Here is a 72,089-nt window from a genome sequence, read left to right on the forward strand (position 1 = left end):
GTCTCATGTGTGTAAATGAGTTTGTATGTGTGCGTGTGAGTGTATATAATATGTCAGCGTTTTTATGCACCTGTGTATGTGTAATGCACTGATCAGTACATGTATTATATCATTGTGTGTGTTCATGTTTATGATAGTCTTTTTTATGATGCTGATGTGATAAATGGCGAAGGCATGTAGAATAATATTTTAATACACTTGGGTATATTGAATCTTCATAACTATGAGTGTGCGTATGTGTGTGTGCATGTGAGGGTGAGTGTGTGTGTGTGTGTGTGTGTGTACAATAAGATTCTCCCACATGCACGCGGACACACACACACAAACAAACACACTGATTTTTTTTCTTTTTTTTTTGCCTTGAATGATTAGTCATTTGATTAATAACATGTCTTTGAACAGAATATAAGGCATTTGCCTTGACCTCTGACGGTCAGTCAGTGCTCTCTCTCATATGGTCTTGAACCACTTTGCTCTTGTCCTCCTTTGCATAGCCAGCATCAGGAAAAGCTGAAACATGAGATATAATGCAACTATTAAACCAAAACTTCACTTTTTTTTTTCTAGGTATATGGCTAAAAGCAGTGCTTTACAAATGTGTATATGCATTTCAGCTAAAGCTGGTATCTCACTGAGCGGCGAACGTTTGCGAACGTAGCGAATTTGAGATTCGCCAACTTTTCTGACGAATGTTTGCGAAAAATCAAAGTTCGCTTCTGCCATTAGCGACAGTTAGCGACTTTTAGCGATGTTTAGCGACAATTAGCAACACTTTAGCGAATGTTTGCGAAAGTGTTTGCGAACACAGGCGGCGACTATTAGCGAATGTTAGCAAATGTTAGCGACAATTTTGCAAACGTTAGCGACAATTTTGCAAATGTTAGCGACAGTTTTGCAAATATTAGCAACTGTTTGCAAATCCTTTGCGACAATTTTGCGAATGTTCTTGGACCTAGAAAAGAACCAGGCGATTGTGTATAGTAAGACCCATAAAACGACATAAAACCTTCCACTGAATTCAGATCTCTTGTGACAACCGTTCAAGATGGATTTCCAGGATATGGAAATAAATTTCTGCCAAGAAGAGGCTCAAGGTGTTGCTATCCTTGAAGAGCTGCTTTGTCAGGCTGCTGCTACAGCTATTCTCTCTAAAAAAGAAAGAGTGAAAATGTTCACTCTTGAAGAAGTGAATAACAGAATAGAGTGAGTTTCAAGTGAAATTAGAGTGATTTTGGAGTGAAAATGTTCATTTTCACTCATTTTGGAGTGACCTCAGGGATCACTCCAAGATTTTCGAGTGATCCCTGAGGTCACTCCAAAATGAGTGAAAATAGACATTTTCACCCAAAATTCACTCCAATTTCACTCAAAACTCACTCTTTTCTGTAATTCACTCCTTCAAGAGTGAACATTTTCACTCTTTCTTTTTTAGAGAGTTGTGCAGCATAAGAGAAATAAAATAAAGAAAAACAAGAAAGGAAGAAGAAAAGAAAGAGAGTCAGAGAGTGCATGTTGCAGAGGACAGACTTTAGTCAATATGAAAAGCTTTTGAAGCAATTACAATCATGATGGATATGTCAAGAGCTTCAAGAACTTTCTTAGAGTGAACCCTTGTCTGTTTCAGAAGCTTTTATATAGGAACCATGTGGTTACTTGTTCGCTAGCAGTGGCGAATCATATAAAAATGTTAGCGACACCGTATTACGACCGTTTGCGAATTCTTACGAGTGTTTTGCGAATGTTTGCGAATGTTTGCAACTGTTAGCGAAAATACAAATTCGCAAAGGTTCGCAAAGAAATTTTGAACATGTTCAAAATTTCTTTGCGACAAGAAAAACTGTTTGCGACAATAAAAACCGTTTGCGAACTTTCTTGCGAATGTTTACGAACCTTTTGCAACCGTTTACGAACCCTGGCGAATTCCCAAATTCGCTACGTTCGCAAACGTTCGCCGCTCAGTGAGATACCAGCTTTAGAAACACTATGGGTACTATACTGCGGCTAGCAGTCCCATACGCATAACTGCGGCCAGCAGCCCCATACGCATAGCGTCATGGGGCTGTGAACTGTAGCATACAGGATCATGACGGATATTTTATCGCGGACAAATATCAACTTAATATCGGGAAAAAATATTCAATTTGAAGACTTATTAATAAATTTGAAGTATTGATAACAGAGTTCGTGCAAGGTTTGCTTCTGCAAATAGCTCCTTTCTGTTCAAATTGATGACTAAATGTGACTCGGTCGAGAGGAAACTGGGAGAGCTACACTGAATTGACGGCCAGCGCATGCACACACAGACATCTAATATCCAGTCAATGGATACGAAATTTGTGCGCAGTGATGTGTGCGCCTGCGCTGACCGTCAATTCAGCGTAGCTCTCCCAGATTCCTCTCGACCTAGTCATATTAAGTCATCAAATCGAACAGAAAATGACTATATGTAGAACCAAACCTTGCACGAACCCTGTTGTCAATACTTCAACCTTACTTGTAAGTCTTCAAATTGAAGAATTTTTGTTCGATTTAAGGTTGACATTTGTCCGCGATACTTCCCTGTCATGATCCTAAATGCTACAATCCGCAGCCCCATTACGATATGTGTATTGGGCTGCTGGTCGCAGTTTATAAAATATGGATTTTCGCAAAAACTGCAGGATATTTCGAGGAGAACTTTTTACAGTATATTTAGGATGTACAAAACATCACATTTCCGCATTCAGAAAGTAGTGCCAGTGTTGCTGGAACGAAACCCATTTTCTAAGCCTCTTTTTCAGCTTCACCCCATGGCCTAACATGCACACAGATCACGCTTTTTCTTCATCCAGTAGTGATCTCTTTGGCCCGAATTCACGAAGGTGGTACAAATAAAACCATGGTTTAAACCATGGACAAAAACCGTGGAGCGCCAAGTGTCGCATGGAATATTTCGTTACAAAATTAGTCATTTCGTCGATGAAATTATTATTTTGTAATGAAATGACAACATTTTGTAACTAATGAACATTTCGTCCCCGAATTGATAATTTCGTTTACGAAACTGTCATTTTATCGACGAAATGACCAATTTCGTAACGAAATATTCCGTGCGGCACTTGGCGCTCCATGTTTTTTTCCATGGTTGAAACCATGGTTGAAACCATGGTTTCATTTGTACCACCTTCGTGAATTCGGGCCATTGTGTGCAAAGACAGGGAAAAGTGTAGGAGTATTGACTTCTTCTTTGAATAAAGCAGTCGTGGGTCGACATATTATATTGAAAGCAATAAAGGCTTTCATTCAAGCATGAAAGTTATTGAAACAGGGGTGCCACATGGTAGCATACTGGCAAAGGTATTATCCCTGTTGCAAACTACTAGTATAGTAAATACATGTAGCTTTCTACTCTATGTAGTAGACCTATCGTTGTGTCATTATTTTAATCGTTAACAGACAAAATAATATCAATGTTAAATCCAGAAATACTTATGAATGATACCAAAATAACAACACACATTCATATATATATATATATGTACAGTCAGACCATTATGTTATGTTACTCCCGCACGCAGTGCGCACGGGGCTGCTTCGTGCGGCTGCGTGCAGGTTCGTGCGATCTCGCACGGGAGCGTATGGCTCCGTGCGCCCCTGTACGCGCCCGTGCGTAGTCGTGCACCTCCGTGCGGATCTGCACGCCCCCGTGCAGATCCGCACGCCTGCGTGCGAATCTGTACGCCCGCGTGCGGATCCATACTCCCTCGCACGGGCCCGTGCGAGTGTGGCGCACGGACCCGTGCAGCTCTGCCGCACGGACCCGTGCGGCTTTGGGGTGCGATTTCGCACGGCCCCGTGCCGCCAGTGCTTGGTTCCCGCATGATCCCATCCCAACCTCCCTGGTTCCCGCGCAGTGCTTACATGGTACATGTACAGTACGTGTGTGTTATCAGGCGTGTACCGCGTGCGAGTCCATGCGCCATTCCCCTCGGTCGGCATAATTATGAAATGAGACGATTCCCGACAATATGTGCGTACAAGGGTTGTTATTTGCGCATTGCCAGTCAGTTGGCAAGCCGAAAACCCCGTCTAGAATATCCAAGTTCTCGCACGCGTGACCACGAGTTGACCCCGCAGAAGATGATCAGTGAATTACGTTTTCACATGATTTTTTTTTTTTTTTTTTGATTTGACAGGTTACGGTTAGAACCTGAATGCAATACTGTTCAAATTTTCCACGAACGACATGAAAGACCATCAACTTCGAGCATGGCAATTACATTGTATTCATTACCGATGTACGGCACCGGAAATTATGGGTTCTCGTACTCGTCTAAAATTCTCCCACAAGTCTTCTTTTTCATCGTAGGGCACCAACGAACGTATATAGTAACATGTAAACGGAAGATTATGTAAGATGATACCTACAAGGTGTGACGTGCGTGATGATTAGATGGGTCAACAGCCAGCTGAAATCATAGGGATATCGGGATATCATGCCTTTACTCTGCACGAAATCGCGAAAATATCGTATTCGTACTGTCCCACATATAGAAATTGACGTTTTCTGGATGCCCTTGTTTGTGTGTTATGAGCGACCCCAGCGTAACTGACATGGTCAGTTATAAGCGTCTACTAGCTGTGATATACTGTACTTGTGTCTGTGGTTGGGCATTATGTACAAGTAGCCTACTGCCTCTTTCTTGGCCTCTCTCTCTCTCTTTCTCTCTCTCTCTCTTTCTTCGATTGTTTGTCTTCCCTTGATCTTGTAATTCATAATACATTGTATGTTTATTTGGTTTGTTTTTGTCAATCCTGATGATTTCTTCGACTGGAAGTGCTGTCTGATTCTCAGTTTCTTTCTCCACGGTGAAAATCCAATTGAATTCCCACTGAAAATAATGCCACCAATCATTCAGTCCACCCTCTCTCAATTCAAAGCATCCTAGGCATACACTCAATTACCAGTATACTATAACTACTAGTTATACCGTTCACTTCCGTGAACACAGTTACATTACCCGTATATCGAAATTCCGCTTACATTATCCACTCTGTTATTGTTTTTTGTTTTGTTTGTTTTTTCTCGGTGAAAACAACATTTTGACGTAGCAAAAGAAAACTGCTGATCCCAAGGACTGGTACTATGGGAGGCCATTGTATCTATTCTCACTACATTAGTAGGCCTACATATGAAACTAGGCAAAGAACCTTTGATACATCATTACACATACCTTTATCATTATTTAGTAAAATACCAGTACATTCTTTTTCATTATTATTATTAATAACAGAGAAAGGAGCACAATCGACGAGTTGTTTTCCTTTATAAATGTATATACATACACGTGTATCCATATATTTATTACATGTAGGTGTTGAAAGAACTACATTGTAGTAAAGTTTCAAGGTATCCATCAATCTTCATGGCAATGTATCATACCAGTACACATAACAAAAATATGTATAGTATGTTACCAAAAGTAAGAGCTGTATAAGCAGTTTTTCTTACTCTTTAGCAGCATAGTCAAATGTGGTTTATACTATTTTATTCATTAATTGATTTACTCATCTATGTATTTATTCATTCATTTATTTTTGTTGATTAATTTTTTGGTGGTGGCCTTGGTCTCAGTCTCCAGCTAAGTCACATGTAAGACCCTTATGCAATTAAGGTACAACTGTCGGCGATCTTGTGAGTAGGAATGCGAGTAGGAACAGTCTGTCTCGACTACGACAGTGATGTACAGTGAACATAAAAAAAAAAAAAAAAAAAAAATATATATATATATATATATATATATATATACACCGTGTATATATTCGTCTGGTGCAGCTCATGTAAAAGGCAAAGGCATGTACCAGCTAGTTTGAACAATTGCAGAGCTACACTGTGTCAAGCAGATCTATGCAAATAATTTGCCATCAAGTTTTCACACTGGCAATAAACTACACTATATCATGTTACACAAACAGGATTCTGAATATTGCTTGAATATTTGTAAGTGAAAAATAAAGCTAGAATATCACAAATGCTTTTGAGGCAATACCATGTAAATTACAACATTGTACATGCCATCTGCACTTTTGGCAAGGTTTTACTTAATTGAGACAGAGATAACTTCAATAACAGTCCAAACTGCATAAAGGTTTGAGGGGGTAAAAATGCCCTTGAGTACTCTGAAGGCAGGTATGTGTATCTACTAGTACAGTGTATTCACACCCCCAAGGTTACACATATACATCAAATAGAGGGTCACATAAACCAACAGCTGCAAAAGAAATTTGAAGATGTGCATGACTACATATGAAGTGTATTTACTGTAAAAAAAATAAAACATGTTCAAAAAATATGAACTTCATCAACAGTCCAAACAGCAAAGAATTTTTGAAGGTGTTGTCTGTAATATGAAGCATGCTTATTGGAAACAAAACGGATATAACTTTGAATACACTTCAAAACATCGATAATTACTAGAAATCAAAGGAGAAAAATTTCAGTACAAGTGACCCTTATACGTGTAGCACCTGGCAAAATATTTATGTGAAGAGATCTTTCATCCCAACTTTACCATTATACTGTACACAATCTTATCTGAAATGTCCATAGGCAATCTAATCGTCCAAACATCTGTATTAACTGAATACACATGTACTGTTAAAGTGAAAATTTTGTGGTTCGAAATGTACACGCTTTCCGCGCAACCAGAAACTAGCGCGAAAATAAAAGCATGCAAATATTTTTGCTTGCCATATGTTTCTGTGCCTGATGTCCTGATTCCACAGATTTAAAAACACGTGAAGCTCTTCTTATCCGGCCAAATGCGAACAATATGTCGCTAAAAAATATATATCCACTTTTACAGTATCAGTACATGTGGACAAGCAGTATCAGACACATTTAAAATACATGTATACATGTACACAATGAATGTGTGTCATTTTTTCATGGACCTTATGAATAAGTGAATGATATTTGACCCCGTTACCAGTAACAACACTCGACTTGTGGAGTATTAATTGGCCTACATAACTGATAAGAACAAGTTCGTTCATGCGAACATACAGGCAGATTTGGTGGAAACTTTTTGTACACATTTGCACATGTAATGTATTATCATCTGTCTAACTGCTGTGTCAGAATCTTCATTTTCCTTATCCCTTCTTGACCGTTCAATTCCTTTTGGTGACAGACCTTGTGTATTTACCTGTTAAAAAACAGAATTCTTACATCTTTGAAACCTCTTCTGAAATGGGTCAGAACCCAGATATCAACAATACAAGATGAATACTCACTAAACCTCTTATAGTGCTTCATTGGTGATGTACAAACATACCTTCAGCGGCAATTAAGACATGCCCCCTGTTGAGTATTGGCTGGAAGTGCAGCTACTACTTCATATACAGTAATGTACTCGCTTTCATAACGTTTATCAAGGATATCATAGTTCCATGCATTGAATATCTGTAATGGTCGAACTTCACATTTACTACAACACCCTTTTGCTTTTCAAAGGACATAAATGTACCATCGTCTTTACTAAAAATTTGAAAAAAAAAGTAAAATAAATGTTCTTGTAAAGATGAATGAAGAATTAAGTTGATAGAACATATATGTTTTATCAATTTCATTCTTCTTGTTGTATCATACCACATATTTAGCACCTTTGTGAGGTAGATTATCGTGATCACATACTGTTCATGGCCGGTGCAGCCATGGGGGCCGTGGGGGCTCAGTTTTTGTGCACCATACAGAAGGTGTCAGCACTTTGGGCCCCACACTTTTTTCAACCCGGAAATAGGTACCGGTAAGTGGCACTAAGAAAAATATAGATACACCTTGAAGTATGGTGGTGGTAAGGTTATGTTCTTTCTCTGAATAGCTTTTTCTTGCTTGTCAGGCGAAAACACCTGGAAGTGGACTGGTAGAGGTGAGCCGAGGACCTTTTTTTTTTTTTTCGCTTGTCAGCCGAAAAAACCGGAAGTGGATGGTAAGAAAAGATATTGTGTGTTTTTTTTGTCATCTTGTTGTTGGTTGTTTTTTTTTTTTTCCTGCTTGCTAGCTCATGAAACCCGGAAGTGGGCCCCCACACTTTTTTGAAAATGCTGTGCCGGCCATGCTGTTCTAGGTTTTTCAATGAACTGACAAAGTCTCTTAATCAATGTTTCTGTTCTTGTTAGAAAGTCATTAAGCGCTTGCAACAACAGTGCTCTACGGTACTTGATAAAATCTGTCAGAGATTGAATGGTGTTCATCCAGGGAAACAAAATATAGCAGTGTGCAATATGATAAGTAGATCTTCTCGTTTATGTCCTGCAGGTTATCCTGGAGGCCATAAAGAGGAGAATCATCATAAATATGCACGGTCAGGTACCGGTACTGTACTGTGGTAACCGCAGCAGCGACCCCAACGCTACTGGTTACGACGCCCCGCGCCGGGGTTAGTACTGGGGATACCTACATGCAAGTGTACAATGCGACACAAATAGAGAAAGGATTAGAAAATGCATAACAATTTTTCCAACCATTACTCAAAATTAATCATAATTAGATGATATTCTAAACCATTATTCATAATAACATGTCCCTAACATTATGTTGGAGTAAACCCCAATTCAAGCAGAGGCAACTACAGACAGACATTGTACAATGTACATGTACTAAACATGTACACGTACTATACACACATTTACCTACAAGGAGTGTGATCTGAGAATTATCAATCATAACATATTTTTTTTTTTATCTCAGTGTCATTGACAGCAAAAAAACAATCAAACAAACAAAAGTAATAATTGATAACTCAGCTCACACGCCTTGTAATTGAAACCTCTACCAGAATAATTCAGACTACACTCTCTTAAACCTAATTGTCACAAGTGTGGAAGACTCTACATCTCTATGATTTACTGCAAATATACCGGGTACTTAAAAATTAAAATATGAAAAATTAAAAAAGCCCACCCAGTTCTCAGTCACTATACGTCCATTGCAACAGGGACAGCACTCGATGATTTCCTGAAAATTATCTATACCGTTAGTCAGGGCACCAGCTTGCCACATCTACAGGTAGGACCCAGGTTTCGACGCCCAGCAGATAATTCTTATTAAATTTTATACTCAATACAAACGTCTGACTTCAACAATCAACAAAGTTATCAATCACATTTCTAGTTTTTATAAACCCTGTTTGTCACTTGTCATCCTAATCTGATGGTGGAATATTTAGGGGAAAAGCAACACAGTGTCAGCAGAAATGCTGATATCAGCCATTTTTAGGGGTTCAAAACAATATGATGCATTTTGTATGACAACGCCGTAAAATGAAATTCACTCATGACCATTATTTTACTTTAGTATCAATTTGTTTGCCATATCCTGATGTTTGATTTCTGTAATCGCCTTAAGCAATTGCATGACTGAAATTCGTAATTAATGAGCAAACTTGTAGAAGGCGTTGGCTTTGAGAATGTGGCACCAGATTTCGACAATGAAACAACAAGTTCTTGCGCTGGTGTGATTGCTGGTTTGCGTTTACAATGTAGTGTATGCGTACTGTATGCACCATGTGTTTTATGTGTGATGCGTGCTGCATGATTGTGCGAAAAATCGCTTAAAATTGAACAGGAGCGCATTCAAATGGGAATTTGTTTAAGGCATATCATTATTGGCCTTTTAAATAGCTCAATTTCATATCGAAATTCTCAGGTAAAACGGTGCAGTTTTGATGGTAAACAAGGAAATGTGCTAAAGTGTCGAAAACTAACTACGACAAGCAGCCCCATACGCATCTACGCTGTGCATGATAGAATGGGCTGCCGGTTGCAGTTACGAAAACTGGCACCCTAGCTGTATACTAGTATACAGCGGCAGCGTAATTCTGATCATTCTTTCTTAGTATAGGTGATCCCGATGAGCCGTAAAATCCAATCCATAATCTCAGGGCCGCCAACATTGGAAACTAGTAGTAGATCTAGTTGTAGTTCAGTGTTAGACTCCCATGCTATAATTTGGGTGTCAAAATGAGTGAGATCAATAGAAATGCATGCAAATGAAATGAAGCTTTAGACGTGTAAACTGAGCAGTCAGTCTGAGGATGATGAGGTGAGTGAGCTGTGAGAAAGGACCAAAATGAGCAGAGTTGAGCGAGTCTCACTCTCAATGTGAGTGAGAGTTGCAGTTGGCATGAAATCTAACCTACTACTACTAGTACTAGATTCTAGTACATCTTTGCACACTGTACGGCTAATGAGCAGCGCTAAAGTAATTGTAAATTAGATGTTCGGTCATGCCATCGCCACATAGATTACACATGTATGCAAATATCACACATGATGTCCCCTGTCCCCCTATTCCCACATCCTCTCCCCCTATTCCCAATACTGGCAATAGTCAATTCTGATGTCTGGATGTGGGATGAGCAGTAATTAGGCGTACCAGCCTGTCTGCCTTGCCTTTTTTTTTTTTTTTTTTTGAACTGACGATACAGTGTAGATGAGGATAGACCTGGAAGCTCGACTGCTGCTATACAGCAATCTTCCAGTATCTTCGGTAAAGGTTTAGTAGGTAAATGATCACGGGCATGGCACCACGGGCCACGGCCATCGCCGGCCACGGAGTTTCATTTGACGAATTAGCAACGCTAATTTCAATGTATGGGACTACCTCCGCACAAATCGTCATCATCAGCAGCAGCACGGATAACTACAATACACAGCAACAGAACGAAAGTTCCATTACGCTGTGGTCAGGTGGAGATTTGACTTACAACTTATTTTAAGCGGCTTTGAATTTATCTGTGGATGGCATTGATGTATCATAGCAAAGGGCAGATCTGATCCAGAGTCCCGTATGGTTTGCTAACGGTGCATTTGCGGTCAGTCCTAAAGTCGACCCGCCTTTTGTTTTAGACGGTACAGATTGGGGACCCTAACTCTAAACCTAACCCTAACCATCAAACCCTAACCCTAACCCTTATCCTAACCCTGGCCATAACCCTAACCCTAACACTCAGACTCTTAGGCCCTAACCCTTAACCCTAAACGCTAACCATAACCCAACGTATTTCCCATAGGTCTAATATGCGCCATGCCCCAATCTGTGCCGTCTAGGGGAAAAAAAAAAAAAAAAAAAAGCAGGCGGGACACAGAAAAAATGCCTTCGTTCGATCCAACCCGGTACCCGCAGAAATGGTTTGACTGCATGGGGTGGTCGGTTGGACCCTCTGGAACACCCGTAGGCAGTATGTGATTCCAAATTATGGTGTTCATGAAATTTTACAGTCCACTTAGAAGCGACAAGATCAAGATCTTATTGTTCGAAAAAAAGGTCTGCGCATTATAAGACTACTACTGTACACACAACAGTGGTACCCAGTGAACCGTTTTTTTCTTTTTTTTTTCTCTTTTTTTTTTTTTGTCCTTGTCGCAATCACTGGCTAGCTATGCGCCCTCACTCGGCTTAGAGCAGTTGATGTAAGAACAGAAAACTGTTGATCCCAACATGGACCTACAGGTCCATGATCCGAAGGACTCCTTTACAAGGTTACAAGCTTGTTATTCCAAAGGCTCTTTATTCCTAAAATTCGTTATTCCAAAGGGAGAAATAAAGGTGCAGCATCTTAAGTACAGCGCTAATTGACCAGCTTTGGGACCGACTTAAACTAAGACGCTTTTGACTTTTTTTTTTTTTTGCTTTGTTTCACCAACCACTCACCAATGAACTTTTATAGTGATGTCGGACACCTAAGAGCGTATTCAAAATCAATGGCCCATTCAGTGTATTAGTATGACGGAGTATAAAAAGTGGAGCTTCAAAGCGCTCATTGTCCAGCTAATTGTTGGCCGTCTTACACGTAAGACGCTATTGATTCTTCATCTCTGCTTTATCCACCTTTTAACAATGGATTTTTCTCGTGATCTCGCACACCTTATAAACAGCGTTTCAAAGTCAATTGCCCTTTTACTGTATTCCGAGGGACAGCGCTAATTGGCCAGCTTGTAAAAGCCAGTGTGACTATAATATGTGTCATTTTCTCAGCTTGTTTAAGCCAGCGTGACAAGTGTATAATTACCGGGATTTTGCTCAGCTTGTAAAAGCCATCGTGACTCGTTTATTATTTACTCAGCTTGCTTAAGCCAGGAGTGACTCGTGTATCATTTTCTCAGCTTGTCGCCCAAAGTGACTCGTTGTATCATTTTCTCAGCTTGTCGCCCAAAGTGACTCGTGTATCTTGTTTAAGCCAGCGTAACACGTGTATCATTTGCTCAGCTTGTAAAAACCATCGTGACTCTTTTATTATTGGCTCAGCTTGTTTAAGCCAGCGTGACTCGTGTATTATTTTCTCAGCTTGTTTAAGCCAACGTGACTCGTGTATCATTTTCTCAGCTTGTTTCAGCCAGCGTGACACGTGTTTCATTTCTCAGCTTGTAAAAGCTAACGCGACTCGTGTATAATTTTCTCAACTTGTAAAGAAAAAGCCGGCGTGACTCTTTTTTATTATCTGGAAGTCAGCGTGCCTCGTGGATTATTTTTCCTTGCTCATCGAAAAACGCAGGGCGAGTGACGTGTACTCTGTCGTTTCTATGTTATAAACATACTCTACTTTTATACGTGGCACCGCCATGCCACGTCTGAACAATGCCGACCGTGAGAAGGTCATACACTGGTGGCACGAAGGATTGACGGCCAAAGAGATTTTTCAAAAACTAAGAGAATCCCTGGTCGAAGTGAGCTCAATGACAGTGCGGAGAACCATCAAGAGGTACCTCGCGACCGGGTCAACTGGTGACCGTCCAAAATCCGGTGCACCCTCAAAGTTGACGGAGGTGCACAGGATGCTCATCGACGAAATGATGGGAAAAGATCACGAAACTTCCGCTAAGGAAATTCAGCGTAAGTTGGAAGTTGATTTCGGGGTTCGTGTCGCTGAACAGACAATTAACGAGGCCAGAAAGAAACTTGGCTGGAAGAGGACCCGCCCATGTTATGGTCAATTGATCCGCCAGAAGAACAAGGCTGCGAGATTGTCATACTGCCTGAGAATGGTGGAGACGCAGGAAACTTTCAGCAACGTTGTGTTTACAGACGAATGTACTGTGTACATTGAGAGGAATCGCCCCGGGTCGGGATTTTACTGGCGCAGGGGTACAGAGGCCCCAAGGAAATTTGATCGTCCAAAGCACATGGGCAAGGTGAACATATGGGCAGGAATATCGTACCATGGGGCGACGCGACTGGCAATCTTCACAGGGATAATGAGGAAGGAATTTCTCATCGAGAAGTTATATAGTGAGTACCTGCTGCCATTCACCGAGGCAACATTCCCTGACGGGAATTTCCGTCTCGTCCAGGACAACGATCCGAAACATCGGAGCAAAAAGTCCGTCGAATTTCTCCGCACAAACCACATTTCATGGTTCCCTACCCCACCCGAATCTCCTGACCTCAATCCAATTGAGCATGTTTGGGCCCACATGAAGTGGTTTGTGCGGAGACACGTCAAGGCGACAACAGAGGAGGAACTGAAAGTTGGCCTGGAGAGGTACTGGCAGCAGGTACTCACCCAAGAACTCATCGATCGGCAGATCGGGAATTTACGTCATGTAATTCCCGAGGTAATACGATGTGGTGGGGATTCCACCCACTACTAGGAGTGTTTTTTCCTTCATTGTTCCTTGAGAATATTGACGGGGGAGGGGGTGTCCTCATTTTCAATTCTAAGGGACAATTCGCGTAGTTAAACGCATCTACACAATTGTACTTTGCACACATTAACTGACGTGAATCATTTATACTTTTCGTGAATTTTTCTTGTGGAATGTATGATTTTTTGCATACACTTTGTCATGATGTGTTACCGCATTGTAACTTTGTACGCAGTCAAAAGGCTGATGTGAGAAAACTCCGTCGAGTTGCAAGGAATCTTCTAGTTTTTTTCTTTATTATAATTGTTATTGTTGAAATTGATGTCAGTAGTTATGACATTGTGATTTTATGCAATTTTTATCATCAAATTATTAGTATTCTTATCACGTTTATGGTAATTTTGATTCTAATCTTTATTATTCTTATTATTGCCATTGAAAGACGATGTGTATCTTACGAGTTTTCATTACTGTTCTCCTGTACTTTTAATGAACTGTAATATACTTTTATGACGTGATTCAAACTTCATTCGCAGTATGCATTACATGTACGATACCAGCAACGAAGGGTGCGTCCAACAGTGTTTGTAGACGTATATTGTTATACAGTGTAATGAAACATATTTGTTGTTGTAGGGAGGTGGCTCCATAGATGGATAGATAGAAAGACATAATGTATAGACAGATACACATGTAGCTGTATGTCTTGAACCTGATTAGGAAATTCATGTACACGTGTAGTGCAATATGAATTTCAAGTGTACTTTACAATGTACATGTAGGCCTACGATATACTTCTGCTTTCGAACCTGTTGACTGACCAGGAAAAGCGTTTTGTTGAGTTGTAAACTAAACTACGACGTATGACGTGCAGTGTAAGCCTGTACTATAGTGTACAATAAGATGTTCATTGTGGATTGTTGACTTTATACAGCTTACGATGAGTAAAATGTAGTATACTGTGTACATGAACGTGTTATCATTTATGTAGCATTCTTCCATCACTCCTCGAAAATTTGGCATAATTGTCTGTTGAATTTTACAATGCTGCTTTTGCACTTTCGAATCTGTTATGAACGTAATTTTCAGTGAAACATAATGAAACTTTGATACAATTTATTTCGCATGCGATTGATGAATGTGTGGATTGTTTACATTTCTGTACGTTCATGCCCGGGAAACTCAGTATCAGGCTGACCAGGGTAGCTGTGTTTGCATGAGTACCCAACGTTTAGTCCATCAAAATACAGAACATTTCTGTCGGCATGTTACAAGACTTTAGCCATTGACAGGCGGAAGTACTGTACATGTAGAAGTTTCACAACTGCAAACTGTTATGTTTACGTATACATGCAATGAATGACAAGAAATTGCTAAGGTAAACATCAATGCACAAACTACTGCAAAGACTCATCGCATTATACACAAGTACATTCACAATAGTAAAGGTGCACATGAGTTAAGAAGAAGTACCTTTGTGTACATGGAAAAGCCAACGAAATTGCTTTCACGAAATCAAGTTATTTAGCATTAGTCTTGTGTGTTTCTACATTGTACACTGTTCATCTGCGCACGAGCACTGAGGCTACACATGACATGTATATAACAAAACTACTGTACATTTATCGTGGATATCTGTTCGCTATGACACTGAAATTCACATGTATTATTAGATAAAGTAGCACGTGCGGGTTTGAGAGACGAGGTTGGGATGTTGCCCGTACTTGTATTTACTTGTGATAAGTATTGGAATTGCCTATGTCACTTAAATCATATCCTTCATTACGAAACTTTTTCTTACTTTGGATGAGAGACCTGTGCTGCATATTGTATATAATTATGTATCCTCACTTTGAAAATGAAGCAAACCTTTCTTTAACAATATCGATATAAATTTGAGATATAATTCGAAACCTCTTTCGTATAAAGTAACCTGTGAATCGCAATGGTTGTTCCTGAGTTAATGTTTGTGTACATGTAGATACTCACAATTCTTACTAGTGGGTGACTTAGACAGAAGTCCTTTGAAAACATGTTCTATATACTTTTCTTTATTACACTGTAGTTGTTTAATGGACGTTTTATGAAGAAAACATGAACAGAAAATTAACATGCAAGTACATACATGTATGTAGCCTACATGTACAAGTCGAAATGATAATATGTGCATTTGAGATTTCAGGCACATTTCGAATTCATTATGAAATGATATGAGAAAAATAAATACCAATCAACTAAATTGGTGGAGCCAAGAAGAAGGTTTAATAATTACGAGTATACATCTCTGAGTCTGTTGGGTGTAAGGTCGCATGCACTGAATGTCTGATGTGTTGTGTGTGTGTGTGTGTGTGTGTGTTGAGGCAAGATGGGGGAATGCTTCATCTATGGTTAACAATGAAGGTTAACATACCGCTGAACGTATATATATATATATATATATATATATATATATATGAATATATATATATATATACATATATATATCGATACATATATATATAAAGCAGAGTATACGCATACACAGTCATATATGAATACACTATAGGTATTTACATACAAAATTCTCACCCAAATATATATATATATATATATATATATATATATATATATATATATAAAGATGAGTAACAAAATTGCAACAAAGTTCATGCTATATTCCCCTACGGTTTATTTCTTGACACAAATTTTCGAGCGTCTCGCCGCCCTTTCTCAAGTGTTGATACTTGAGTGCTAGAAAGGTCAAAATTTGTGTCAAAAAATAAACCATCGGTGAATACAGCATGAACTCTGTTGCAATTTTATTAATTATCTTTTCATCTTCATTTCATTTCATTTCATTTTTATTTCATTTCCGGCCAAAGCATATTATATGACAATTTCATATAAACAAATTTAAAAATTTTGCCAACACGTGGAGTATATATAGTATATATATATATATATATATATATATATATATTGTATATATATATGTATGTATACATATATATACATATATGCATACATGTACACATATTGTTGCATACGTATATATATATATATATATATATATATACACACATCTATATATATATATATATATATATATATATATATATATATTTGCAGTATCGTCTTCTCGCGATCGCTTGCAGGCAAACAGGCATGGGCACGGAGCCACACGCAGGCGCACACATACTAGTAATGCAGATGCAGATGCAGATGCATTCTTACTCCAAACACCCAGAGTAAAACATGGGTATGGTGATCGTGCTTTTTCCGTTATGGGACCAAAATTGTGGAATCAGTTACCTCTTCAGTTAAGGGAACTGTCATCGACAGAGTCATTCAAATCCAAACTTAAAACTTATCTGTTCCTTTCATACTGAGGACTGTAATTGCTGTATGTCATTAATATTGGATCAATATTGTATTTTTAATTGGTATATGTTGTATTCTTTATTTGGTATATATGGGATTGTTTTTGTTTACCATTTTCTTATTTGTTGAAATGTTTGAATATGTATATGCATGTAAATATATGATATCTTTTCATTTTTGAAGCGCCATGAGCACTGAAAAGTGGACCTGTGCGCTATACAAGTAGCCACTATTATTATTATTAGTAGTAGTAGTAGTCATGATCATGAGCACACACTTACAAAGGGGATATTTATGTACAATGCATGCACGCACGGCCCCCAATGGATTCGCACGCAGGATGCTAGTCCACTACCAGTACCTGGACTGCCTTCGTATACGGTGTGTACTAGTATGGTGTGTATGGTATGAGCAATATCGCACACGGAAATACCGTCGTTGAGGGCGTGTAGTATAAGGAGAGACCCCGTGCAGATCTTTTTTTTTTCGAGGGCAGCAATTAGGCCCCCCCCCCCCCAAAAAAAAAAAAAAAAAAAAAAAAAAAAAAAATTGTTGTATTGGCGTAACACACCCGACCCTACTTTCTTTATTATTATTTTTTTTTGCTATCGATATCAAGTATCTTGTTGATTGCGATCACGATCGCAAAAACCCGGAAGTGGAAAAGGCTCTGGGGACATCGGATGTACGAGGAAGAGATCTAGCTTGCGACTCGACTCGCATAGCCTCGCTTGATCAGTACTAAGTACTAGTATGTCATCTGTTTCCCACACGGACGCGTATCTATATATATAATACGCGAAGTTGTTGTTGTTGTCGCGACCTTATGTACATTGTATTTCCTGTTTTATTCCGGCGTTGCTGGTTTGTCTATCTCCTCCCGAGCCGTCGGCTCCGGGCAGCTGCGACCGGTGCCGTCGGCCGCAGGAGAGTATCCTGCATCGAATGGCGCGGGTTTCGTCCCCTCTCAGCCTCCGTGTCGACGTCGAGGATGAAAAAGAAAAATTAATCAGATAGATGCATAATGCATTTTTGTGCGTGACGAAAGAGCCGAATGTTTTAATATTCACCAATCCTGCGCTGGACTCCTACTTTCTCGATACACAGTAGTGCATCTTTTAGCTTGCAGAGACAGTGGGATACTAAAGATAATGGGTGCAGCGAAATTTCTGACATCTTCCGGCGGACACGCAGGCATGCACACAATGTACTCTCGGGTGGGTACGGTATGCCAGTGTGTGGCCTGCGCCTGTGTATGTATTGACGATGGTCACACGAAACACTATCTGGGTGCGCGTGATATGTACACTCATTATGGTATAATACACGGCGCGGTCATACAAGTACAAGGGCATTTACGTACAGCGACGTTCGCCATTATTGGCGTGCCCAAATGAAAACAACGAACGCTGTTATTTTATTGTATTTTGCACAACTGCAGGATACTATGCAGCTCAGGTATGTCATTTTGTTCACTCTCAAGTCGGGTATCATTGTACTCAGACTGTTCAGGACGGCTAAATATCCACTTAAATTTTGTCCTTGCCGATCGTACCCTTCCATATCAGAGTACACGCGCCGCTGTTCTTTCGTTTACTGCATGCATGCATGGCTGCTGTAAACATGAATATTCATGAGACAAGCGGACGCGGGGGAAACCCTCGCTTTGCTGACCGCCAATTTTTGAAGTTACAAGTGGACATCAAATGTGTGGTTCTATGGTGCATCAAACCAAGTTTTGGTGACAAAAATAAAAAAGAGGGAGCAAATGACGACAAAAATATTCTTCTTTCTCCCATAACGTGGGAAAAGAAATATTAAAGAAAAAATATGAGGCCCTGAGACCCACGGATTCCAATGACAATGATCTCTCCCTCCTCAAATATAACAATGATGATTATAATGATGATAATTATCATAATAATAAAAAAAAAATGATAATAGTGATAGTTATAATACTAATAATAACAATAATGATGATAATAATGATGATAATGTACAGTCTGAAGCAGAAGAAGAAGGACATTCATGATTATGATAATAATGATAACAAAAATGTACAGTCTGAAGCAGATACGCGGGTGGTTCTATGATCCATCAAACAAAGGTTTGGTGATAAAAACAAAAAGAAGAGAGCAAACGAAGACGAAAATATTTCATTTCTCTCAGCACAATAGTAACAAAAACACTAGGGGTCTATATATGAAGTAGTCCTCAGCACAAGATTACGTATGTTAGTGCAGTGAGCAGTTTTGGACAGTTTGCGCAGGACTGTCTTCAGAAAAGCTTTTTATCAAGAGCAGAAAAATGGGGGATACAGATTTTTACAATTCTTAACAAATTAACATTTCCGCCTCCTTTGGTTGATCATTCCTATGTTATGACTCTACCATCTGTCTACTCTCTCCTCTCCCCTAAATAATATTAATAATTTTAGTAATAATAATGATAATAACAATGACAATAATACACTGAAATAATGATGATAAAACAATAGGCCAATGCAAATGAATGGGGAGGGGATGCTATGATCTATAACTTAAGAGTGGGCGGAAGAGACACAAACAGGTACAGGATTGTTTTGATGTTTAAAATGAATTTGCAATGATAATGAAGCTATTTGAAATGTATATCAGTCGTAGAGTAACCTTGACATGACGGAAAAAAAGATATTCACTATCCTTGACCGATAAACTTTTTTCCTTAATTCCCTTGATTCATCCCCATGTCAATGAATAATATAAAATGATAAAACCGAATGACTATGATCTCCCCTCCCACAAAATAACAATAGCAATAACAAGAACAATAATAATAATAATGATAACTATGATAATGATGGCGGGAACGATCCCAACCAATGGACTGGATCGCAGGGCACGTACTACAAATGTAATATTAAATTTTTGGGAAGGGTGGTCATTTAGAGGACAGCGCGTCACAATTAACGAAATGAGAAAACTTTCCTTTTTCAATTTCTTCAATAAAAATGTACAAAATCGTATCATGAGAAAAAAGAATAAAACCACTCAGACCCGAGGATTTCCACGGGTGCTGCTATAATAATAATAATAATAATAATAATAATAATAATAACAATAATAATAATAATAACAATAATGATAATAATAACAACAATAATAATAATATAAATGGTAACAATAATAATAATAATTACAGTAATGATAATGTACAGGGTGAAGGAGATAAACGGGTTAGAATATGTAGACATACATATTCATAAGACATGTGCGGACGTGGGGAAAAAAGGGGGGTGTTCTATGATCTATTAAACCAAGGTTTGGTGATAAAAACAAAAAGAAGAGAGCAAATGAAGACGAATATATTTTATTTCTCTCAGTACAATAGCAACAAAAACACTAGGGGTCTATATATGAGGTCCTGCTCAGCTCAGCTATACCGTTTTGCTTTTGTCGTTTTGGTTATTTTTCTCTGAATATTTGTTTTTGTATTTTGTTCGGGGGGGGGGGGGTGGAAATGTGTGTGTGGGGGTGGTGGTCATGGGTAGAAGAGAGCACACTTTACCAACGAAAGGATGAGAAAACTTTTCTTTTATTTCATCAATAGAAATGTCCAAAATCGTATATAATCCTTATTATGAGGGGAAAAAATAATAAAACCCCTAAGACCCGTGGTTTTCCACGGGTGCTGCTAGTTCTATCAAGATTTATACAGTGTATACTTTGCATTCAGACTGCAATGTACTAGTATTGTGCAGCGTTTCGCCATAGGTTCTTCTGTGGAGAACTTACGCGCATCTCTATATGTGGGACTGTATAGAGATCGCCGTGTGCGATGAAAAGATCGTACACATGAGGTCAATTTGCACCTATCTTATCTCATTCAAAATAGTAAAATATGAAGTGATAACATTCAGGATAGGGATTTCAACATCTTTTAATTCTGTGAAGGGGTATAATTCCAGTAAAATCGGCCCCATAAATGATTTGTAGAATAGAGGAACGCAGCACATTCGGTGCGGCAGTTGTGACTGTTTACTGAGCACGAGTTGTACACGTAAAATGCACGTAAAAAAAAAATCAGCCCGCCCGACCCTATTTGAAAATCTCATGTTACGCCAATACAACTTTTCTCTCTCTCTCTCTCTCTCTCTCTTTTTTTTTTTTTGGGGGGGGGGGGGGGGGGGGGGGGCCTTAGTGGACTCGCGCGATGCGAGGACTGTCGCGATCGAGAAGACCTCGCGCTACCGCCAATGATGGCGTATGAGAGAATGAGAAAAAAGAAAAGAGTCCCGCATCGGGACTAGCAGGATGCTGGATTCGCACGGATTCGCACGGTAGCGTGCCAACACCACGCACGGTACCGTGCCAACACCTCGCACGGTACCGTGCCACGCACTCGACGGTGGCACGCAGCTGCACGGAGGCGCACTGACTGGCACGCAGCCGCACGGAGGCGCACGAGGGCGCACGAAGGCGCACGAGGTCGCACGGGGTCGCACGGGGGCGTACAGAAGCGCACGCACCCGCACGAGGCCGTACGAAATGGCACGGAGCCGCACGCACCCGTGCGAAACCGCACGAAGCAGCCCCGTGCGCACTGCGTGCGGGAGTAACATAACATAATGGTCTGACTGTATATACTCTTGAAGAGTTTGTTCGCAAAAACCGGTAAGTCCATTTTTGAAGATTTTGAAGTACGGTCTCTGTCATAAAGTACAAAATAATACCTTTTGAATGATACATTGGTCACTACATATTATGAAGCTACATTTTTGAAGTTATGGTAAAAAGAAGCAAAAAATTTCTTATTATTCTCGTTATTTTTCTTGACCTTTAATCGCAAATATCTCCATTTGGCAAATATGGACTTATCGGTTTTTGCAAACAAACTCTTCATATATATCTATATATATATATATATATATATATATATATATATAAGCACACACTGTGGAAAAGCTGGAACCGAGAAAAGAGAAGAGAAGTACAGGGTCTATTATTGTCTATTCAAGTGTTGATTTTTTACCAAGCCGTGCTAGCTGTGCGATGAATGGGACAAAAATCAGGATGTAAACCACTGGAGCAACAACAATGAAGAGATTATCAGATTAGATTGAAATTGAGCATGCTCTCTTAATACATTCTGTCCATGAATAATGCCAACTTTCAAAGTAGTAGCATCATCCCTTCAAAAGTTATCATACTTGAAAGAAAAGTGTGTGCAAGTGGCTATCCAGAAATGAAAAGGGGCCTCTAAGACATACCTGATTACATTACTCTACAAAAAAGGGTTGTAGAAAATTGGCTGAAAATGCACATTTGCATTCATTTTATGATCCCAAACTTAAGAATAATGCAGAAGAAGGGTAGCTCTTTCAGAAAACATGAAAAACGGAATATTGACTTGGTTGACCCGTTTCACCTTTTTTTTTTTTTTTTTTTTTTTTGGTCCTCACGTAAAATCAAGAGGTGCGACTTTTTGTTCGTTTTGTGATGCACGGTCACATAATACATAACTTTTTGCTTTTAAAGCACATGATTTTTATCATGGACTTTCTCAGAAGACTGGACAGTGGAAAAAACAAACAAACGAACAATATCATTCGACCTTGATTGAACCTGTGGACCTACTACACATGGATACACACCGATCGTTAATCACTCCAAATACCCTCTTTGTCCACATCAGTAATCAGGAATTTTGTGATACAAAATTATGTCATGATATGAGGTTTGCAGCTCCCCACCATGTTTATTCATAGGTAGTTGAGTCTGAAAAAGCACCTCAGCCAAATATTAGACCGAAATGAGGGGTATTTTTTTTTTGCGTCAATACATGATTATTCAATCGTCCAGACATTTGAAAGGTCCTCATGAAAAGGCACGTAATCAGGTGACGTCGATGATGATAGGATCAAAGAAAGACCTCCGTTCAAATAGTCCATAGATATGTGTAGTAGGTCCATGATTGAACCGTAGCGGACCCGACCTTCTTATAATCATAATAGGGCCTGAATGTCAGGATGTCAGAAGATGGCGCTATTCTCGGTGATGTCGATCCTCAAGATTTCAACCACAAACAAAGATGAATTTTGTCCTCGCAGGAAACGACGATGGATGCTCAGAGTAACCACTGTAATAACTTTAAAGGCGTTACCGTTTTACAGATGAAAGAAAAACCCAGCGGCTGCAGCATTAGTGCTTCAAAATAGCTTTAAAATGTGAGTTAGAGATAGAAACAATCTATGTAAAAATTTGAATCAGTAAAACCCATGTTAACTATTGTTAAATATACAAAATATAAACAATAGTTATTACACTGTATTAGAATGTTTATAGACTGAACCGTGTACAGTTATGGTTTATTGAGAAAAATTGTGACATCTCCTTTTATTTTAGGCTTTGTTGCATTTTTCCAAATTTCATATATGTGGTAAGATGCTTGTGATACAACTGACCTACATAATTATGTGCAATTGTGATATCCGAAACAGTTTTAAAATCACTGCTCACAATGTTAAACAGTACCTTTAAATTCCATGACATTATCTCCTGCTACATTATTGATCCCATGCTCATAAAACAAACAAACCAACCAACCAACCAACAAACAAACAAACAAACAAACAAACAAATAGAAACTACAAAACAGCAAAACAAAACAAAACCGAAGCAAAATCAATCCACAAACATAGCCCACTCTAATCGTAATCTTCCCATCAAACTAATTTTAAAACCCTATCATAACCCTTAACCCAAATCGAAGGTCCTTAATCGCAACAATTGTCGCCAATGAAAAATGTTCTGTCAAGCAGTTAGCTTTGTCCTTTTGGATATGAAGCGCACCTTGCTTGGCATTCTTCTCTTTTTTTTTGACAGCTCAATTTGGCCATGCGTTCATAAGGCAATAATTGCAATGGTCTGTCATGTTTACCTTAACTAAGGTACAATGATCATCTATAAAAAATAAAAAAATGCCGCTCTTTTTTTTTGTTACAAAAATAATCGAAAGGTATAATATAGGTCTTATACACTTGCAACAAGGGGTAAATAAGAAATAAGTAGTATAGTCATAAAGACCAAAGTGGATGGGGTGAGGACCAAAAATCAAAAGCACAGCATGTGATCTCCATATTCATTGAAATAATAATGATGCTGAAATGAAATATAAACCGCGACAACCTATTTTGTATTTTTTCTGCTTTTGTTAACATAAAATATGTTCTGGTTAGTGCGTAGAAAGATTTTTTTTTTAATTTTATTTCAACATTTTGTTTTTATTTAACTGATGTCCACCGTCGAGTTAAGCAAAAGTTATTTTCGTAAAGAGTTTATAATGTTTGTTGTCATTATGTACACACATTTACATTGTGCATGGATGTTAGTCCTTTAGTTTCTGCGTCTTCTCTCTCTATCCTTCTCTCTCTCTCTCTCTCTCTCTCTCTCTGTCTCCTTGCTGTTAAGATGAGTATCTTTATTCTGTTGTCGGATTTTTTATGCCAACCAAATATAATACATTTTCTGACTTTTTTTTCTTGCTCATTTTTTTTTTTTATTATAAATCCGAATGATATCGAATTGAAATTACCATACGATATACTGCACGCATACGAACAAAAACAGAAAAAAAAACAGATTGATTAATGAAATTGAGGGAAATCTAAATTAGTCGTAGTTTAGATTTCATCAGCCGTTCAGTAATACTGCATTAAAAGTTAACGTATTTCAACTATTGAAACAGACTGCTGGGCAGAGAAGCTTGATCTAGACTGCGCCATCTATTACCGAAAATGCTCTAATGCACACTACCCAGCTCGCACTGACCGTCTGTTCGTAGAAATCTGAAGTATAAATGTCACTGGGAAGTGGACTATTTTCAAAGATGCAGTATATAGTAATGTTCGACATAAGGGACATAATGATTCATACCTCTTGTCTTCTGAAACACTATTATAGATAAAAGCAACAACAACAATGATAACAATAATAATGATAATAAAAATAATGAAAATAATTATAATGATAATAATAGTAATAATAGTAATAATAATAATAATAATTATTATTATTATCATTATTATTATTATAATGATAAAAATTATCATTATAATAATGATAACTTCTCAGGGGCGGATCCAGGAATTCCGTAAAGGGAAGGCGCCTTTACAGAGTGGGCGCACACGCCCCTCCCCCATGTTTCTTTTTATTTCTTTTGTTTTAACAAAAAATGAAAAATAAAGAGGGGTCGCGCGCCCGGTGCGCCCCCCTCTGGATCCGCCACTGTTTTAGAAATTAGTTTTTTTAGATTGATCTGTTGATGTGGGCTCCCTACAAGTAACTTTGAATTATTTTCAATATTATTGCTTGATGAAAGAGTCAGTCACAATTTGTTTGCAGCGGGAGGCGTACGTGTAAGGACCTATTATGCTTTTCATCGTAATGTATCCCCGGCCTCCGGTTTAACTCTCGAAATCGAATTCGCCTTTTTTTTTTTTTTTTTCTTAACATCTTCGCAGATTTAACAGACATGTTGTATACAGAACATGAGTCATCCAACGCTAGCGACCAACCAGAGCAACGCAGTAGGCTGTAAAACCCTAGCCCTCCGCACCCCAAATCATTAAGTCCCCCCCCCCCCCCCCCCCCCGCCCCCGGGGGAAAAAAAATACAAATGCTAGATAACATCATTTGTAATGAGAGAAGCCATAAAACGCTAATACATGGGTATTCTTGATCAAGAAATTTCACATCGTGCAACCATGGAGGTGCAAGGAAAGACTGTATGGTGCAAGGTACGAGGGGGATCAATCCCCGCTTTATTAATAGTTGCAAGCTGAACACAGGCGTCATAATAGCGATCGCTTGCATGCATGGGATGACACCTTCTATGATTGTGTGCATGGTGGGATTCACTCAGACTTGAAATTTGCTACAATAGGAGTCAAATTAAGGATCAAATGGACATCCGAGGGTTGATCATAAGTACGTAGGCGTATGAAATAAGCATTGGAAGATGTCACGTTTCGTGGTGGGAGTGCCGTTGGCAGCCATTTTGCTGGGCGTTGCATACGGATCAGGTAAGCCCATCTCACCATCATTGTGTACACGCCATCGCATTATGACAAACACGTACTCTCGAATCTTGTGTCTTTATGAGACGCATCCACGTTGAGCAAGAGAAAGGCCTCAAAACATGACCTTTGCTCGGATTGCCCTGTCATAATACGTGTTCCACAGTTCTCATGCACTATGCTCACTGTGTCTAATATCTTTAATAACAGGTGGAAGGAAAGCACAACGTGCATGCTATAGTATAGGCCCTATAATACTCTAAACATGCTATAAAAGGGGATGCTGTACATACCGAACTTCTATTTTAGGGTACCAGTAGGCCCAACAACGTTTAGTAAAGGAATAACCTGTATATGATTCCCGTGTGCCTATTGTATCCTTCAACACTCGACTCTGCTAAGAGGCAGAACAGCAAATAACACTTAATTGTTGATCTGATCAATACCCTAGCTTCATGGATCATCTTCATCCTTCAAAATTGTAGTATCTGTCAATGGAGTATTATAGGAATGATAAATGTTTTGGTTTATGTTGATATCCACATCTTTTTTCTTTTTTTTTTTCAAAATAGTCCGTGAAGAAACGTAAATAGCAATTAAACATGCTATAGATTTACCTGAAAAACACACTCATATTCTGATATGTGTTGAAACTACTTAAATCATTTCAGTTTAAAGAAATGGGATGGAGTTGTTGCTCTTATTGAAGAGATGTACGTACCCAAATAGTACGGTACGTAGTATTATATGACTCGATATATTGTTTTCACATGAAACTTTCATAAGGTTATGGATATTTTGCAATCGATTTCACTAAGAGGCAAGAAGCAGCAAATGACACCTGTTGATCCGATCAATACCCATACGTCATGGCTCATCTTCATCCATCAAATTTGTACATATCTACTACTCAGTGGAGTATTATAGGAAAGGATAAATGTTTTGGTTTATGTTGATATCCACATCTTTATTTTAATTTTCAAACTCGTCCTTTGAAAAACGCATATAGCAATTAAACATGCTAGATTTATCTGAACAATACATTCATTATATTCTGATATGTATTGAAAATACCTAAGTCGTTTTAGTTTAAAGAAATACTTGTAGGATTGAGTTTTTGCCCTTATTGAATTGAATAGATGTATGCACCCGAAATATAGAATTGATACGGTAGTTGGTAGTCTCGATATAGTTTTCACATGAAAGTTTCATTAGGTTTTGAGTAAAACAAATCAACACAAATGTAGGGGCTATACAATTAACCTCACTTTCGATTATGAGTAATCTTAATGACAAAATGATAAAACATCGCATTTTCATTATATCCCTCCGATAATCAAGAATCTGAAATCCCACATCTGAATTCAGCAGAAACTGATCACTGTAAATGTTATGGGGAGGGGGATGGAGGTACATGTAAGTCCTTATCTGTACCATTTATCACTCTAAATGCATGAAGTAGCTGCCTGCTGGTCATAAAAAGTCGTAGTGCAACTTTCCCGTTTCAGTCTTCGTGCTTGCTTACGTTATGATAGAATACTCCCCTCTCAGATTGCGATGATGTCATACATCAGTCAGGGAAGATTTACTTTATATAGGGAAGGGCACCTTGAATCATGCACCAGGGAACAATGCACATTTGCGCAACATACATTTTTTTTTAATGGCCAGAAGCTGGAACGGGAAACAGGAAAGAAGAGGAGCGGAAAAGATATCAAACATTTTTTTTTCGTTAAAAAGTAAGACAGTTTAATAACGTATAATTGATATCTGGTTTAACAGATCAAGAGAGAGAATCAAGAGAATGACTACAGGACTTTAATTGTAGTTGAAGAATGAGTAATTCATTCTAAAACTGTAAATTTAGTAAACTTTATGGCATAATTTCAATACTAATTCTAATATACCAATCTAATTGGAAATGATATGTGTATTTTCAACGATAATTAGTTACCATGGCAACGGGAGAAGACCTCAGTCAATGACTACCACTTTAATGGCAATCAATTGAAAATCTAGACATGTAATCACTTTTCTTACTTTTTACTATGGTTTAATAAAAGAAAAAATGTCGATATACTATGGTAACGTTAGAAGATATGCGAGTTACAAAGGGATTAATATCCAGCTGGGCTTAGAATATGTTAGTCTTCATGTGTACCAAATTTAGTACTTTTTGACAAATTTTGATACTTGTGGCACTATGATAATCACGTCGCTGGACTATAAAAGATGTTGGAAGCGGTTAGGATAAAGATGATACTATTTTTCACATTAACGAGGAGACCGCGAAAAAAACTTTGCGTTTTTTGTTTGTTTGTTTGTTTGTTTGATTTATTCACTTAAAACATTCTTTGATCGCGATAGTCCTCACTTGGACATTCATGTCTTATTATAGATTTGTAACATTTTGTGATATTGGTAAAATGTAGCCCTCGACTGTAATAAGCATTCATCAACAATTTGTTGCTTTTCAGTATAGGTGTGCTTTTATAGGCATGCATAGGCATACATCAAACGTTGGTATGCCTGTAATTGAAAAAGAAAAAGAAAACAAGATGAATCGTCAGGTTTTGATATATTGCAAAACACAATCCTTTGGGATGTGCTTGGTGAACACGTCAAAGGTCTGGTTATAATTATTATGTAGCGACAGACAAAATTACTGTTTCCGCTCTTAGTTATATTTAACAGTATTTCATTCAAATCATTACGTGTAAACATCATACATATCGAACTTCACACAGAGTCATGTGTTCAACTATGTGAAAATCTTTAGATACAAATCACCAAGGGCTTGAAAACTAGACTGTGGATGAAAACAACAACAAGAACAACACATAAATACATATATGATTTAATTGAATGGAAATGAATTGAATGCTTAGATATATAATTGTTTTCTCTACTGTCATTGAAATAATTGAATTATCATAGATTAACTACAATATTAGCAAGTTCCAACAAAAGTGATTTATATGAAAATTTAGATCTTTTTAAACTCCTTAACGCCACTCATCCTGTCTTTAAGGAAACCAAAACCCAGAGAGAAATGTGGATTGCGTGAAAGCAGCAACATTAGCAGAAAACATCAGTGAAAGTTTGAGGAAAATCGGACAATCGATGCAAAAGTTATGAATTTTCAAATTTGTGCTGTTGGAACCGTTGTATGAGGAAACTATAGTATAGAGGTTATGATGTATGTGTGGACATCAATATAAAGAAAATATGAACGGAATTCCACAAAAAATCACTTTTCTGGCAAAATGAAAGAATACTTGTGTAACCGTTTTCAGAAAGCAGGGGGAATATTGCTACCCTTAACAAATGTCATAGTACACACTATTAAGATGATGCATGGAATGTTTGATTGTCATGAAAAATGATTGTTTTAAAGAATTCCCATTATATTTTATTTATATTTTTGTCCACACATACATCATAACCTCTAGTAGTCTCCTCAACCAGCAGTTCTAACTCCAAAAAAATCATAACTTTTGCATCCATTGCGCGATTTTCCTCAAATTTTCACTGATGTGTTCTACTCATGTTGCTGCTTTCACTCAATCCACATTTCTCTTGGGCAGCTCAGCTCAAGGGACCAAAAATGTTATATTTGAACTAAAAATCTGAAAGTAACATACAGACCTCAGTAACATTATTTGTGCAATCTCCAAACGTTGCAAAATATTTACTGTATAAAAAGTGCTAGAGTATATGAAACCTTATGTACATCTGGCAATCAGCGAGCCATGTTTACGTGGTCAGAAAGTGTAATGTACATAACTAGGTGTCCTCTTTACGCTTTTATCTTGTTATAAATTCACTTTTGCAAATTTACTTCAATGTGTGATGAAACTTGCCCCCAAAAGAAACAAAACCAGTTAAAAAGTTAAGATTTTTCGAACAAACATTGGAGGTATTTCCTGAAATATATATGAACACCGAGTTATGTACGTTAACACGTAACATTCTATTATACAATCTTTCTTCTCATTTCTTAATTTGATACAAAAATTATAATATCATGCTGTTCAGTGAAGCAGTATACAGCAATGCTGGCACTGAGGGTGATATTCTCTATGAAAACTTCTGAACCAGGTATCAATAACAACAACAACAACAACAACAACAACAACAACAACAACAATAACACAAAAACAAACAAACGCCGTTGTCCATAACAAATGTTACGTACATACATGTAACTCGGTGTACTATGTTATGGTCACTCTTATCTCTTAACGGGATAGTACAGTATTGGTGGAGATGAGAATTAGGCTCTTAACTTTTTGTGGGATACCAAGAAAACACTTGGGTAATAGCACAGAGCATACCATTCTAAGAAGAGTTCAAAGTTTATTTGATGAAAATCGGATTTGGAATGACTGAAACATCCAAAAACAAAGTAAAACAAAGTGATCGTAATAAAGTGTGGGTCCCACACTTATTAGAATCGCTCTGTTTTGGATATGTTAGCCATTTTAAAACCATTTTTCATCACATAAATGTTGAATTCCTCATGAAATTACATGCTCTTTCATATTTCATAAGAGGTTTCTCATTATCTCACCAAAAAATGTTACAGTGTAGAAACCTGAAATTAGGTGTCAACCAAAACTATACGATCCCTTTAATGTACTCAATTTCTGCCAAATACACCCAATTATATCATGCGTGTTATCTGTTATTTATGACATGAACACTTTTTAAAACAAATTGTAGATGCTTGTAAAGTGCAAATTTTACCATACATTGTGACATGTACATAACTAGGACACCGGTGTCCATCTTATGTAGGTTACATCATATTGGGTCAATTAGCTAAGAATGGAGTCTGCTTCTCACCAATTTACTCATATGTAAGTTTACGATATAAAAACTTATTTAGATGCAGAAACTAGTTCATAATGTGTAATTTTCATAGTGAATTGAAAGGTGTATTCCGTACATAACTGTCACGTGCATAAATCGGTGTCCACTTTCAAGACCAACTTTGAAGGACACAATAGATTTAAAATTTATCACTAATGTTATAAGTGGTTTGCACTTAGGCATTAGCTGCCTGGTATTTGAATGTTGTAAGAAAATATGATTGTGTTGACATAATGATATACATTGTTTTGTACAATAACACCAAAAAATTTAGTATATCGATTAACTGTAAAAATATTGAAAAGTACACTTAATGTTGCAGTGAATTCAATTTGCAGTGAAGATACTATATATATAAACACGTAAATAGGAATATCATAAAGAATATGTACTGTTTTCCACAGTTTTTTTTTTACTTAAAAACTTCACAAGAATTGGTGGACACCAGAACTTATGTGCGTGACATACAAATTGCCTCAAGGCTGTTGGAAATTCAGAAGTGATGTAAAAAAATCAACAATATGAGAATTCTGTAATTTGATACTTAATCTTTATTGACAGATTGAAATCAGTTCATATTTCAAAATGTTAAAGTAAAAATTAAGGTGCCCAAAAATCTATGTTCTGCATGTAACACCAAAAATCATGAAAAATGGGCATTTTCAACCATAGAAATGCTGTAAAATATCTAAATTTGGAGCAATGAACCTGAAACCTTGTCTGGAGCTACCACAATATATGCCTTCAAAAGTGAAAATGGTCACATAGCATTAATTCAATTCAGAATTTTTTCAAAAGCACACTTTTGCACATTGTGTAGTGTACCCTTGATCTGAACCATATATTCACATATATATATATATATATATATTATGTATATTTATATATATATATATACACTCAGAAAAAAAAGAAAGAAAAGAAAGTAAACACTTTTTCGAGTTCATCTTACTCATAGACTACTTGGTTAATAATGGTGTTTTATATACCACATTAAAGGTAATTTAATTAGCTATCAACCCGGTAGGCCAATAAAAAGGGGAAATTTTACGCATGAGCGAACACGTTTGTTTTTCTCTTCCAAGACACTAAAGTAAAAATTGCAAAAATGGACAAGTTGTTATTTATTTACGTTTTTTAAAATTGTTACAAATAATTAATGTTATGTTAATGCGATTCCCTGTTTAATAGAAATGAAAAATAAAGTTGAATAGAATTGAATTTAATTGAATAATACAGGCATACAGGTACATAAAAGGAAGTGATGTAGGTGTGAACAATTATATATTGCGAGGTACACGTGGAGGAGACCGTCCTCAATTAAAGCAACGTGCTTGACTGGGATGACAGCCTCGCATAAGATATACCTACAAAGAAAAAAATCGAAGCTTTTGGAAACGTCTTTTCAAACGTTTAACATCAAAAGATGACAACTTTCAATATCAGCAAACTATTTCAATCTGCAATACCCAGGAAAATAGCTTCTGGCCCTGTATTTTATTTACTTCATCACAAACTTCTTCATTCATGGCATATGTATATATATATTTTTTTTTCTGTATGGATTCAACTCGGCTGCGCCTCGTTGAGTGGGTCATTTCATCTTTCATCTCATGAAATATTCTGTCCATTGCACTCATAAACATTCAGTATTTGTGTAATAGCTGAGGCATCTCATGTCTAATTGTCTGTGAGCAGATATTATCCATTCCATTTATGGGCTTATTGAACTGCAGATATGTGATACAACAGTCTCCACTGCCATCACTTGAGCAGGAAGCTCACTGTTTATGTTAAAGCACAACGGAAATCGAACCTTCACCTACATACTAGTACGTGGAGTTAAAGGCAAAATCACTTTCATCAAAGTGAACTGGCAGCGCGCGAATATTATTCAAGAGATCGTGATTATGGAGAAAGGCAGTACATTAAATGACTCTACAGGGCGTATGAAAAAAAAGTTACACTTTTGAAAAAAAAAATGTCTAAATTTTTGTTCCGGCTTGGCTGAACAGTGACGCTCTTTGTCCCGAGTGTGAAAAACGACTTGCGCCAAATTGAAAGAAGATGGAAAATTCAGCCAGCAGTCCAAATAAGTGCTCCCATTAAAAAAAAAAAAAATGTTCTTTTGCTTAAAGCTTTATGTTATGATAGTCTGAGATTTTTTTTTTCAACTTTATCGTAATTTTAATGATTTCATTTCTAAATTGATTGGTGAGAATTGGAGTATGTAATTACTTCATGATCTTTAAAGCAGAGTTTTCACAATACATGGACACATCAATACCAAACAACAAGGGAAGAGAGCAGTGATCGGTGGCCATTTTGGATGAACAAAATACCAAAAATCTTAAGAAAACATTGATTGATTTCATTGATTGATTAGATTGATTGTATTGATTGAATGATCTGAGGATGCATTAATTTTGTACTTTTCTTCTTTACTGAGTGACTGGATGTGGGTTCGATATGTCTGTGCATGATTTGTGATAACTGAGCTTAAAAGATCTTGATGCTGTTAATCAACCTTCCATAACACAATGAAATCATTAAAAACGTGACAGAAAATCGCCAGAAAATTCCTAAACTATCATAACATAATCAAAACTGTGAGCAAAAGAGCAATTTGCTTGAATGAAAACACTTATTTGGACTGCTGGCTGAATTTTCCTTCTTCTTTCAATTTGGCGCAAGCCATTTTTTCCCACTCTGGACAAAGAGCGTCAGTGTTCATCCAAGCGTGAACAAAAATTTGTTGTGTTGATTGCACTTGATAGATGAGACTATTTGGTATCCATGAATATGAAAAAGAAAATAATCTTCCAAATATTTTCAAACGTAATTTAGACATTTTTTTTCAAAAGTGTAACTTTTTTTTTATGCGGCCTGTATAGTGACCAGAAGAATTAACGAAGTAACAAAATAGAAAAAAAAAAACCCACACTTTTATCTAGGTTGCGGTCACATAAAGAAAAACAGATAAGGAGGCAGCAAGACCGTCCTACGTACGTTAAAGATGGCCCGTCCCTTTTGCATTCCTTCCCAAATAGCACAGAACATGATATATTCCACCAGAAGGACAAGACTATTGTAAATCTTTAACATTTCTCTGATATTTGAAGGTTGTCAGCGGTTAAAATTCAAATAATGCACCAAACGCTCACCGTAACGTATTCTGTGTACTAGGTACAGCTGCATACATTAATCCTCCTGTGGTTGTAATAAATCTACTTCGAACAACAGATATGCATTGTCAGAAAAGAAGAATTCACGGTGCTAGTGTACTTTCGCACCTGTTTGTCAAACGACCTCCAAACAACCACAAACTCACCCTGGTTTTTCAGTAACCTAACCAAAGTCAACTTTTAGTGTTTACAAGTGTCGGAAAATCGTTGGAAAATCTTGGTCGCTATCGCTGGAATTGCTGCTCGGTGCACAAGCACAATTACGAATTGGTCTGAATGTAGCAACACAGCGGCTTTTTCTATGGTGTCGTTGAAAAGCTAAAATTTGTTTTTTCCTTGTAATCGGCCAAGTTTTCCGTTAGCAGTTGTGGCAAAGTCTTCCGTTAGCGGTTGTAGATTCATGGCAGCGGTTGAGCATGTGGGCAAGTGTATGCTGCCACTTATATAATTCTCTTTCTTTTCTTCTTTTATTTTCAGGTAGAATCTATTCCCCCTTCCTAGAAATGGTATTTTCTTTTTAAAGACACCATAGAAGAATTTGCCGTGGTCACTGTGAGATAGCTACATTCAGATCAATCGCGGTGCTCGCTGCTGTGCTGCCGTGTGTTTTGTACATCGTGCTGCGCTGTCTGCTCCTGTGCAACGCAGTTATCGCTGAGCGAGAAGCTGCGATCGAGATTAATCCGAGAAGTAGATAAATGACAAAATGGTGAAAAGTCCATTTCTACTGGACTTGAATCTCGCTCAGATGCAAGTATTTAGGTTACTGAATAACTAAGGTGAGTTTATGCATGTTTGGAGGTCATTTGACAAACAGGTGCGAAAGTACACTAGCGCCGAATTCACTAGCTTCTCTTACTTTGTTATCAATGGCAAATAACAACACACCACTAATACATGAACTACATGTAGAACTAAGTGCATCACACAGGTCTGTAAAACTAGACTAGTATTTAGATTTGTAATTTTTGCGAAGTTCGCAAAAATTATTCAAATCTTAACGGTCAATTCAACTAAACAAATAAAGACCCTCTTGAGTTCAAAATTTGCAGGAGGTTTCCAAATAGTGTTTTCTTCAATACCCAAGTGTTCTCACCAATTTTTCAAAAATGTGCATGCAAAAGGGATTGGCTGTCTTTATTAATAACTTGTCAATTGTTTCTCAAGTTTAAATTTACGTGCAGACAAGGCAGCAGTCTGTAGGATGAGATTATCTTAGAGAGTGATATCAAACTGTCTGATTGACAGATCGGAAAAGGATGGCCACCTTGGATTTCATTTAATAGCAAGATTGATTGGTAAGAATAGATGATGTATTAAACAGAACGCATAGAACAAGGATTTACACGTGAAGTCGGAGTGATACATTGCGGTGCATATTGCGGGTGTATGACTGTGATATCTCATCTTCGTATTCATCCCTGCTGGAAAGAACACAGTGTCACACAGTGCCCCACAGTGTTAGAAACACAGTGAGAATACAGTATGAAATCTCCTCACACTGTTTAATACGAGCGTTTTAATAGTGTGGACACAATGTGACTGTGAGTCATCAATTCACAGTGTGAAACAAAGCATTACTATGTGAACACTCAGTGAAAACTACGACACAGTGTGAAATCATCTCCACACTAATTTCGAGAGTTCGAACACATTGTGAACATACTGTGGGACACTGTATTCTTTCCTGTAGGAATGACTCATGAACGTGTTAGCATTCGACGTACACACCGCTATCCTCATTCGTCTTCTTTGCATCATGATAACGTGATTCTGAGGAGCTATATAGTATATATTATTATATATGATATTATAGAAGTGTATTTAGGCCTACAAAGGGGACAAAGAGTTGAATTTAACTTTTGCATATCTTATAATTGACGTTGCCTTTTGCATAAACTTGTGTACAAACATTATCATCATATCTAGGTGACACGACATTTGCTCCTACGACAACTGCTCCAGTCTTAATTTGCTATAGAGAATTAGGTTTAGACGGTTAAAGTTATGTTTGTGTATAGAATTTATGCTTGGCTTAAGTGTGTAGGTATTTCATAGGAGCAATTGTCTTAAGGAAGAAGTGTCTTGCAACTTTTCTTTTTTACACCAATGTTTGCCATCACATTAGCCGCTCTCGAATACATTGTATTTTTCCCAGGAGATATCCGGACAGTTCCAGCTATTAGTGCTTTGCGGGGATCCACAGTAGAGCTACCATGCGAAGTCGACAGGCCATTTATAGCCGTGTACTGGTATCGCCACAACTCAATGGGAGATCCGGACTACGAGATTGTGATACAGAACTATGACAACCAGATCATCAACGATGGGGGCCCGAGATTCAACATGACGCCTTCACACACCCTAGTGTTGCGGAACCTGTCCGTGGCGGATGAAACTACGTACTCGTGTCACGCGGCTCTGAGAAATGGAGACTGGCCTCGTGGATCCACCAATTTGACAGTAATCGGTGAATGACAATCTCAGTACACTTTACAAGCAAAGAGGAGAGAAAATAGGTATTAAAAGAATTTCAAAAAATTAATACATGTGTCCATTTGTATTACATACAATACCTACACCAGTACATAGACGTTTACTTATAGTATAATGCAGAAATGCATTAATAAATCACTGTGGAAGTGTACAGGATATCATCGAGCGTACATCAAATGTGACCGTGCATCTCAAAACGAACATAAAGTCGCACACACTGATTTTGCGTGAGGACTGAAAATACAGTAAGTGAAATGGGTCAACCTAGCCGAACTTGACTTTTTCATATTTTCTGAAAGAACGGGTCTTCTTTTACATTATCCTAAAATTTGGTATCATAAAACGGGCAGGAAAGTGTGTTTTTTTTTAGCAGTTTATCTCGAACATTTTTTTTTTTTGTAGAATAGTGTGATTAGGTGTGTCTTTAGAATCCCTTTTCCATTTCTGAAAAACCTTGTCCACACTCTTCACTTTCAACTCTAATAACTTTTGAAAGGATAGCGCTATTGGTTTGAAAGTTGACATTAATTATGGACAGAATGTGTTAGTGAGGCATGCTTAATTTCAATTTAATCTGATAATTTCTTCATTATAGTTACTCTGATGGATTACTTCCTGTTTTTTGTCCCATTCATCGCACAGCCAGCACGGTTTGGTAAAGATTAAGCGCTTGAATAGACACTGTACTTCAGAGCCTCTTTTCTCAGTTCACACTTTTCCTGAGTTTGTGCTTTCTTTCCACTATTTAGATAGGTTAGAAGAGTCCATTTGATTTGAGTTATACACCATTTTAAAGCTTAAGATCTGCTCCTTCAGAATATGGTCTTAAAGTGAAAACAAAGTTTTGGTAAGGGCTTGAGAACCCGTCTAGCACCATTTCATAATATTTGCTTGCAATATATCGAAAGAGTCCACTAAGAAACTTACCTGGCTGACGCGGTTTGCCGGAATGATGAGTCGGTTTGGAGTATTTTGAGAAAAATAATAATAGTAGAAAAACCGACTTTTATTCCAGAAGGCTCCAGACTAACTCGGTCTCGGGAAAAATTCGACCCTACTTCAGACAATTCACACGCAGTTCGTGATCGCCACATTCTACTGGCCACTGCCTAATACCAAATGAGGCCTAACTGAATGGACAGGAAAGTGCGTGCTAGCGTAATCCTGTACAAAACAAAACAAAAATGACAGCGCGCGGTCTTTGGAGTTTTTGTTGTTGTTTATCAAGCGCCTTTGATTGTTTTAGAGGTGCTTGATAGGCGCACATTAATTTTACATGCGCGCAAAAGAGGTTTTTGATGCGCGTGGTGTAACAACTCGGACCATTACTGCGAGTAGTCAGAACACCAAGCGCTAGTTTATACAGTCCGCTCTCATAGGACAACACTGTACAATCAGGGCCCCATTTCATAAAAGATGTTAGGATGGCAACTCTTGCTGGAATGGCAACTTCCAATAGCACCAGCCAATCGGGAAGCTGGATTCTAGTCGTTACCATGACAATTGCCATTCCAGCAAGAGTTGCTATCATATCAACTTTTTGTGAAATGGGGCCCAGATGGACAACCATTACAACTCATCCCGCTGTCAAAGCAAAGCCGAGTTATCCCCGAGTCCGAGTTGGGCCTGACCCCGTTCGGGTAAGTTCTGAGACTGAATCTTTTTGGTTAATATTTCGCATTTTCGTCGTTAATCATCGAATAGCTTGTTATTAAAGCGTTATCCCGCACATTTCCTAAGCATACGTTCACATTTGGGAGCGAAATTTGGCAACTTTTGCAGGCGTACCAGAACTTTGTTTGGGCTTTAGCTAAAAATTCACGTCTGGCGACTTTTTGTTTGTTTTGAGGTGTAGGGTCACAAATACTGAAACGACATCGGACACGTTTCTGACTTTATTGGGGTATTGAGCCTGTTAACTGATCAGATACATGTACTAGTATACACTGAATTACACATTATATTTCACATACTAAGGATCTTGCCATAGGTTTGTCAAAAGCTGATCACATGATATAGCGTAGTTTTGCCCATCACATCGCCTGAGAAGAAAAGTTCGTTACCCTCTATGATGATAGTCATTTTGTTTCGCTGATCTCTTAGTCCACACAGTCCTAACGCGTGATACAACTTACAATTTTTGAGTACGCGCGAAATAAAAGTGCGTTGTACTGTGGTCTATCATTTGACCTGGGTGAAGTGATAGACCCCAGTGCAACGCACTTTTATTTCGGTCCCACGCGCTGGGCGCGGAGCAAATTCGTTGTTTTGTCATCTACGCGCATACGTCTAAAGTAAACTACGTAGCCTACGGTTTCAGATGAGGAATAAAATGGGAATATCTAGGACCCTAGATGTAGAATATAAAGCAAATAATTAACTTTTAGTTTCAGGCAATGAGACAAACTATCACTCCCTCGGCGATCTGAATGTGTACGCTATCTTTCCTCAGCTGCGCTTCGGAAAGATAGCTACATCCAGATCTCCTCGGAAGTGATAGTTTGTCCCATCACCTTCAACAACGTTGATTATTTGCTTACTATGTATAACTTCTTGTAAAATATGCGAAGGCAGTGAAGTGTCTGACTCAGCTTTATAATAATTATTGTTAACGGGACAAAAACCAACCAAGAAAAAAAGAAGAAGAAAGAACACTCACTTTAAGCAGTTCAGAATATTATTAGATTTACTGCAACTTGACAAGACATTAGATAAATTCTGCTCACGATAATTTTACAGAACCGATGAAAGTTTAGCTAAGAATGGGGGGGGGGGGGGGGGGGGGTCTCCAGAACCATTCTGTGCATCTCATTGAAAGAAAACGGAAACCAATGTCACATCACTTTACCACTTGCCTACCAGTTCGTGCCGAACCACTGCACCCGACAGTGGACCACTGCAAAACGACCAGTGAGGGAGAATGTACCTACACGGTGGGTAAGTTGATGGAAGAGTTCGAATTGTTCCCCATCGTTTGCCGAGTGAACATGATTCGTCCAGCAGTGAGCTTGTCTTGGATGAGCGTAAAGGGTGACACTCACTCCGAGGAATACGCCAGGACGGAAATACCAGCTGAAGACGGTCTTTGGAATGTGTCCCTAGGACTCAAGGTGAGACACCCGGAATCAGCTGCAAATCTTTTTAATTTTTTTTTATTTTCTTCCTGAAAAAAAAAAAAATCCTCAAAAACAGCAACAACCTACAACAATAAACCGAAAACTAGACAGAAAAGACAAAAAAGCCCCCATCAACAACAGCAACAAACAAACAAACACACACACACACACACACACACACACACATCAACCAACCGAAAAACAAACAAACGATTAAACAAACATTCTCAAATGTTCAAGTTTTCCCACCCTGGTTTACTCATTAAAGACTGTAGCGGAAGCCAAGGCTATAGTGCATTAAGTATGGTAAGTTTATTGAGGCATACTTAGATTTAATCATAACCTACATGCGATACATATAAGTACATACTATCAATTGAATTGTTTATTTTTCAATTCAATTTCGATTCAATTCAGTTCAATTCCATTCAATTTATTCGGCACCAAATAAATCAAAAGTACATTATGTACACAGTAAAGACAAAAGCAATGTGTATAAACATACATGCACATATTATGGGAATTAATGCCGGGACCCCTTTGAAGCATCTGGTGCTTGTTGTTGGGGCCCAAAACAAAATAAAACAAAATACAGTTGCTAAATAACATATTGTGCAAATTGAAAATGAAAAAACAAAAAAACAAAAAAAAAACACACTTATCAGCCCTATACTATGCACACACACACCATATTCTTATCACTCGCACACATGCAGCGCACACCCAACACACTCATTCAGTAGCAATGTCAGGATCAAAGAAGTGAACAGTAGAAGAAATTTGGTAGCAAGCAGTCTACTCAGACAGGATAACAGTATGCTGTTTGAATAATGTTCTGAAGCGGGAAAGTGTAGTGCTGGATTTGAGATCTGGACTGATTGAATTCCATTCATTTACACCTGTAAAACGAATTGAATGGGTTCTAACTGTTAATCGGGCTAATGACATTCTCAGGTTATATCTTTCCCGAGTAGAATAATCATGAAAACACAAATTACATTTAAACATATCATGAGACAAAATTGGGAGAATACCTTTATGATACTTAAACATAAACACTAATACATTAAATCGAACAAGTTCATAAATGGGTAGAATTTTTAACTTAACAAAAATTGGTAAACTTGAACTGCGAGAATTACTCTTAGAAATCAATCTTATCGAACGCTTTTGTAACATATATAATTTCTCAACATGAGTTTTATATGTCTTACCCCATATTTCATTACAATAATTAAAATGTGGTAATATTATTGCATTGTATATATAAAACAAAATTTTTCTAGGTACAAAATTTACCAATTCAGATAACACTCCAACACATTTTGATATTCTCGAAGATATGTTTTCTAAGTGGTGCTTCCACTCAAGAGATTCATGAATAGAAATACCAAGAAAATTTATGATTTGAGTTCTTTCAATAATTACATTTTCAATCTTAATCAAATTAGAATTTACAGAAATTTTCTTTCTCTTAGAATGAAATAAAACATATTTTGTTTTTGTAAAATTAAAAAAAAAGCTTATTACATTTAAACCATTCATTCAACATTTGTAATTCATTATTCAGGGTAAATATAAGTGTGTTTACATTTCTGTGAGAATATGATTCTACAGTGTCATCAGCAAAAAGAGAAAATTTCAATATTTTTGAACAATTTACAATATCATTAACATATACTAAAAATAACAGTGGCCCCAGCACAGAGCCCTGAGGTACACCGATGTTTACCTGTCCTTGCATGGATTTTTAATTGATTTATATATACATATACATATATATATATATATATATATATATATATATATTTCACAGGAAGTACATGTCATCGTCATCAGTTGTAGACCATATCTCGAAGCTAGAGATGTTTCCTTTTGTTAATTGCCTCAAAGTGGCCATTCGCGAAAAAACACACATTTTTGCCGTGATGAGTGGAGCCCAGTAGACATGTCGTGATCTTTCTTAGGTGTACATTAAGTAAGCTAGGAACATGTCACTATGGAATGTCTATGTTACATGAGCAGGACCGTCTAAAAAGTTTATTTTAATGTGTGTGTTTGGGGGAGGGAGGGTGCTTTACTGTTGCATGCTCATCATTAATTTTGTATGTCGTTTTATAGAAATTAATACAGAAATCCACTTATTTACAACAAAATATGTATTTAATCATATTCAGCTATGTTGAATATAATATCATTTGCTATTCAAGGAACTTAATTGAACTCTTATTTCAACGAATTTAATTTCGACATTTCATTGAATGTACTCTGGACCCTGCGTTCATGACGTAACAATAAGGGAGACATTGTTTAAAATAAGCATTGTCAGGAGTAAAGGTTGAATGGGAGTGGATTATAATCGACAATAGTTGAATACAAAGTTGTCTTCATAAGTTGACTTACCGGTACTTATCTATTTATGAACATGTGTACAAACATACATGCATACATGATTTCACATACCAGGTTTCGAGGTATGAGGTCGGACGCAAATTCAGGTGTCTGGCAGAAGGTATTGCAGTAAAGGGATCGACTGAAATGGTTGTTCATCTGAAAAGAGAGCAGGGTAAGTAATAATAATGAAGATCCTAATGATAATCAAAATAATAATAATTACACCAATAATAATGACAATAATAATAATAATAATGATAACAATAATGATAAAATAAATGCTTAAGGCGCAGTGAGAAAAAAATAAATGACATGAAAAAAATCATTACAAGGACATGTTCATGGAAGTCAGTAAAAATGAAACAATACTGATGTTAAAGAAATACAAAATGTGCCTGTATTTATACTGATAAGCTGTTTTGAAAAAATGATGTTGAGGACCGTATAAAAACAGTCGAAATGTAACGGATAGCTTGAGGTGACTGATTCCAGCATAAGCAAACTATTCTTAGTTTTTGAACCAACAAACTACGATAAAATTGGATGATCTTAAACTTGTTGAAGGATTGGAAGTTATCAACAAAATGATGGGGCAAGGAAAATAATGTAACGACAAATTGAAAAAAGTAATAACTTCGATACAATATTTGTGTTTGAGCAATAGAAATGGAGTAATGTATTCCTTTTGGAGATGGCAACAGTGCAGGCTGCTGAATTTTGCATTTTCCTTTTTTTCTTTTTAGATTATGGCAGCTGAAACAGAAGTGCATTACCAAAGTAATTTCGAGAGATATAAAGGCATAAATTACATGCATGTTTTTTTTTTTCCTGTTGCCGAACAAGTTAAATGCTCGCGAATACTGCCTGAGACTTGCAGATTTACAAACGACAGAGATCAGAACAGGCATGGACATTGTAGAGTCGAATGATACTCTAAATAGACAAGAGTAGTAGGACTGATCATTAAAAGGGGAAATCCAGTCCAAATATAAGTAATCACTCTTAGTCTGATAAGAAAGGGTAAAATATATATAACAACATAGATTTAATCTAAATCGAATGAAAAATAAGGAAGTTATGGCATTTTGAAGTTTCACTATTTTTTGGGGAAACAGTTCTTGAACAGTCAATACGAATAAGCAAGTTGCAAAGTGAGCATGTCACCCCCTCACAACTTCCCTTTTAGTTTGTACATAAAGTTTTGAAATTTCCAGTTTGTTTTTTTCATTCAAACGCAATTATGCCCGATGCTAAAATCCATATATATTTATATATAACTGATAACTATTCTTAAGTTATTCAACCAGGAATAACGTCATGCTTAAGACTTCAATGACAGAAACATTGAATTTTCGTCATTTTTTTTTTTTTTGCACACGACCAATGGAAAATTGTAAGGATATGACATCGTTAGTTCACTCATTTGCATATTCATACCCATAGTACAAGAACTGTTTTGGAGCAATTATCAAAACTTCAAAATTTCATAACTTCCTTATTTTTTTCATCCGATTTCAGTCAAATTTTTACCGTTGAACGCGTGAAATTTTACACTTTTTTATCAGACTATTAAATTCATATTTGGACTGGATTTTCTCTTTGAATAATCAACACGTAAGTCATCGAGCTCAAAATGCCGATAGTAGAGTATTAGCCCGCTAACACACCTCGACTTTCCTTAATCCACCACCAACGATTGCCAACTGCGCGGAACCATGGTTCACTTGCAAGGTAATTAATTTATGAACTAGAAAATCAATGTCGCTATGGCGACCGCTTTACCTCCGCCATAATATAATTATTTCAATAGGACTACAGCACGTCTTGACGGTGTAAGACAACAGTTTCCATATAACCGGCAAAAAAAAAAAAGAATAAAAACAAACATATTTGTCACAAATGTGTTGAGTTTTCATTTTTGCTTGAACTATAGACTTAATTTGCAATGGATGTATATTCAGTTATGACTCTTACGGAAGTGAACTGTACACTTATGTGTATATAATATTATATGTGACCCTGCATCACAAAATCCAACAAGGTACAGTAGTTAAGAGCATATTCTGAAAGAGCAGACTTTCGAATCAAATGGACTCTCCTAACCTATCTAAATATTGGAAAGTATGCACACACTCAGGAAAAGTGTGAACTGAGAAAAGAGGCTCTGAAGTACAGGGTCTATTCAAGCACTTAATCTTTAGCAAGCCATGTTCGCTGTGTGATGAATGGGGAAAAACAGGATGTAAACCACTGGAGCAACAATGAAGGAATTATCAGATTAAACTGAAATTGAGCATGCTTTATTAAAACACTCTGTCCATGATTGATACTAACTTTCAAAGCAGTAACATTATCCTTTCTAAAATTATTAGAGTTGAAAGTGAAGAGTAAGTGCAGGGTCTTTAAGAAATGAAAAGGGGACTCTAAAGAAACACCTCATCGCACTATTCTAAAAAAAGGTGTTTGAGAAAACTATTAAAAAACACACTTTGCTGTTCGTTTTATGATCCCAAATTTTAGCATAATGTACAAGAAGACTTGCTCTTTCAGAAAATATGAAAAAGTCAAGATTGGCTTGATTGACCCATTTCACCTATTTTCAGTCCTCACACAAAATCAGTGCATGCGACTTTTTGTTCGTTTTGTGATGCACGGTCACATAAATTATATGCAATGTATACAGAGAGAGAGAGACTGTCTAGTTTAGAATCTGCCCTTTTGATATACTATATATACTATATACTATATACTATATACTATATAATACTTATAATATACAATCCATGTCTGTCGAATTGTTTGGTACTTTTGCGATGCAGGGACACAGACACAGACACACACACACACATGATTTGTTGCTGAAATACGAAATAACAGTCCAAATGCAATCATGAATATACCATAACGCTGATTATGCATGACGCTAAAATACAGCATAGCGTTTGAAAAAAAAACAAGCAAAAAAAAAAAACACCTTAATCATAATTAAGATGTCACATATTAAGGTAATATAGAGAAAAGCGGACATTACAGAAAATAAGTATAATTAGTGAGGCAATCAATACACAAAACATGTAAAATAAAAGCAACGGACATGCTATCGGCACATAACGTAACCATTACTGGGTAATCAACAATGTGATTATGTCCACGTACAAAAAACAAAAACAGGCTAGAACAAAATATAGAAACGGAAAATAAATCCAAATATAAGACACGGTATAGACATAATCTTCTATCTATCTATATACGGTTTTGTGATTTTCTAACCGTATGGTATTGTGATATAAAACTGCCTGGAAAGAAAAGGAGATTGCCTGTAAGATCACACTAAATTCAAGATTATGCGAAATATGCCAGATAAAGGGACAAACTACTGCCGAATCGCATCGCTAATCTAATCCCCAATAAAAGATAATATATACAATGTATGTATCAAAATTATGATTATAAACTTTTCATTTGGCTACCCTTAAATTAGAAAAAAAAAACCTAAAACATATAAAAGTTACGCACTCACACAAATATAAATATCAGTTGAGATATACAAAGAACAACCAGTAACTCTCTCTCTTCTCAGAAAAAAATTAAAACAATAAATAAAAACAAAAATGGGGGCCAGAATAACCCCTGTTCAAATAACCTCCGTCTCCTCTCTCCCTCTCTACATACAAAGAACATGCATAAACACAAAATAATAATTATTCCTACTTTTACCAGTGGTCTGTGGGCCTACATTTACCTTTATCCTTTTTTTAAACTTTTTTAACCATCTATTTACATAAGCAGCTTCACCTTAGTGTTTTCTTCTTGAACAGCAGATCCACAGGTAATTGGGACAGCCGCACCCCTATGCGAATGCCGGTCGACGAACGGGTTCATCGCTGTCATTGTAGTGCTCGTTCTCTTTCTCGTTTCCCTCATCTGTGGTGTGCTTTATCTTATACGCACGCTAAGAGGTAACAAAACAATGCACCATTATTGTTTTGTGACAAACTTTACACTATCACAGGGGCTGATGCAGGAATTCCGTAAAGGGAGGGGGGGGGGGCGCTAACAATGAGAACGAAACAAAGTAGCAGATAAGAATAACAAAAAGAAAAAGAAATGTTTTATTTCTTTTATTTAACACAATAAGAAAAAAATTAAGATGGTGGGGTCGCATCAGGCAAGCCCCCTCCAGGCTGGATACCGCCACTGCAGTCATGCGTATAATATTATCAACGTTGTATTTGCTATATTTGTAATAACAAAACTGGAGGTCTTTAACCCGTTGAGGAAGAGTCCCGAGTATAATCGGGCATGTGTCTTTGAGAAATGTGTGTTGTAGCAAAATCAGCCCGTCCTCAACGGGTTAATTCATGTGAGATAGGTATGATCTTTCTTGAGGGGGAGGGGGTTAAGATGCGAATGTGGTGATATCATAATTACCTCAATATATTCTCTTATCATAATTTCCTCAATATTTATTTATTTGATTGATTAATCATTTATGTATCTATTTATTTATTTATTTATTCATTTTTACGGCAGTGTTTTTTGTTTATAATGCATCCACCGCCCGAAGTATTTTATTCTTTACAACTGTATGCTCTTTGTGTATTGGTTTGATTTCCACTACAATTGTATTGCATTTTAGGATTTAAAGGGATGGTATGGTTTTGGTTGAGACCTAAGTTCAGGTTTCTAATATTTTTTGTGAGATGATGAGAAACCTCTCATGAAATATGGAAGAGCATGTAATTCCAAGAGGGATGCACCGTTTATTTGATGTACATCAGTTCTGAAATGGCTGAGATATTCCAAGAAGAGCATTCCTAATAAAAACAGGGCCACCTTGTATTAGAGTTGCTTTGTTTTACTTCGGGGTTTTTTATGCCTCAAGATTTCCAAAACCAATTTTCATCTAACAAACTTTGAATGTCTCTTAAAATGGTATGCTCTGTACTATTTCATAAGTGGTTTCTTGGTATCTCACAAAAAGTTAAAACCCCAATTCTCATTCCCATCAATACTGTACTATCCCTTTAAGCTAGCTTTGTTCCCCACAGTTTATGTTTGAATAAATCGCTTTGATTCATATTATATTGTGCAACCACGATTGGACTGATACAAATGTGTTTTCTTTTTCGCCAGAAGCGCGCTCGAAGCTGAAAGTTGCTGGCCCTGAAGAACTTCCTCAAAGTGAATTACAAGGTAGGGTTATTTGATTATATAAACAGCCTAATACAGCAGATATTCATTTATCACATTTTTCGTGATATTAGTATACACATACTAACAACAAGCTGTTTGACAAATTGAGAAATAGGTGGAACAAAAAGTTGTTCAAATGTTTTCCATAGAGTACAACGCGAACTACATTAATTTGTCATGGTTGTTTGTTTCATGCATTATGTACTTCACGTCAGCTAAACGACAACAAGTCTTAAGCTACACACCGGGAGCGCGCGCAACGGAGGACCAAGGAACAACTGTAAGGCGTCTACCGAAGAAAGCACGTCTCGCCGTGTACGGCTTAGCAGGTGCAGGGCGGTCGTCGTTCATAAAGAGTCTCATATACAGTGTGCGAGGTAAGTCGGCGAAGTTGCGACGTTTGCGATTGAGCGGGCACCAGTGTAGCTGCTGTCGTTTACCCCTTTATCACGTCCTAGATTTTGTGTAACACTAACGCACATCATGAAACGTTTATATCTAGTATGATAGAAAAAGAAGAAGAAATTAATTAGTGTTATAATATGTCGGGTATATTGTCTTTATGTGAAGGAAAGAATGACAACGAAACAGTGCACGGCTTGTTTGTTTGCTTGTTTGTTTTGTTGTTGTTTGGCTGTCTTATATTCATCATCTTTTCATTTTCTTTTCATTTTCTAGCCTCGGTTAACAATCTGGTTAGTAATAACTAATAAGTACACCGACTCAACCAAAACTAAGAATCTCCTTTCATTGTCATAATATTTTCTCTTTTTCAATTCACTATCTAAAAATGCAAGCAGCAATGTGCAGGGAAAGAAAAATGACAGATAGTACTGTTATTTCGTGTTAAAGAGTGCTGACATTTGTAGGAAATATTGTAATTTTTTAATGATAATGAAAGTCATATTTGTGACCCTGCATCACAAAACCAATAAAAAGTCGCCAGACATGGATTTTTAGTTAAGGACAGATTCTGAAAGAACAGATCCTAAGCTTTACAATGATATATAACTCAATTCAAATGGACTCCCAGACCTACGTAAATACTGGAAAGAAAGCACACACTCTGGAAAAGTGTTAAGTGAGAAAAGAGACTCTGAAGTACAGGGTTTATTCAAGCGCTTAAATCTTTCACCAAGCCGGGCTAGCTGCGCAATGATAGAGACAAAACACAGGATGTCAACCGATGGAGCAACAACAATGAAGGGATTTTCAGATTAAGCTGAAATTGAGCATGTTCTATTGACACATTCTATCCATGATTAATGTCAACTTTCAAAGCAGTAGCGTTATCGTTTCAAAAGTTATTAGACTTGAAAGTGAAGAGTGTACAAAGGATCTCAAGAAATGAAAAATTGGCCTCTAACAGTCTAATGATCATTCTGCTCTCCCCCAAAAGGAGGTGGTAGAAAAACTGTGGAAATCATACATTCCCATTCCTGTTATGATCCCAAACTAAAGAATAATGTAGAAGAAAGATAGCTCTTTCAGAAAATACATTGTATGAAAAACTCAAGATTGACTCAGTTGACCCATTTCACCTGTTTTGAGTCCTGACGTAAAATCAAGGGGTGCGACGTTTTGTTCGTTTTATGATGCACGGTCACATTTATTCTACGGTTGTGTGACTTGGGATAATTCATGCTTATGACGTTGCTCTACAAAGAAAACAGTCAGTGGAGTGGTAAATAGTAATTTATCTAAATATCGTATATAATATTATACACAGTATGCCCATTATCGATATGCACCTATGAAGCATACTAGTAATAATACTCATAAACGTATCTTGGATGATGGTAAAAGCTGGTACTGCTAAGAATGGAAGTTCCATTCCCTGCGGCAATCTCCATGCAAACGGAGACCTTGCTATCTGTTTTGTTGTTGTTGTTGTTTTTTTTTTTGCCTCCAGATTTCCCTCTTGGTTTCTTTTCTCCCCTTCTAACAACAGGTGAATTTCCTCACATCGGAACGGGCAAGGCAAAGTCGGGAGAGGGTGCTACCTTCAAGCCAAGGTTCTACAAAATAACCCCACAAAGAACCGTCTTGATTCAAGATACTGTTGATCTTCCTGCTAATGACAAGGAGGCAATGTCAAATGTAATCGACACCATGCGTAAGTCAGTTTGATATATATATATATATATATATATATATATGAAAATAAATAAATAAATAAATAAATAAATATATATATATATATATATATATATATATATATATATGTATATATATATATATAACATATACATACATACATACCTAAAGTGGCGACAATGGGCTTAAACTCTATTTCTCTCTCTAATATACACGCATATTACCATGTATATACGCTATAAGTAAAAACTGTCTTTAGCGATCACCCAAGGGAAAATGGCCACCAAAGACAGGTTGGTGAATTTTGAATTTCAAACCTTGAGTTGTATAATACGATAAAATGCCACATCTAATTCTTAAAGAGAGAGAGAGAGAGAGAGAAAGGAAATAAGTTTGCATTAAGCACCCATATTTTTTTTCTTTGGTAAATAAATACCTCTCATGATCACCCCCACCAATTTTTGCCACATATCTGCCCCATTCATAGACATGATTGACAAAATGCAGCACTTCGCCGTAAAACAAGCCGTCTAACCACTTGACTTTTAGCATCTTTTTTTTTTCTTCACATACAACGACATATCTGCCCCACTCTTAACCCTTTATCAAACTGACGATTCTGTACATTTATAAGGCTCGGTCAAAAATGCCTTTACGAACTGCTACGAACGCCGTACGAACGATTTTTAGCAAATTTCGTAACATCTTCTTAAGAAGGCCGTACGAAACCAGCGTTCGTAGACCGTTCGTAGACCGTTCGTAAGTTCGTAGCCTGGTCGATGGTCTTGTCCAAGATTTTATTTAAACTTCGTGCGAAACCCTCTCTTCGTAAGGCGGGAGTAGGAACGTCGTACAAACATCGTAGGAACTACGCAAGATTTTGTAGGATCGAGAGACAATTCTAGAAGCCTTAAATTCTTACAATGATTGTAAGAACGTCTTAAGTTGTTCATAGAGGGCTCTTACGTCTTTCGTAAGATGGCCGTAAGTCTAACGAAAGAATAAAGCTAAGGTCACAAAGCTTTGTACGAACGATGCGAATGTTACGGTTCTTACGAATTCTGGAATTCGTAGAGATTCGTAGATCGGACACAGATTCTTACGGCCTTCTTACGAATTTCGTACGAACGCTTTTTGATTCGCAAGAACAACTTAAGACCTTTTAGAGAAACGAAAAGATTTTCAGTTATACAATGGCCGTAGAATTCGTAAGTTATTCGTAAGAATGCCTTGAGTTATTCTATCATCAGACCTACGGGCATCTTACGATTTCTTTTTGTCGTAAATTGGTCGTACCTGCAACTCACGGCACTCTTAGGTCATTCGTAAGAAGATTTCACGATTTTTAAAAAAATATTTTAAGGCTTCTAGAATTGTCTCTCGATCCTAAAAAATCTTGCGTAGTTCTTACAATGTTCGTACGACGTTCATACGGCCGTCTTACGAAGAGAGGGTTTCGTACGAAGTTGAAAAAAATCTTGGACACGACCATCGACCAGGCTACGAACTTACGAACGGTCTACGAATAGTCTACGAACGCTGGTTTCGTACGGTCTTCTTAAGATGATCTTACAAAATCGTTTAAAAATCGTTCGTATGGCGTTCGTAGCAGTTCGTAAAGGCATTTTGACCGAGCCTTAACTCAAGGCATTCTTACGAAGAACGTACGAATTCTACGGCCATTGTATTACTGAAAATTATTTTGTTTCTCTAAGAGGTCTTTAGTTGTTTTTGCGAACTAAACAGCGTTCACACGAAATTTGTAAGAAGGCCGAAAGAATCTGTGCCCCATCTCTACGAATCTCTACGAACTCCAGAATTCGTACGAACGCATCGTTCGTACGAAGCTTTGTGACCGTAGCTTAATGCTCTCATTTCGACTACTTTCTAAATGATGTAGAATAGCTATGTATGACTAGAATTCACGCAATGAACGTAAAAGCCTAGGTATTCATGGCTGATTTATCAGTGTTTATTGGTTCTGCTAAATATTTCTTGCTCTAAGTCTATACGGAACTAGACAGTCACCATGGGATACAAAATGAGTGGACGCTGGGAGCGTTGGGCAGGTGACCGCCATACAAAGGGACTTAGCAATTTCGTGGGGTGGATTTTTCAGTCCTTGCTATACAGTCAGTCGTCACGGCGTGCGAATCTCGACGTATGCACGCTCGGAGCGGTCATGAATACATAATTAGCTGTGCAGTGTTCTTTTTAAATTATTATTGTGCAGCCCCAGCATAACATTTATAGCTATTTTTACATTAAATGAAAGAAGAAAGCTTAAGGTCTAATTTAATGACATTGATTTGATAATACTGGAAAGGGAATTAGGGTAAAAATACGAGTAATTTCACGCGTTGGAAATATAAAATTTAAACCCCAAAGAAGTGGGTCAAATACATTCTTTACCACCTTTCATCTCTTTCAAACTAAATAAGTAGGATACTTGATTATCTTATTTTCAAAATATGGAAATATCAAGTCACTCTATCTTTTATACCTCATGGGATCCAGCAAATTACAACAGTATGTCACATCGCTCTTTGTTCGAAATCGTCCATTATCGCCTTCGTACAATGCTGGATCGTGATTGGTCAGAAACGACGGTCGCATGACGTCATCACATCGTCTGCTACTGTGTTTTTTTTTTTTTTTTTTACTTCCTGTGTCGGGTCTCGAAGACTGAAACTCGGCTTAAACGTGTATATAATAGGTTTATTCTGTAATATTCTGTCAAAATTTCGTAGATAATTATTTAAGGATTCGATTTCGCCATTTTGTGTTCGTATGGATTTGTAATTTGTTTGACTACTTGCAGATACGAGCACGTCAGAAATTTCACACGTTGTAAAAAAAAAAAACCGAACACTTGGGGTTAGTCCCGTATACTATTATTTGTGTTACGATGTTTCTCATGCCTTTTCTTTTCTGAAATGTTCCATTGTGATTTTCTTGTCATGTTTAGTTTTACATTAAGTTGTCTCGCAAGTTACGGTTTAAAAAATAAAATAACCTTGTGTCTGTTTTTTTCCTTGGACATTCTCACTCCTTCAAATTATATTTCTGGTTTTGATGATATGTCCGCTAGATTATGATTTATCCATGTATTTTTTATTTTAATTGTTATTTTTTTGGAAGCTGCAGCTGGGGACTACTGGTGATTTGTATGAATGTTAATCTTAAATAATGTGATGAACTATTCATCATGCCACATGTTTTTATTACTATTATTATTATTTTTATTATATCATTATTATCATTATTATTATTGTTATTATTATTATTATTATTATTATTATTATTATTGTTCTAGAGCCCGAAGGCCTGGATTCATGAAGCAAGCAGTTTCGTTTTCTTTTCAGGGTGATTAATTAAAATGTTAATTTACCCTTCTTCTTCTTCTTTTTTTTTTGGGGGGGGGGGATTCCCGATTCCACAGAAGACTCTCTGGAAATGAACAATTATGAACCAGCATAGAATCAGAAGCATGTCATTGAACAATCTCCCTGATAATTGCATTTCAATGTTGGCAGCTCTACATTATGAATACTTTTTAGTCAGTTTTTGAACGAATTTTTAAGTAACTTACAGATATTGCATCTTTTCGATTTTTAAAACAAGTATCGGTACATGCTTCCTCTGCCGATTTAAGAAAAAAAAATAGAGTATGAAAAGTTTTATACCAGCCAGGATCCAGCAAAATAGAGGTTTATGTTTGGAATACATCAAAACTACGAACAAAATATAAGGTAATTTTAACGAGAGATTAAACATTGAACATATTTTCAAGTACGGACAAATTTTGTATCAAAATGAAGAGTACGAAACGGGTAATTGGACTCACCCCACCATGTCGAGATCGTATACACTAGCGCTAATTGCATGGCAACTGTATTGGAGCTTGTACAGAGTCTCGCAGAATCCCGTGAAACCTCAAATTCGCGAGACGGTCATGCGCATCGAGTAAACACTGGCACACGGAACCTCATTATGCCTAATTTGCATACGGCGTGACGACTGACTGTATATGCAGGAGGTCGTTATAGAGAGGTTGCCGCTCCGACAATTTTAGTACATACCAATTTAGATATACTCGCACTAAACCTAAGGGAGTTTTAGAACCAATAATGATATTTGTCACGACAAACAGAAGGGGGGGGGGGGGACCAGAAACGTTGGCTAATGACGAGGCCTTCATGCCTTGCGTAGGAAAATACTGAAAAACATAAGACATGTAAAACTACTCATTACGCATGGTATTCAACTATTTAATATTGTACCAGTACCATGTGTGATGCAGTAAATGTTGTCTGTGCTTCACGACTGAACGTAGAGAAAGTAGAACAACAAAAAGTTTTAAATCTGCTACGAAATAATGGCTTTGTGTGCAACAATGCCATCCATATCTGCTTACCTTTTTGTTGTTGTTATGGGGGATGTTTAATTAAAAAACCGAATCTCTTATTTTGCAACAATATCATCATCTCCCTGCAGAGAAAAAGCGCATCTGCTGCCCAGTTATTGTTCTAAGGTGAGTGAAATCATACCTTAACTTATCGTTATTGGTCATTCTGTTAGCGTGTGGTCGCTTATTTTCTGTTATTCATTATATAAGTCTAGCGAGAAATGAATTGTAATACAGGAAGAACGCTTTTAGCTATCTTTATCAGACATTTTACGTTTAAGTGATACACTGTGTTAAGAAATGCACAGAAATAAAAATAAAAATTTAACGTTGCTCGTCATAAGGAGATAAAAACAACAATGATAATAATACAATACATTTATAAGGCTTTTTACGGATGTTTCAAGCGCACAGTTTACCAGAAAATTAATATTTAGTCCAAAATATTACAAAAATACAATTACAAAAATACATTAAAAAAGGAGATGTACCAAGAATCCCTAATATAATCATTTCACAGTAAAATTATTTACTTACGCATATAATTGTTTCACATTTTATGTTCATTAGTAATTTGTCTCAAATCTTATGGTGATTAGTAATCTATCTATTGCAGCCGAAATCAGGGCATCGCGCCCCATGAAGGCACGTTCAACAAGTTCGTCGAGGACATCAAGGGCAAACTTTGTAAGTCGTATAAATGTGTAAAGTAATTGTGATGTCATTGTATAGAGGGATAGCTTATGACGAGAGGTGATACATGTGTTGCGTTCCTTCTTTAGAATCCTGTGAATGCATTTTTTTGTAATGTTTATAAATCATTTGGATTTTCCAAAATTTGTAACAAAACATAAAATGTGTATTTCAGTTTTTTAACAACTTGTTGGCGGTCTTCATTTTTTTTAATTGTGGAATATCTGATAAGTCCTCTATTCAAGATTTGCCTCATCCCGATTCGGATGCAGCACCCTCGAACTGAGATAAAACCTTAATTTTTGTGTAATTGATTATCACAATTCAAATAAGGAAATATGACGGAAATATGACAGATTTTGGCAGCCATTTTGGCGGCTATCTTTAATATCTCAAAACCTCAACATCAACCTCAACATCGGATAACACTAGCAGAAAAGGTCGGGCGAACTGTAAAGCTAGATTAAGCCTTTCTCACCCAAACTAAGTCTTGTCGGTGATATACATATGAAATAGACTTAAGTATCTATATCAAAAAGAAAAATCTGATATTTTCTTTTTCAGTGATCTTTTTATTAATTCCATTTCCTTTGAAAATATAACAGTTTGAAAAATAACATATAAACATACCATCTATCATAAATGTTCATGCATGTACGAATCATATTTCATGAAAACAAGAATAATTATTCAATTCATTTCAAGGCAGAAATCAAGCAGGAAAAAAATAGGATCAATTATCCGGTCAATTTCTTTTTAACTAAAAAAGAAAGAAAGTACATGTGCAATTAAAGGCACACATGTATTAGCCAAGCACTAAAAATAAAAGCAGAAAATGGAATCTCTATTATAAATAAAAGAACAGAACAACAGCAAAAAAAAAAAAAACACACACACACACACCCTCGTTCCCACCTTCCCACCATACCCAACCCGTCAACCGCCCAAACCTTACCTCCCCCCTCAAAAAAAAAAAAAAAGAAACCGTCCCTCTCATCTCCAAACCCCCTCCCCACCCTCTACACCACATCCACATCCTTACCCAATTCTTCCCACCTTCCTCCCATTCCTCATCCTCCCATCCCCATACACCTTAAAGATGATTATAAAGTTTTGGTACCTCAAAAGTTTCCCTGAGTTTCCTTGCCTTAGTTTGTGTTTCAGGTCAAAGTACCTTTCATATAACTAACACTGTGAGACTTACTCGCCCCAATGTGCTCTCATGTCTTAGTAATCATGCAATAATGGCTTCGTACCAGAGCAGAGCGGGCTCTGACAAATTCGAACGAGCCGTTAGTTTGACTCGACGCGGTACCGCGACAATCAATATACATTTGTACACATATTGTACGAAACCATTATTGCATGATTACTAAGACATGAGAGCACTTTGGGGCGAGTAAGTAAAAAGGAACCGTCCCTCTCATCTCCAACACCCTCCCCGCCCTCTACACCACATCCACATCCTTACCCAATCCTTCCCACTTTCCTCCCATTCCTCATCCTCCCATCCCCATACACCTTAAAGATATTATAAAGTTTTGGTACCTTTACTTTTTGGATGTTTCAGTCATTCCAAACTCGATTTTCATCAAATAAACTTTGAATTCTTCTTAAATGATAATTATGCCCTGTTCTATTTCATAAATGTTTTCTTGGTATCTCGCAAAAAGTTAAAAGCCCAATTCTCATTTCCACCAATACTGTACATCTCTAAAGGACATACATGTAGATACGGAGGTAGGATCATGCTAGCAATGTGTGTTCAACAACGATGCAGAAGAAGTAAAACCAGGTCTGTTGGATGACAGAAATACCAATAGGGAGAGCGGCCATGTATGTTTAGAGGGCTACCCGTTCGCTACCCGTTCAGGTAGGGCTGATTTGCCAGCTGATTTCCCACAGGCACATGAATAGGTATACTCGGGACTAGTCGCGTACGGGTCGGGTGGGTACTGTAATATTATCATTAATAGTAGTAGTAGTAGTAATAACAATAATAATAATAATAATAAAAATACGAATAATAATAATGCTGATGATGATAATAATGATAATGATAATATTATTATTATTACAATAACTATAATAACATACGGGTTAAAGCTATAGTGGTTATAAATATTGTTTCGTTTTTCAGCCTCGACTCCTGTGTTTGTAGTCACACGCCAAAATGGTGACGAGGGAAGTGCGGATGACACAAAAATCAAGGAGAAAATAACCGCAATTGGGGGTGTGGACGACAAAATCTTCTTTGTAGACAACATCCTCCAAGAAACGGATGACGACAAACCCAAGAACGCCTTCCTTGACATTCTTTTGAAGCTACTACAGGTGGCTGACGACAACATGGTCCACATGCCCAAACATCGTTCCAGATGGCAGGTTTGCGGGTCTTGCTTTATAAAAACCGAGTAACCCACGTATAGGTAGGTAGAACCCGGCGACGTCAATCATGAGAGATTCGTCGGGAACCTCATTATCACACACACACTACACACACACACACACACACACACACACACACACACACACGCACACACTTTAGAAGGAAAACCAGTGGTGATTACTACACATAATAACCGATAATGTTCAATATTCATCGCCAAGCATTTGTCTATTCTCTTCCTTGCAGTGAAAGTTCAAACAAACAAACAAAAAGCAGCTTGAGGCATATCATACTCTTCAAGTTTTACTGTCTATTGTACACTATACAAGGCATTGTATAGTATTCTTAATCGGCGAGTGATCATCTTTGATATACATGTAATAATTGTTAACAACTGAAGTATGACTGTATAGACTGAACGACATGTACCATATCTATGAATAATTGCCTATATCTATGTTACACGGATGTCATGTGCGATGATGTGATTTGACATGGAGTTCTAATTTGGAACACAATTTGGCTTGAAATATAGTTCATTTAGGTCCTATACTGGAAAAATAACAAAAAGTGTAGATATGTTTAATAATGTTCTAAAAGTGCTTTGCGCTATGTATAACAATAATTTAATATGAAAATGTTACCATTTAGATCGCATGCATGACATTTCGAAGAATTGCTTATAGAGGAATCAACAATGATTACGAGCATAAACTCAATCACTCAATTTACGCATACATGTACGCATCCCGTTTTTCCTGGCTCTTGTTTATTTACACTTGAGTATGTGACCATCATTGTATGTAGCTCCTATATTGATCAGATCGGAAATATTTTCACCACGACCGATGTCCAAACACTTTTTTGTTTAATTTCATTGCAAAGATGCTGAGCTTTAATTGGATGTTCGTGATATTGTGTAAATGAATTTTTATTTTGTGTACTTGTATATTGCTTTTATACTTTTTTATATCGCTTTTGTACTTCTTGCCTATATTGAACAGTCTTGATTGCAATTTTTGTCTTCTCATTCAGCTGGCTGAATAAATTAATTCGTGGTCCACATATATGAGTTAATAAGACATACCTTTCAGAACCAAAGAAAGAACAACATAAAGACAGACAGCCCTGTATTCTGTCATATCGCATGTAGATAATTAGAGAAACGTCATTTGAAGATATAGGCAAAGAGTGTAGCTTGTTTTCCTCTGTTTGATTTCACTTCCTATTTTGACTTATAATTCTCTTTGAAACTATGCGTGATTGGTTTGCTGTGGCGCATTGTTTTATTGCCATGTGTTATTCATTATAATAAATTAGGTAAATATATTCTATTATTAAAACTAAAGTAGTGTGAAATGTTCTACTGTGATACCGAATCATCAGCGAAAGTGTCAGATTTTTTTTTTTTTTTTAATCAGTTGACTAAGAAATTCCCGTTTAACTATATGAAGCCAAGTTAATTTCCTGCCCCTCTATTCTCTTAAGCAGTGCTAAATATTGTACCTTATATTTTGAATATTCAGCATGATGTTTATATGCCAATGACGCAGTGCTGCTTTTTTAACTTTTATGATTGTTCTATGTACAGGTATTTCAAATCTAACTACGAAAATAATGAGAGTGATTGCTTTGGATAACTTTGGATGTAATAAGTTATAAAAGAGTATTTCATGAATTATCAAATGTAGAGATATACCGAGATAAGAGCCAATCAAAGTGAAAAAAAAAAGATCACAGGAGAAAATGAGAAATGAATCTCGTAAATGAATTTAGATATAGGGACATACTTATTATTGCACCTTTATTTCCAAGTACTATGCAGTCATGTCTTGCCAGTTCCTGTGTTTAGAAGTTGTTCCTTTTCATCATTGTTAGATAAATGGTTATTACTCCCCAGATGTGAATGCGAGGGGGATTGTTCCCCCGAAACATGGAAACAATCCTTCAAATTGCTACAAATAATTCGGATCAATGTATCAAATCAACCATATGTGACTGTGCACCTCAAAACAAACAAAAAGTCGCCAGACATGAATTTTTAGTTAAGACCATATTCTGAAAGAGCAGACTTTAAGCTTTAAAATGATGTATAACTCAAATCAAATGGACTCTCCTAACCTATCTAAATATTGGAAAGAAAACACAAACTCAGGAAAAGTGTGAACTGAGAAAAGAGGCTCTGAAGTACAGTGTCTATTCAAGCACTTAATCTTTACCAAACCGTGCTGGCTGTGCGATGAATGGGACAAAAAACAGGAAGTAAACCACCAGAGTAACGACAATGAAGGGATTATCAGATTAAAGTGAAATTAAGCACGCCTCATTATCACATTCTGTTCATAATTAATTCCAACTTTCAAAGCAGTAGCCTTATCCTTTCAAAAGTTATTAGAGTTGAAAGTGAAGAGTGTGGACAAGGTTTTTCAGAAATGAAAAAGGGATTCTCAAGACACACATAATCACACTATTCTACCAAACATGTTCGAGATAAACTGCTAAAAAACACACTTTCCTGCCCGTTTTATGATACCAAATTTTAGCATAATGTAAAAGAAGACCCGCTCTTTCAGAAAATATGAAAAAGTCAAGTTCGGCTAGGTTGACCCATTTCACTTATTTTCGGTCCTCACGCAAAATCAGTGTGTGCGACTGTATGTTCGTTTTGAGGTGCACGGTCACATATTATGTAGTCCGAGATTACATTCTCTTTGAAATACACTTTAGAATAGTGCAAGTGGTAATCTGTGAATACTATATAGAGTATACATATATTTATATCTATATTGGCAGTAATAAAGTCAATAGAGGAGTGCATTAAATGCCAGTTGCCCTTGATTGCCTCTATTGTGACTTTATTACAGCTATTTTTTAGTACTGCCAATACGCGGAGCAACTACAATATATGTGTAAATATACATATATGTAATACAATATAATTTATGATATATATATATATATATATATATATATATATATATAATTCTATTCGTATTATTTGCTAAAGCGAATGATTTGTTGAAGTACTTAACCGTATTACCGTATAAATATGGTTATGATAAGAGAAAATAGTATTTTCCCCCCAAAATGGAAATCAGAAAGTTCTAAGGTTTTGACTTTGTCTGCTATGTTTAATAGAATTTACATTGTTGTAGGCACCATGTTCTTGTATCTCTCGGTAAAATAATTTTTGCGGGTTTTTTTTGTTGTTGTTGTTCTGAATCAATTGTCACATAATCAATTCTTCTATAGGTGCTGTCCTGTGTGATATCATTATCTTTACGTGAAAGTTATTGGGAGATTTGCCCTCTACGAAACCACCCCTTCCCATTTTCGTTAGCGTTCGCAATTGTCGTCACTGATTGATGATTGCATGTGAAAATTTAAAATATGAATTTACGTCATTCTAACAGCGTCAAATTGAACATGATGTGGAATTACTATTCAGAATTAGTCTAGCCTTATCATACTCACATAAGCATGTGTGCACGAATGTATAAGTGACTAAAGTTGCTCTTTGTATGGCTTTCTGTAGTGTTAGAGTCATAAGACTGAGCAGTAGATATGTTATCCCCGATCAAAATGTGCAAAACGCTAGTCCCGTCTCTGTTGTTCTGTGCTGAAATTGATATCACTCCATAATAAAGGCATTGTTTGTGGCGCTGTGTGACAACTGCACAATGTTGTACTTGTATTCATTCAACTGTCGACACCTGACTGTGGGTTCGCTGATGGAAGAGACTTGAGTACACGTGTGAACCTGCCAAGACTAACTACACATGATATTGGGGAAGGTGCCATGTCCCCATCCATACATGAGTAGGTAAACATTCGCATGGTTGTATCATAAAGCACAATCATGTACACAGACACAAACCCACGTGTGCGTATAGTGAGTGCGAGAAGGGTTCCATTGTATTGAACCAGTGAAGCTCCTTCATTGTTTATCCTGTGCGAAAAGGTGAAGCATTGAAAGGACGTAGTTAGTTCAACGTAGTTTATTTCCAAGCTTTCGGTCTTTTCTTTTACAGACCTTCATCACGGCTGTACAGGTATATATTCATAAGATGACTCGCTGGTATACATATAACAACATTGGCTGCACTCGTTAGAAGTCTAAGCCTAACTAACGTGGGTTTTTAATAGCCATTTTATCAAATGGTTCGTAATATAATATTTGTGTGTGTGTGTGTGTGTGTGTGTTTATCATATACATATATATATATATGTATATATATATATATATATATATATATAGTGTGATGATGCTGATATTCCTACCGCACGCCTCTGTCATCTTAAGTGAAATTATAGTTGAGACAATGTAGATAACAGAAGATGTCGCATGAAACCGGCAGATATATATATATTTATATATGTGTATATATGTTATACATTATATACAGAAGGTAAACACTTTTTCAAGTTCGTAATTTTAAGAAAAGATTTTGATGAAAATCAATGCATCCTATACCATTATTAGAGTTAATTTAAGTGGCTATCAAACTAGGTCAATATAAAGAGAAACACTACGCATGAGTGAACCCGTTTGTTTTTCTCCTTTAAGGCACAAAAGTAAAATTTGCAAAAATTGACAATTATTGTCTTTTATTAGCAATGATAACAAAAGATCAGTTTAACACCATGAGAGACATACACGAAAATGAAATAGCAAAAATAAGATTTGTTTCTCTTTATCTCTTTATAACCTAAAAAAAATATCAAAGTGGGGAACTTAAGTGGGGAATAAGAATGTAATTTACAATTTTCCTTATTTGAGAAATCAATTCAAAATCCGACCATTCTTTTAATACTGCTTCTCTCATTTAATTTGAATTTGGGCTTGACAGAAAATTCTTCATTTTCCTCCTTTGATTTTAGCATTGGGCTTCAAAGATATTTGTGAGATCATCCATGGGTTTATCTTTGGTACTGAATACTTGTCATTTATTTTTTTGAATTTGTCTTTTGTTCTTAGTTTTACATCGAAGAACATTTACGTTTGAGTGACAACTTGTTCATTTTTGCAATTTACTTTTGTTCCTAGGAAGAGGAAAACAAAGGTGTTCAATCATGCGTAAAGTTACTCTTTCTATTGACATACTCGGCTAATAGCCAATTAAAATGCCTTTCATTTGGTATATAATACATTAACATTTAGCCATAAATTCTACGAGAAATACAACTTTTTCTTCTTTTTTTTTTTGCTGAGTGTGCATTCTGGGGGTGTTTCATAAAGTTATACGAACGACTTAAGAACGACTGGTGATCAGTTCTGATGTGCTGTACTTATCAATTTCAATAATTGAACACAAGAACTGATCACCATTCGTTCTTAAGTCGTTCGTAGGAAACACGCTCCGGGATTCGATTTCCGGCAGAGACCAATTATTCAACTCTTGCACTTTTCCGAAAAGGAGGAATAGTGAGAGGAATAATGCTACGCTCCGATTCCTCCTTTCTCATACCTCACTATGTACAGTTTGTATATATGTATGCTGCCTTTTTTGAATCCTTTCCTTTTTAGGCAGGTTTGACTGCAAATACGTTAAAGATATGAGAATGGAGTTAATTTACTTGGCGATCAATGTGTTATATATGTAGATATCTGTTATGTGTACAGACACATATTGTATTTGCAGACACGGAATAAATTTGCAATGTATTATGTAATACATTGTTGTATATCATTGTCAGATCAAACATTGCTAACTCACTGCAGATTGCAATCTGGGCCTTACCGTCACGCTCTCTGAATTCACCATTAACAATTCCGTACTCTATTTCGTCTCCTTCTCTCTCCCTCTCTCTCACTTTCTACCCGGAGCTCCACGGCAGGCACCAAACGACTCAATAGCTATAAATGTCACCTTTTTGTGTTTTGCTGCATATAGGTCTAAATATGATAGTTCTAATGCACCAACAGTTTAGTGTACACCGAAGTAAACTCTTGATATAGAAATCATGTTCTATTCTGAAAACAAATGACAGCTCGGGCACAAATTATTATGATTCACAACAGTTACTGTGCAGTCACTGTTCGTTATAGCGAAGAGGGTTATAGCGTTATAGCGAACAGTTACTGTTCGTTATAGCGAACAGGGTCATAACGAAATTCCGTTTACAGGTCGCAACAATATCTTCTCTACCTACTTTTTTTCCACTTATTTTTCTTTTTGTCTGGTTATATTGAAATTTCGATTTAACGAAAGAAAAATGCCAGTCCAGAGGACTTCGTTGTAACGGGAGTCTACTGAACAGTTGGGTTTTTTGTATTATTATACAGATATTCCCCGCTTCCCTCACTTGGCATAATTAGATCACCTGGTCTAACTTTTATCCACTCCCCGTTACTCTTTCACAAACACTAATTATTCGGGTCTTACAGCCAAACAAGCTTGCTTACACATAGGTTCCCTCATACCTTGCTTTGTACAACCCGAACCGAGATTTTGGCCAGTTATCATTATAACTACTGCGTGTATGTATATTGTCTTTGTTTGTTTTGGTACATTTTTGACAAGGTACAAGAACTTGTGCTATCACTTTTGATTTAAAGTTGATATATATGAGAAGTATATAAAATAAATAAAATTGAAAATTTAATTTGAGTTAATATACGCATAAAGACAAATGCATACTTTCATGATTTTGATTCAAAGAATTCTTCGAAAGCGAAGACAGTATCATTTAATCTCTCATAATTTACATTGTTAAGCATTTTTGCATCATATCTTTTTTTCTTCTCTTACATTTTACAAATTCTGTGCTTCCTTTATCTACTTTTATACACCACTCACAAAAAAAATTACCAGGGCATGCTTATTATGGAGACATATATCATTAGGGTGCATTTCAGTGAGTTCTGTCTCTCATTTCAAAGCGATCTAAAATTTATCAAAGTATAGGATGATTATATGTGATTTTATTGGGGTCAAGATTCGGTCACAAATGCCTTTGCGAACTGATATGAAGGTCGTAAGAACGAATTTTAGACTTCAAATTCATGAAAATTCTTCCGTCGAGATGTTTTCATTGTAACTAATTGACAAATTGCCCTACATCGACGTAAATAAACACTGAATTAATCAGTGTTTTAGTAGTAGCCATGATAAAAATCATGGGCGTACATACTCGAGCAGGATTCGAACCTACGACCTCCTGATCACCGGACAGGCGTCATCTCCACTAGACCACCGAGCTTTCGCCCGACAGCACGTGTTGGTTCTAATCCTTATAGCATGCAGCGGGTACTGCTTTGTTATTCAAATTCATGAAAATTCTTCCGTCGAGATGTTTTCATTGCAACTGATTGACAAATTGCCCTACATCGACGTAAATAAACACTGAATTGATCAGTGTTTTAGTAGTAGCCATGATAAAAATCATGGGCGTACATACTCGAGCAGGATTCGAACCTACGACCTCCTGATCACCGGACAGGCGTCATCTCCACTAGACCACCGAGCTTTCGCCCGACAGCAAGTGTTGGTTCTAATCCTTATAGCATGCAGCGGGTACTGCTTTGTTATTCAAATTCATGAAAATTCTTCCGTCGAGATGTTTTCATTGCAACTGATTGACAAATTGCCCTACAACGACGTAAATAAACACTGAATTGATCAGTGTTTTAGTAGTAGCCATGATACAAATCATGGGCGTACATACTCGCGCAGGATTCGAACCTACGACCTCCTGATCACCGGACAGGCGTCATCTCCACTAGACCACCGAGCTTTCGCCCGACAGCAAGTGTTGGTTCTAATCCTTACAGCATGCTATAAGGATTAGAATTATGCTATTAGGATTAGATCAATTCAGTGTTAATGAACAAAAAGTCACACACACTGATTTTGTGTAAGGACTGAAAATAAGTGAAACGGGTCAACCTAGCCGATCTTGGCGTTTCCATATTTTCTGAACGAACAAGTCTTCTTCTACATTATGCTAAAATTAATTTGGGATCATAAAACAGGCAGGATAGTGTGTTTTTTAGCAGTTTATCTCGAACATTTTTTTTTTGTAGAATAGTGTGATTAGGTGTGTCTTTAGAGTCCCTTTTTCATTTCTTAAAAAACCTTGTAAACTTTCTTCACTTTCAACTCTACTAAATTTCTAAAGGATAATGCTACTGCTTTGAAAGTTGGCATTAATTATGAACAGAATGTGCTGATTAGGCTTGCTGAATTTTAGTTTAATTTGATAATGTCTTCATTGTTGTTACTCCAGTGGTTTAAATCCTGTTTTTGTCCCATTCATCGCACATCCAGCACGGCTTGGTAAAGGTTAAGCGCTTGAATAGACACTGTACTTCAGAGCCTCTTTTCTCAGTTCACACTTTTCCTGAGTTTGTGCTTTCTTTCCAATATTTAGATTTAGAGTCCATTTGATTCGAGTTATGCATCATTTTAAAGCTTAAAGTCTGTTCTTTCAGAATATGCTCTTAACTAAAATTTCATGTCTGGCGATTTTCTGTTTGTTTTGTGATGCAGGGTCACATATATAAACCCCTCAAAAAAAGTTTGGAAACCCGAGTTTAATCAATCATTTCTCATTTTTTTCTTAAAAATGATTTCATTGTGCTTAGTACCACAAAAAGGTTGTCTCATTCTCTTTAAAATGATACCATACTTGTTTTGATTGTTGTATATATGGAAGTGCAGTGCTTACAAATGTGAGGTAAAGTCAGAATTTAAAAGCTGCAAAGTGGCCAAATTTTTGACGTTCCTAATGGAGTTTCCTAGTTATGAATGAGTTCCCCATTGTTTCTTTGGTGTTCATTTACTGTAACATCAGCATTTTTATGGAGTGAAACATGAATGCGTTCAACCAATCAGGTAACCAAACACACACACACACACACACACACACACACACACACTCAAACGATCATGACTCAAACTATTATCTCACAGAACCTCACCACATTAACCACAACAAAGACATAAAGAAGTGAAATGGCATGGTCTTGGTTTTATTGGAGTTTCATGTTTATTTTGTCTTCATTTTGTCGTTATTTTTTGTCTTTACTTTATGTTAACTTTGTCTTTATGTCAATGAACATGATCGGGGCTCAGTATCTGGTGGACGACCCAAGTGCTTGCACCTGCACCGCCTGGCACTGTGTCCTCATGCTGTTGATGCTGAGGAATAGCGTTCCACTCGTCAACCAGTATCTGATAGAGTCCTGCCAATGTCATTGCATTTGTGACCCGCGCCTCCACAGCTTGACCAAGTTGATCCCAAAGATGTTCTATGGGTTGAGGTCGGGGCTGCATGCAGGCCAATCCATTCTAGTGATGCCCTCTCTCTCGAGAAAGTTGCGCACAAGTCTCGCTCTATGTGGTCTTGCGTTGTCATCTTTTGGAAGTATCTCAGCTTCAATTTGCCCTATGGTGCGGGCTTTTTGAACATTGCTTACACGTGGCATGATGTTCAACCATAAAACTTGATGAGTTATCAAAACTGCCTGGCATGGCACCACTGAAAACTTGAATGTGAAGTTAAGATGTCTATTAAGATTTGCATTCATGGCTGACTAGTTGAGAACAAAAGACATAACACAAAAGAACATGTTCTCTATTTACTCTTTACGACCATTCTCATTCATAAGAACCGTTCTTGTTCATGTTGCAGCTTTTCAATGCAGACCTTATAAGACACTTTTGAATACAGCCCTTTACCTGATAGCATAATCATAATGAGTAGAATATCATTTTAAAGAGAATTTAATGATCTTTCCATTGATATCAAGCATGTATTGTATAGTGCTTACAAACTGGAGCAATTTACAACTGAAGTCATATATTTTTAGATAAAAGTTGTAATTGTGTTATTACCCCTGCATATCTGTTTTCAATCATCCATATCTTAACTATCATGTAAACAAATGACAGTGCCAGCACCATTATTCAAATGCGGATATGTACCAACGCTGACAGACATCAAGACTAAAATAATAGATGAAAAGAGCAGTAAAAGAGACAAATTTATGAATCAATGCTAATGAAAACGTACAGGGATCTTCAAGATGGAAGAGGCTAATAAAAGTCTTAGAAGAAGCCTAGACGGAGAGAGCAGAAAAGACAGATAGATATCACGTACGTAGACTAGTGACACAAGAACAGATGTCGTAGTTCTTTGAAAGTTTCCCTCCAAAAGTTACTCTTCTTATAAACAAACTGTTGATAACATATTATTAAAGTTTATTGATTTGTGTAAATTTTTAATGATTAATTTTTCTTTCTCTCTGTTATGGTCACCGTTTTCAACCACTGAAACTTTTTGCACGGAAAGATTATCAATATTAATGTATTTTTTTTAAACATTCATGATGATGATGACGATGATGATAGTAATAACAATTATATAACAATAGTAATACATGTTATTGTTATAACCTATATTACTATCATTACTTTGTTATTATCAATATTATTATTAACGTTAACAATCATAACCATAATCTTCATAATAATAATGATAATACTATTATTATTTTTATTATAATTTCTATTTCAATTATCATTACTATTATCATTATTACCGTTAATAATATAAGTTTTATTGATATTATTGGTCAACAAAATAAACAGAAAGAAACAATAAGAGACAGCCAAAAAATGAGATAGAGACTACGACCCGTATCTCCCATCCTCCCCCAGCGAGTAAGCGGCTGACTGTACCAGGTAAGTCACGATAGAAAGTTCTTTCTCGACTAGGTCCCACTTCTTAGGATCGGGGTTGTCGTCGATGTCGAACATGGCGTCGACGATGCTGGCAAACTTCTCACCAGCGTAGGCGTTTTTGCTGCTGGGTGCAAATACCACGTGTCTGCGGAAGGAATAGTAATGCACAAAGGCAATATCACACCGAGGAATGTCTGACAATTAAAGACTCATACATAGGCCTTTTATAATAGAGAGGCTGGGTTCTGCATTTCAATTGTTTCCTTTCCAATATAATTGCACGATATCAATACAACATTGTAACCAAGGTAAATATTAATTGAAATACAATAACATCTGATTGGAAATGGAGGAAACTGCTAAAAAACAGAAAAATAACTAGTAACTATCAAATGACGGAAGTAGGACATTACAAACGAAATTAACAAACGTGAAAAAGTACGATGATAGTAATGTGTCGATTTCATTAGCAATGAACTCATATTCATAACAAAATCAGGTATAAAGTCAAGCAGAGATTTAGTTTCAGGATTCAGCATACTTGGTAGTTGGCCTTCCGGTGAGGCCCATTGGATCGATAAATGATCGCTCGAGAAACATCAGTTGATCGTTTATTCTCCTGACGGCCAGCACACTGTTGGAGAAAGAGAAAAGGGACACCTTGTAGATTACTGTATAATGAATCTTCATAATTTCACCTATGGTAATTTGACCTTCAAAAATTGAACATGTCCAGAAAATTACAGTGGAAGGTCTGCTCTAATGAACAATTAAAGCCCATTCCCTGAACGACTCGCCAAGAAAGGGCACGATCGATATCATGTCATAAACCAATAATTCAGTCAGTCGAAGTTTTTACATTCCAATGGCAAACAGCTACACGAGTATAAAATATTACTAAAGGTAAAGAACAGCAATACTAGTTTTGTACGCCTAATAAACTGCCACTAGTTACATGTAGCTCTGCAATGTTCATTTTTACATTGACTAATTTGTATTCTAATGCTTTAAATCTAAACAAAAACACAAAACATGTTTGCTCACATGAAAATAAGTCTTTTTTCTTTGAAAGGAAGAAAGTTATTATATCAATATATCCGTTCTCCCGTCCGTTGTTAGATTACGATTTCGCAGACACTGCACTGTGTCACGGACCGGTTGTAAGTCTGAAAATTTTGTTTCTAGTAATGAGCATTTTTTAAGTCTTAACTATAGCTGCAGTTCGTAATGCGAGGTGAAATCATTCTGTTATTTAGTAAGCCCTATAAATCAATTTCATTTAAGGAATCCAAAGCTGAAAATATGCTAACATAAGTTTAAATCAAGTGAAAGCACCCATATTAGTAGAACGCATCAAAAAAAAATGAGGAAAATCTTAATTGTTCAAACCTTTATGAGTTTTTAAAGTTTCTTTGCTATCATCACTAGATCAGGAGACTAGTGCTCTTCTTTACGTCATTATGGACAACAATATATGGAAACTATAAAAAATCAATACATTTTAAATTTTCTGGAACAATGAAACTGCACTTGAATCTATGACGCTGTCAGAAACCAAGAATATTATCTTTTATACATGTCAATATCAAGTCGACGGAATGTGTATTTCTAATTGATTGATTGATTGATTGATTGATTGATTGAAAGGTATTTATTAAATAACATCTCTCGCAGCCAGGAGGCTGAATTGCGGACATTTTACAAGGATCATCATGAATACATTCAAATACACAAACATACATTAGAAATATTAACTATTGCAAAATAAAATTAACCTTTACCATAAAAAAAATACAATTACAATTATTCACATCTCTGTTCTTGTTTCCATAAATAATCTCTTTTGTTTTAATAATAAATAAACCTTACGAAAAATCAACTTTCTTTTCATCTACTCTTCTTCTTTTCCTCCATCTTCTCTTTTCCCCTTCCTTATAAACTTTACCATCCTCATCTTCACTTTCCCTCCTTCAACCTCTTCTTATTCCCTGAAATTATCTTTATCATAATCACACATCATTATTTTTCATCATCAAAAGTCAAAATACCCTTTACTCTCTATTACCAAACAAAATCAATCAATATACATTCATCAAAAATATACTATTGCAATGTATTATATAAAACACTGGTTTCGTGTCAATAAAATTATTCAAACTACCACATTTCTTATTTCACATAACACAGAACAGAGGAATATAATAATATTATGGCAATTAAACTGATCTAAAAAGTCTGCTTAAGACAAAAAAAAAATTCTGGCAAGTGAAAACAAAAAATGAGATGAAATCAGAAATAAATGAATGAATGGAGGGCCCATAACCAAACAATTCATTACAAAGAGAGAAAGAAAAACAAAACACCTTAACAATGAAGAATCCACATGCGATTTGTAACAAAGTTGAGTGTTTTATGAAAGAGAGAAAATTTCGGCGTGCCTGCAAAAGGCTGAACTTGAATAACAAAACACAGAGTGCATAGGCTATATAACTTTCAGTAAAACATCGACTATATTCTTCTCTGTCAATATAATCATATTCATATCAAAACACTTAAAAAACTTTCAGATCTTACACATATGAAAATAAAATCAGTTGTTATCTCATTTTCATAGAAAATCTCTATTGTTCATACAAATAACCTGACTAACCACAACTTTTTAACTTGTTTTTCATCTACTCATCTTCTTCTTCTCTTTTCCCCCTCTTTATAAACTTTACCATCCTCTTCTTCACTTTCCCTATACTTCAACCTCTTCTTATTCCCTTACTATCTATTACAAAATCTTAATAAAAAAATCAGATATTACATTCATCAGAAAGTACACTACATTGTACTATTATACAGAACACTAAATTCATATCAAAAAGATTATTCAAAATACAATTTCATATTTCACATGACGCAGAACAGTGGAACGTGACGTGGCGATCAAAATGGAATCAGAAAGCCTGCTTAAGACTAAACAATTCTTGCAGGTGAAACGAAAAATTGAGATAAAATCAAACGGGCCTTACACATATATGGAACAAAGAAAAAAGGCGTTGGCATACTAATTTTGCAAGTGCCCTCTACGAACGGTACATTCAAATAAGAAAGGGGTAATATCTACACATTGTACATCGATTATGGCGTATAAACAGCCATCTCCCCTATTCGGCATTAGTACGGCGTCTGTTATTTTCTAAGAGGCATTAGCTCAGTTTGATTTCTTTTTTTCTTTTCTTTTTTGTATGCTGCTATGGGGATTTGTTGTTCAGTGTGCAAAGTGGTGTGGACTTTCTTCTCTGTATAGGCTGAATAAAGAAAGGGCACTGAAATAATTGACTGAAAGACCTTCTAATTAAAAAAATAAATAAATATTATGTAGTTCTCCGTCCATATGATAACTTCATGAAGTGAAGCACTCTTCTTAACCTGCGACAACGGCACCGGAAAATTAAATTATTCATATTCACGTGGTCGTGCGATTTTCTTTAAACATCCACTGATACGTTTTCCTTTTATTACTGCTTTGATAATTAACTCAATACCAATCCACATTTTACATTTGGGCTTTGATAAAAATTCGTTGAAGCACCATGCTTTTGATTCTAAAAGAAGAGTAGAACATTATAGTAAAGCACATGGAGAAAATGGAGAAAATGGAAAAATTGATCAACACAGAACCTGTCATGATTCTGTTTCTAAATCTATGGTTTAATCGTTCACATTTTAACCAAAATAGCAATGTATTGAAATAGTGAGTTTTGTAGTTCCATTTGTGGAGCCGTATGGTTTGCTTTAGCACACCAAATGCTACATTTGGAGATGGTCCGTCATGTAGAGATACGCTTTCATGGCAAGGTTCGTCCCTGATACTGTTCGCTTCCATAGATGGGAGTTTTGGTACTATGTATAATTGTGATGTATATACCCCTTAGATTGCCTACGGGTTTGTTTGGCTTTCTTTTCCAAATTGATTTTCCAATTTGTTTTGTGCTAACACAACTAAAAAAAAACACTACGAGCGTATTATCCTTTTATTTGTAACTTCGCCCTTAAAATAGAAATCCGAGTCACAAAGAAAAAAAAAGTCAATATGATAATGAAAAAGGTACGTTGTACTCACTCGTTTGTATCCAATCCCTCCACACGTTCGCTAAAAGCATTGGCAGCAGAGCTGAAGTTGGCAACGGCAGAATCCATGTACTCTGTGTATGTTTGCGTGTGGTTGATTAAACCCAGAAGGGATAAAAGAAGATTTAAACAACCAAAAGTTGTCAAAGCTCCAGAATGCCTAAAAGTGCTCTAAGTAGGCTTGTGTTAATTCCATCAGACTATGGATACGCAAACTTTTGCATAAACGGTTTTCTTTTTTAATAAAGTATATCTAGCAGATAAGTACGATTGAGATTGAAATAAATGTGATGTAGGTAAAGGTCCTACTAATAGTTCACGGTATGTAGTGTAGTAAGGAACTCTCTACTTGTTAGGGGCCAAAGTGGAATTGACATAATTTATACTCTTCA

General features: G+C 36.7%; 2 protein-coding genes across 4 annotated transcripts in view; one reads left to right on the forward strand and one right to left on the reverse strand.

Annotated features, from left to right (window-relative positions):
* The first annotated feature begins 25,814 nt into the window (after positions 1–25,814).
* LOC139743330 (uncharacterized) lies at positions 25,815–58,850 on the forward strand. Of its 3 annotated transcripts, none has more exons than XM_071653820.1 (11): positions 25,815–26,047; positions 36,260–36,571; positions 39,460–39,707; positions 42,180–42,279; positions 45,926–46,066; positions 47,244–47,303; positions 47,519–47,680; positions 49,255–49,419; positions 53,898–53,934; positions 54,425–54,495; positions 56,642–58,850. In XM_071653820.1, exons 1-11 carry the CDS (start codon positions 25,984–25,986, stop codon positions 56,917–56,919), a joined length of 1,638 nt encoding a protein of 545 aa, XP_071509921.1. In that variant the 5' UTR covers positions 25,815–25,983; the 3' UTR covers positions 56,920–58,850. The 3 variants fall into 3 exon arrangements, with proteins under 3 accessions (XP_071509921.1, XP_071509923.1, XP_071509922.1); XM_071653822.1 differs by having other exon boundaries at positions 47,247–47,303; XM_071653821.1 differs by having other exon boundaries at positions 45,929–46,066.
* An 8,674-nt stretch (positions 58,851–67,524) lies between these two features.
* LOC139743324 (putative N-acetylated-alpha-linked acidic dipeptidase) overlaps positions 67,525–72,089 on the reverse strand; it is a 23,043-nt gene continuing 18,478 nt past the window's right edge. Inside the window, exons 16-18 of the mRNA XM_071653813.1 lie at positions 71,690–71,771; positions 68,120–68,212; positions 67,525–67,723 (exon numbers count right to left, since the gene is read on the reverse strand). Coding sequence (XP_071509914.1) covers positions 67,525–67,723; positions 68,120–68,212; positions 71,690–71,771 — 374 coding nt within the window. The remainder of the gene's footprint in view (positions 67,724–68,119; positions 68,213–71,689; positions 71,772–72,089) is intronic.

This window comes from Diadema antillarum, unplaced genomic scaffold (assembly GCF_040938485.1).
Source record: "Diadema antillarum isolate AM-2024a unplaced genomic scaffold, OU_Dant_1.0 seq00001069_RagTag, whole genome shotgun sequence".
NCBI lineage: Eukaryota > Metazoa > Echinodermata > Echinoidea > Diadematoida > Diadematidae > Diadema > Diadema antillarum.

What these genes read in the sequence shown, in the direction of transcription:
- LOC139743330 (XM_071653820.1), top strand. Translation starts at nt 25,984, where the DNA reads ATGTCACGTTTCGTGGTGGGAGTGCCGTTGGCAGCCATTTTGCTGGGC. An exon ending in TCATCTGAAAAGAGAGCAGG is followed by an intron (nt 42,280 to 45,925) that starts GTAAGTAATAAT and finishes CTTCTTGAACAG; the next exon opens with CAGATCCACAGGTAATTGGG. An exon ending in GGACATCAAGGGCAAACTTT is followed by an intron (nt 54,496 to 56,641) that starts GTAAGTCGTATA and finishes TTCGTTTTTCAG; the next exon opens with CCTCGACTCCTGTGTTTGTA.